This window comes from Aythya ferina, assembly GCF_964211825.1.
Source record: "Aythya ferina genome assembly, chromosome: 7".
In the NCBI taxonomy this organism is placed as follows: domain Eukaryota; kingdom Metazoa; phylum Chordata; class Aves; order Anseriformes; family Anatidae; genus Aythya; species Aythya ferina.
In genome coordinates, this window is record NC_140302.1 from 35,764,343 (window position 1) to 35,836,431 (window position 72,089).

The following is a 72,089-nucleotide window of genomic DNA, read 5'->3' on the forward strand; positions in this document are numbered from 1 at the left end:
TGTGGACTTGGGCCTGGCTCCCACAGCCTTCTCCAGGCCACCTCCACAGGCTGAGGCACACGAGAGCACCGTGCTGCTCCTGCCACCAGCGACGGTGCCAGTGGTCACGCTTACTGCAGCAGTCACACGAGTGCAATAAGTAAGACAAATACAAATCTCTTGCATAGTAATTTACAAATAAAAGTTCATTTTGCTCTAAAGGAGGCGCACAGCCGCTGGTGCGTGCTGTACATGTGCGAAGGGGGAATTCCCTGACTTCACAGCAGAAGAGGCGAGAGATGCCGCTCCATAATTTGACCTAATTTTTTTCCAAATACAAAATGACCTGTTACAGCATCCCAGGGAGAATATGAATTAGCCCAGGTCAATAGGAGGTCAAATAGATAGGGTGCTAAAATCCCTTTACTACTTTGTAGTATCTTATGCTAATTCAGTTCCCTTCTCTGTGATAAACAAAGCCAGTTGAAAGTAGATAGCATCACACAGTGATGGGTCCCAAAGCTACAATTTAATACAAATCTAGTAATTCCATTATACAACATATCCAGTTCATTTAGAGGCAGCGAATACTTAAGAAGGTCCAGGACTGAAATACCTTAGCTGATATATTTAAAATATAAATAATCCAGCAAAATTTCATTTGTCACATAAACCTAATAGATGCACATGATAGAAATTCTGTCTGTCCTTTAAAATGTTTCTCACATGTAAATCACAGATCTCAGTTCCTTATATACCAATATCAGAGGTTTTTTAGGTGCATAATCAGTAGGTACATACATACATACAAAAAAATAATAATTATATATTAAAAAAATCCTCCCTGTTCTCTCTCTGTAAAAAGTGATGTTAAATAAGCCTAATGAGAATTCCTGATTTAATAAAGCTTAGCTGTTCACAATGTTTTACAGGCAATGCTTTTCACCTTGGAAGGATTGTGCCTTGTTTGGCAGCTGAACCTCCACAGGGCACCGCTGCCACATTGAGCCCTGGGGCTGGGGACATGAGAGTGCATGAGAGTGGCCGGGGGTGTTGGGGCAGACCGCTGCTCCTGGAGGTGCTGCCGTGCCTCCAGGTGGCCAGGGACACGGGCTGAGCCTGACGGGCAGCCTCCCAGTGCTCTGCATCACAGGTAGCTTAGAGCAGCCTAAGTGGAACTGCATCACAAAGTAGGAGATGCATAGCACAAGGTATGAGAGTGATACACTTCTTAACAGACAGAGAAACACACATGGAAAAGATGTTCTGGATGGCTAAAGACTCAATGCCACTGACCTCTGAGCTTTCTGAGAGATAAGGTTAGGGCAGGTAACCCCCAGAAAACTTTTACAAAGGATTAAAAATTGCTGAATTTCTGCCTGGTGAACAGGAGTGTTGTGATGGCCATTAGGCAGAGGGAGGGAGAGAAATTGCAGAGCAGCACTGTCCAGAGAAATAACTGATGGGCACAAGGGGTCATGTGGAAGCAGAAGAGGAGCAGACCCTCAGCCTGACCATAAATGACTGGAAAGAGGTAACCATGCACTTTGGGGTCAGTGAAATTAGTACTAACTCCAAGAAACAGTAAAAGGTTTGTGGATGTAATGGGTTTATGCTACAAATGATGCCTGGCATGGCATAGGTGATATTTTGTTCCAGAAAATGAGAACACATGAGTGACCAGAGCCTTCAGCTGGACAATTCACAGAACAAAATGTAAATTCTTTGTAATGCAAGAGTAATTCTTTGTAATGCAGTCATGGTAAGATTGAGGTACCTGTCCCAGAAGCAAAACATGTGCAAATACTGCATGGAAGAAAAAATGTCTGACTGCCCAAATGTTCATCTGTATTGCTGCTGCTCAAGGTTGTTATAGACGTGGATGTAATTTTAATAAACAGCCTGTGCTACCTGATAGATGGGGAGAACCAGAGTGGTTTCCTACCAGCTAGGCTCTGCCAACCATCTGACTGTAACGGGATGTAAGATATCTACTGGAAAAATCTCATTTGGAGCTTGCTCTGTCATAGCCCTGTATCCAGTGCTGGATTCTGTTCATATCCACTGTTAGTTGCTGGCATTGTGAGGAAGGGAGGAAATTACATCTTTAAGACTGTGGAAGAGCCAGCTGAAGGCAGAGGTTGTTAAGTGCCAAAACTCAGGTAGCACAATGCTCCTTGGGACTCAGATATGGAAAGCAGACATTTGTCAGGTTCCTTGGCTCTGAGAATTTAGTGAACTTGTCTCACATAAATTACCAATGATTAGCAATGAAAAGTAAGGTGGTTATTCAACATCAGACACCTAAGCTAGGTGTCTAAATCAGAGGCAAGAGCTTCCTATACCCTGTCAAAGATATTCCTGTGGAGGGAGTCTGTGCTCTCTTCTATTTTCCACTACTATTAATGCTTCTTCAGGCTACAAGAGGATTTAACCCTACTGGTCAGGTTTTTCATCAATTTTAGCAACTCCTATCCATGGCTCTGGTATAAACGTTCTTGTCTCTTAGACTTTTGCCTTGGATTCCAGCTTTCAGCCCAAATCTCCGGACAGATATCTTCCAGCTAAGCTCGGAGCTTTAGGTCTAACTTAAAATGGCAGGTCGGAGCTTCGCTAACAGAGACATGCTGGAAATTGCTTTCAGTGCACTTTGGTTGGAGTCAGAGAGCTGGTAAAATTAACCTGCTCAGGGAAAAAGCTGCAACAGAAGACACTGAAAGTCTGTGAAGAACTATGGAAGAAATCTAGCCATCCACAACCCGAAATGCAGGGTCTGCTGTAGCAGCCCATTGCAGGGGGTGAAGTGCACAGCCATGGGCAAAACAGCAGCACACTTCCTTCCCTGCTAAATTCTAGGTTCAGGTGATAAACCTGTCACTCGTTAAGAGCTGGAGCTAATTGGAGAGGAGTTTGGAGAGGAGGCTGGACTTCAGCTGGCCAGGTTGGTGGGAGCTGCAGATTGCTGGGATTTTCTCCAGGATAAAAGGAGGGTGACAGCAGGATCTGGTTGCTGCCTGTGGGGTTTGCTTTGAGGCTGGAGGGAGGGAAGCCTTGGCCCTGGGAGCAGGAGTTTTTCTCCTTGCTCTTTCATGGGAAAAGTAGAGGTGGGGAGATGCACCATGTCTGGAGGATAGAGGTCCTGGAAGGTGTTTTTCTGCGTGGAAGGAAATATGCACTTTCTGAATGGACTTTTTTTTTTTTTTTTTTTTTGCTATTTGATATCTCCTTTCCAGGTGAGTGCCAGTGACCTTTTCACAGGTCCTTTATGAGCTCTGTGTTTTGTTCAGCAGCCCCACTTTGTGAAGCACTGCAGGGTGTAAGGGATCCTGGGAGTCCATAGCAGATCAGTTCTGTCAGGTGCCATTATTTTTTTATTTTGGAATTACTTCATTATTTGGATAAAGATGTGCTTTCAGAGGGGTAATAACACTTCATGCTTTTACAGCTCTGGTATGATTAATTGTGAGTTTTTAGAAAATCTTGCTAAAGCTATGTTAATGAAAAGGCTGTAAATTATTGTTGCTTTTCCTTCATGCTGGCTGAAAACAAGCAATGCTCAGATGCAGGTCAGTGAAGCTAAATGTGTGCCACCTGAAATTAAGACAATTTTTCAAGCCATCAGAAATTTATTTTAGGTAGCAGTGCATGCTATGGTTAGAGCATGAATCCTGATAAGACTCCTGAGTTGTGTTGGAAGCTCTGTTGCTGACTGTGGTTAAGAACATTTTCTTCAAGAATAGCAGTTGGCAAGTTAGAGAAAAATCTATTTTTCTTTAAATAACCCCATGCTGTATCTTAATAGTGTTTTATTATTTATATGCATGCATAGTTCTCACTTTTCTCTGTAGCCTTTTAAAAAATACAGTCCAGTTCTTACAAAAGGACTGAATACATAAGTGTTAGGGACAAGTTAAGAAAACTTCTGCATCACATGCTCTCCACTCCTGCTAATGCCTTCATCCAGCCAATGCGAAGGCTCTCCTATGGTTTGTCTGTAGTTTTATGGCCTCTTATGAAATACCAAAGGAAGCCCATAATGGAAAGATACTCTTATTTCATGGGGTGTGCCTTGAGGTGCACAGCTGTTCTGACCCCTTCCAGCAGCAAGAGCTGTAACTATGGGACTTGGAGATCCTCTGGCTACTTCACTCCAAAGTGAGAGCTGTGAGTCACTTGTGGCAGTGTGTGCTGGTTTCTGCTGGTTGGCCAGGGAGGCGTTTTTGTCTTTCATATCTTTGCTGCTGAACATGTGGATTTTAATACTGTGGAGCATGTTAATAAAGATTAATTGAATACATACTGCTAAAATCTCTTTGTAAGGGTAAATGACACAGCAGTGTTCCCTGGCCACTGCCACGGACTCTCATCTTGAGAGTACAAGGTGAATGTTAATGTGCTGGATGATACTGATGATGGTAGAGGAAGGCCTTGAGCAGAAACTGCAGTTATTATGCTCCTACCTGTGAGACTGTTGGTGTTCTTTTTTGCTGGAGAAATATTCCAAATACTTTGGATTTGACACTGCTATGTAATTTCAATTGATTCTTAGGAAACCACCAGAAAAATCATGGGTGCTTCTGACTGGAATGATGCTCAGTATGTATCTCAGGATTCAATAAGTTCAGAGCAAAATGGATACATACATATATAATTTATAGTCTTGTTTTCTTTTTCCACTTTTCCTTATATTTAAAGGAACATATAAAAAAAGAAGGCCAGGTTTAAGCTGCAGCACAGGAACAAATAGCTACAGCTGTACTCAATATGAACAGTTTAACAACTGTCTCAGTCTTTAATTCAATTTTTGTCTTGAGTACAAACTTCAGAGTTCAATGTTAGAAGCAATGCCACATGGAAGAAATGATGCATAAAATAGTACTTTCCCAGTCCATTGGCCTGTTGGTGTACATTACAGCGTGCAAGTCTAGCATGAGCCTCCAGTTTCCTGAGCAACTGAAAGTGTTCTGCTGTACTTATGCATCTAACTAAAGGGTGACTTTTTAACTTGTATTGTATTTTCCCCAATTATGACAGTTTTTCTGCCTTCTGATCCTGTTCAAGTATTGTTTATTATTGCAGACTGTTAAACAGAATGCACATTGGTGAGGTCAAATGAGGTCCTGTAACACTCATCACTGAAGCCTGTGGGATGAATATACCCTCTTTTCACCTAGATGAGTATAACCTTGCATAGCAAGTTGCTTCTTAGAATATAAAAGCAGCAAAGCTTTTTCAGGCTAAAACTTTAATATTTTGTTCCACTGTGCATTGTTTGTGGTCTCAACCAAGCATGTGCCCACACTGAACAGAGAGACAGAAGGCTGTATGGGAAAATAATACAGAACATGTGCTGCTGTAAGACTGCTCACTGGAGTCTTTCGTTAGGCTTAATTCTTCCAGGAGCAATATACAGCACCTGTGAGTAGGTCAGATACAGCCTGATATCTGTCTCTATGCAAAGAGCTATAGCAATATTTCAGTGTTTCAAGCCTCTACACAGGAGTTGCTTGTTCTCCTCTCAATGTCTTTTTTTTTTTTTTTTTCCTCCTTACTGACAGCCTTGCTTAGGAAAAGGCAAGGAAAAGAGCTGGTACAGAGTATTTATTTAAACTTGAAATGCTGTCTTGGTCTGTAAAAACAAGCCTTTTCTGATTTCCTAGCTCTGTGCATAAGACTTTAACGAGTCACATCTGGTGGTTCTTCATGTCATGTTACATTATGAATCTTTATGGGCAATTAACTGGTTGGGTATGAAAACACCCACACTAGTAATGGGTCAATGGGCACATCCAGTTTCAAATTCAGCTCAAATTGTTGTCTCTCTCCAAAGAAAAAGCAGACTATTTTCCTTCTGATGAATTTGATGAGACAGTGGTAAAACAGAGTAAACAGAAAACTTTCTCTGCATAAATATTGGCTGCTGGAAATGGCTAGTGTCCTTCCTCATCTTGTACTTTAAACAAATGTCAATAGCCAAATAACTTCTATATAATTACATTTATTATGGCCATGAAAATAATTGTCTGAGATGTTATGATGAGTTATTTGAACCGTTTTTGGTTTAAAAGTATTACTTAGTGGGTTTAAGAACAACAATAAAAATGTAGCCTAACGGGACTTATGTGGCCAAAAAAAATCTTTTGACCTTGGTGACTATGGGTGGGTAAGAGTTGTTGCACAAGGTTGTTTCTTTCTACCCTGTTCCTTCTTGTGTTTCTCCTTTGTGGAACTTTACATGAGTGCATTTCCTAAATATTCTCCATGGGGGGGGGGGGGAGGGGTGCACTCTGAGGTGTGTAGTAACATGATGAGGGGATAATGGTTTTAAACTATAAGAGCTTAATATATAGAGATTTATAAGAGATATAAGGAGGAAATTCTCCCCATGAGGGCGGTGAGGCCCTGCCCAGGCTGCCCCAGGAGCTGTGGGTGCCCCATCCCTGGCAGTGCCCCAGGCCAGGCTGGGGGCTTTGGGCAGCCTGGGCTGGGGGCAGGGGTCTCTGGTCTCTACCAACCCAAACCATTCTATGATTTTTATTTATTTATTTATTTTTCCTGACCACATCACAGTCTGTTCTGATGCTGAGTCCTGCCAGTGACTTCAGCAAACCTGGAAAGGGCAAAGAATGCCAGGTGCTCTTCATCTTCCTTATTGAGCTTATTTCTTAGCTATGATCAAAGCAGGTACAGATGTGGCACATGGCTCCTGGGCACAACGCTGTTTGTCACCATGTTACTCTGGTGCATCAGCTCCATCCATGTGCACTCCAAAAACCATAAGACAGTAATTTCCTTGTTGCATCCCTGCAGTGCAGAAACTCCTCCAAAATCATCAGTTGTGGTGGAAGAGAGAAGGGGTTTGCCATGAATGTTGGTGGTGCAAAGCAGGGATTTGCAAGGTTACAGCTCATGTCAGGAGTTAAAGTGTACCTCGTTTATTTGAGGCCTTAATAATGAAAATATGTTGGTATTGATAAAGCAGTGTGAGCTGGAGGGATGGGCAGCACTGTGCACTAGTGGCTCAGCTGCTCGCTGTGTGCAGGAGCCAGGCATGTAAGAAGTTAAACCAAGCATTGTGAAACCAGATCAGGTCTCAACTGTCTGTTTAAAAAGTAACATCTCTAGTTTTTACATGAATTTTTAATTTTAGATGACACCTTTGACTGGAAGTGACAGTGGAGCAGATCATTTGTGTAATTACAGCAACAGTCGTTGAGGAAGGAAAGAATATCTCCAAAGCATATAAAACATGAAATGGATTTGATAGTGTATGAACCCTGTAACTGGAGCTGCAGGAACCTTCTGGTTTAGAGAGGCTGTAAACCTGGTAATGTCTTAGCCGAGGTACTAAAAAGTCATGAGATCAGTCTTCCTCTGCTCTTCAGGTGAAGTGAAGTAATTAATACAGTGGAAAATGTGAACTTTTAATGAGTCTAAGAAGGCTTAGCCACCCTGCTAACAATAGAGATGTTAACGTGCTGGATGGCTGCGGAAGGGGTGCTTAGCGCATGGCCAATTCTGTGCAATGGGTTTGGAGTTCGCTTTGTTACGCAAATTCTAAATTCTTTTCAGGAGGACAGCAAGCACTGGCCATTAGCTTAGTGTAAATAACTGGCTCACTTTCAAGTTGCACCTCTTCTAGAAATGTTTTGAACGTGCCACCTTTTTTTTTCTTACAACAAGCTGTCCTTAAGCTAATAAAAATTTTTTCTCATTACAGGGTGAGATACTTTACACATCGTTCTAGGAAACATTATGCATGATGTAAATGTGTCAGGATTTCCTACAATGAACACACAAGGCAATCAGCAGAAAAACTGGAGTATCTACAAAGCAAGATTGAAGCGATGTGCTGCTGAAAAGGAAACTTCCTGTGATGGTAAAGCAAATGCTTAGGGTGTGTTGCAACAGATTCCCTAAATACTGTGAGAGAAAATCTTGGGCAAAATAACCTGTACACAACTGAGAACCTGGTAATGATCCTAGAAGTCTGTTTTTGATAAATGGGAAATTATTTTCTGCTATTTAAAAATGTGAAATCTAATGCATTTTTTTTCTTGCTTATGTGAATATCACAGCTAATTAGCCTTAGTTAAGTAAAGCATAGCCTTTTTAAATTAGAGACAAGTTCCTTTGCCCTCTGAAGAATTGTCTGTTATTTGCATTGTTAATATTAATATCCTGCAGCGTCTGAACTCTGAGACTGTGTCATTGGAGACAGCCTTGTAACAAACAACTTGGATCTCCAGTAAAATCACGACTTTTAGATTTATTTAAAAAAAAAAAAAAAGAAAAAAGTAGTGGTGAGTGAAGTCTCATGTTTAAGGTAAAACTCAGATTCAAGCTGCAAGCCTCTGAAAACTCAATTTGTACCTTCTCCAGAATATATTGTATGCAATTGAGCCAAAACTGTCAGAGCAAGTGAAGCTGTCTCACCAGTGCTGGTGGGAACTCCAGGAGCTGTAAGGTGGGTGAGCGATGGGCTGTGAGGGCTGCTGAGGAGGTGAGGGGCAGCTCCTGGTGATGCCCCCAGGCTGTGAGGCTGAAAGGGGTGTCTGGGCAGTATGGTGGGGATATTGGGAGCTGGTAGTAAACCTTTCTCTTTTGTTGCTGCTCTGTCATTCCTCTGTAGCAGCTGGATGAAAAGCAGGTCTTGAGCAGGAATATTTATCAGTGTCCCTATTTGCCACCTCACTTAAAACTACCTACATATTGTGACAATAGTTTTGAAATTATAGAGTGGTGGCAATTGCATAAAAAAATACTGCTTTAAAGCAACAACTCTGCAGATTTTCATGTGCCATGGTATGTGAGCAAATGAGAATACACCTGTGTTAACCAAAGAAATGTGAGGATGCGGGTGCTGAGCTATTGCAGAGCTGGAGGAGAGGCACAGATTTGGTTGTGTTTAAAAAAAAAATCATAACAGAGTGAAGAAAATGCTTTTCAGAGTCGCTATGTTCTTGAACTGCACCCATATGAGCAAAACAACAGAGCAGGGACAGTGGATATGGGATTTAATGTGCTGTGGAGGCAGGTGGGACACCCCATCCTCTGCCATCTCCAGCTGCTCAGGCTGGGACCTGACCTAAGTAAGTGCTTTGCAGCAGGCAGGTGTTCAGCTCATAAAGCACGGGTGAGGAATAAGTGAATGCAGATCAACTGGAAAACTATGAAAAGTATTACTAGAGATGAGGTAGAAGTAAGTAGAATTTATTTGCATAGCAATGAATACTGAAAGGGTTAGGTTAATGTGTCTTAAATGCTGTGAAAAATACATGACTCAACATGGAATGATCTTTACTGTTTATGTTTTGCTTGCACTTGAAGATCACTGTGAAGACCAAATGCTTCCTGAGATGGGTACTGTTCTGGTGCCTACATATACACCAGGAGGACTGGAAAACTGCCCCAAAGAGTTAAACGGCTGGTCAACATCAAAGACAGCAGAGAGATGTCTGGCTGTGCTTAGTGTGTAAGTACTGTTGTATTACAACTCCTCCATTGTGAACTGAAAATCTATTTCCACACACACAGTAAAAATAGGATTTCCACCAAAGTTGAGGTCTTCCATACGTGTCCTGATGGACTAGGAAATAGCTTGAAGTTCTTCATCAGTTGCTCTATTAAATGATCTAACTGAAAGTAAATGCTATTAATAAAGAATTAAATACCGAAATAGGATGCATGATTTCAAATTGAAGGCCATACGGTTGCATACAATCAATAGCTAACACCTAGCTAACAATATCAAAACTCCTTGGGAGGTTTAGAAGACCCTGTCCCATTAATTGGAATAACTGAGCACCCAGATCCCCAAGATGACTTTAAAGTCTGTCTAAACATATCTTTCTGCTCAGTGTTCACAGGGTTGGGTGGAAGCAAAGATTCTGGGATATGATAATTTCATACTAGAATAAATCTTGTATAAGTTAAAATCCCTGCAAGCTCCAAAGTAGTAGGAGTTATGTACTGGGGAATCTTTAACAAGATTACTGGTTCAATAAATGAAGATTTTATCTTGGCTCCTTTGAGACGAGGAAGACACCAAGGGATTGAAGAGAAGCAAATACAACCCCAGCTTGCAGAGGGAGGAGGAAAGCTAGGGAAAAACAGCCAGGATATGATAGACTAGTACATCTGACCTTGGTGCTAGGCAAAACTCTAGAAACATTAATAAAAGATGAGATCAGAACATCTGGAGAAATAAACTAGTTGGCATGGTTTCATAAGGGGTAAATCCTGTCTGACAAATCAGTTGGAATTTTTTAGGGAACTAATGTAGAAAGCAGGCATGGGTGAAAGCACTGGGCTTATTTTTGTCCTTTTTGACTCCAAGCACCAACTGAAACAGAAAAGATGGCTTGCACAAATGAATTGTGGGTTAGAGTAACCCTGGTGTAAGAGGGAGGAAAGTGAGGTGTAACACGAGGCAGTATCGATCTACAGCTGATGCTGAGGATTAAGCAACAGCTCCATGCATGCCTTCTACAAAACATGTGTAACATGTCTAGTGGCATGAATAAAGTGGAGTATATGGATTAAATTTAGAAAGGACTTCTGCACAAGATGGAGGAAGTGTAGAAGTGTTCCTCAAAGTAGGTGATGAATAAACTGAAGTTTGAAATTTGTAGGTCTGAGTTATATCCGTGATCTATCTTCAGGTATATTTTTCAGAACTGTAAGCAAGGAACTTACAGGACCAACATGAAGGATCAGCATAAACCCTAAGCATGAGCTGTGGAGCGAGCAATAACTTTAATTTGGCGTTCTGTAAAGTACTTACCTGGACCTCCATAGGCTCCTCTGCCTGATGTGGGACACTGTGGCATCAAATGGACATCCTGGGGATTGGAAAGGGCAGAGGATGGCAAGAAGGATGACAGCAATACTTATGAAGTTGCTATGAGCAGAAAGCCTGAAAAACCTGTAAAGCACTTGGGGGGAGGGGGGAGAGCTTTCTCTTTCTACGTTTGAAAGATGCATAGGAGGAGTTTGGGAGTAGAACTATTAAAAAAAAACTTCTTAAACTTACTTTGAATCACAGAATGTGTTCATAAATGTGAAGTGTAAAGGAAAGTAGGTGAAATAAGAGTATAAATGCTTTTATTTCTTTCAGGATGAAAGAAATTTAAGTTGCTGTCACTGTGCCCAAAAGGAGGCAGCCTGCATTGCCACCTAGCTGGGCTAAAACATAGGGAGACATCAATGGAGCAGAAAGTGGGGTTTGGCACTGTTTTTCTCTAGCAGAAGTTCCATCTTGACCAGTTATGTAGCTGAAGGCCAAGTGATTAATCTGAAGTATTAAGACAGGAGGAAGAGCTGTGTGTGGGCAGTGCTGGGGGCTCAGCTGGTGGGCGGTGCCTTGCTTGTCGGGATGCTCTGCCAAAGGGCATGAGGAAAGGCCAGAGCTGTACCTGGAGAGAGATCTTGTTTTGTACACTGCATCCTGTGCTGCTTGTCTCATCCATGTCATTCACAGAGGCTCTTCTAACTCCCTCATCTTGGGGGATGATGGGGCATAACACAGCAGGACATAATACCTGACACAAATTATTTGTCAGGTGGAAAGCAAAATAAAATCAGAGGGCAAAGAAAAGTACTTAATAAAAATCCTCTTATAAATACTGAAGATTCCCAATAAAGAAAAATACTGATAGAGATAACTAGCATGAAGTTGAAGGGCTTCAAGTTAAACACGTGTCAGGGTCTGGGTTTACTGGACTCATGTAAATGGATGAGGAGACAAAGTGCATCAGTGCTGGAATGCCATTGAGCAAACTGACTGTGTACACATGCTGTGACCTACAAGTGATTAGCTAGCAGCAATCTTGCTAGTTTTATTGTTGAGTCACAAAAACACTTGCTGTATATATGACCTGCTAATTAGTCCACTAGCACAGCTACTAATACACTAATTTATGTAGAAATAACATGAGAAAAAATGAGGCAGTGCAGTTTGTTTTGTAATGGAGCTGCATGCACATTCTCTTATCTAAAGTGTACTGGACTTTGTGAATAAAAATAGAAATACCACTGTTGCCTCATGCTCAGTGACACTGTTGATGTGATGTGAGCCAGAGCAGCACAACGTTCTCTGCTCTAAAAAATCACTTTTTCCATCAGATTGTATAAGTGCTGCATAAAGCCACTCTTGTGTTTTTCTTAGATTTATTCAAATTATACTTATTAAACTATGTGTTCAGGTTGGGTTTTTCCTTACAGTAAACAGTTGGTAAATCAGCATGGCCAAAAAAAAATAATAAAAAAATTCATCTGAAACCTTGAAAATGAAACATACTTAATGTGAGAGAAATCATTTCTTAGGGACGGAAGTTCACATCCATTTACTGGTTTATATGACTTGTGAATACTTCTGCTCTTCATGGGCTTGTTTAGGAGTGATGACCCCAAAACACAATTGGGATGTTCTTCTGGGATTTGCTGTCTGAGCAAAAACAGGAAATATAAGAATCTTCTGAGAAACTGCTCTAACGCACTGCCAACTCTTTTTGTAGGGCCAAGATGGAGGGGCAGTGCAAGTTGCAAGGTTTATATCTAACTGCTCAGGTGCATTTCCTTTTGAATCTGGCTGCTCTGGTAGTTTTCTGCCATTTTTTCTTCCCCTATTTCTGTGAATTTTAACTATATTTGTATTCAGTTCTACTAGAGTATTAGTCCACTTACTTCAAGACACTTTGTATTATATATGATGGAGCAGATATAAACTGGAGTAACTCCAATGCCTTCCCAGAGCATGAAGCTGTTGTGTCAATGAAGCTGTATTTCTCTTTTAACCCACTTCTCACTTTTCTGCTTTTTTCCCCAGTGCCTCCAGGAATGAGTCACTAATAGCTGCTATTCAGGAAAAAAGTGAGAACTCTTTCAGTCTATAATTCACCCTCACAATTCAAGCAACTGAGTCACTTTTGAACCCTTCTATATTGCATCATTACATAACCACCAAAACAGATGCAGTGCTCAGCTTGTAAAGATAATACCAAATTCACTGCAGGACTGCTCCGATCTCCCTTTCAAGTCCTGCTCAGGTCAATAGGATTTCATCACATACTCTTAAGCTGACGTCAGGTGCTTGGAGTCACTGTACCTGCTCCCCATCTGTGTCATTTTCTTGCAGTGACGAGCTGTGCGTGTGACTGATGCTGTGTGCTGGTGGCTCATCCTGCTGCATGTGGTGCTGTGACCTGCCTAATCAAGCGCCATGAGACTCTAACCTGCAGAACATGATGGGAATCAGTACACAATTTAAATCTGTCATGCTTTTTTTTTCCCTGCTACAGATAAAAGTATGTTGATTTGCCAGCCCCAACTGTGAAATGTTTCCACTGCCTGAACCATTTTCTGCACAACACTTGTTTTCTTTGTAAAAGCTTTTTTCTATTGATCTGAATTGACTTGTGCAGAAAAGCCTTGCGAGTTCAATGCAAATTGTTACTGGGCACTTACTGTGAGCAGCAGAGCAATACAAAAGGATGCTGTTGGTGTAGATGTACAGTGTATGTATTTCAAGACATGTCTCCCTGTATTGATATTTAGTCTGATCTTGCTTTCAGAGTATAAGCAAGTAGTCAATTAATGCATTTTTAAATGTTTTGAGGAGAAGCTAAATCTAAAATCTGAGGAGGGCACATGTTTGGTAGAGTAATGCTGAATCTGTGCATTTTTCCAGATTGAACTGAAATTGATCTCATTCTTTCAGCTAAGATAACATCAACTACTAGACTTTTGTCCCAGGTGTACGTTGGAGATGCGGAAAGGCACCAAAATGCCACCAGAAACAGCATCTCATTTAGCTTTTTTTTTACCTTGCTGAAATAATTGTTTTTAAGAAGTCCTCTTTCTGTGAGTCAGTTGTGCAGTTCAGTTCCTTTACTGAAGACCTGTGAGTATGTTTGGGGTCAGAAGAAATATCAATTTAATGATTTAACTATGCATACTCTGTAGCCTCCTTAAGCTCCCTGCTGCACACAAGGCTCTCAGCCCCTAGGCTGTCCACATGCCAGCCACAGTGAGTGGGGTGAAGTCTTGTTTGCTTGAGGTGTATCTATGCTAGCAGGATTTGGCCCTTCATACTTCTGTTCAAGACTGAAAATATGTTATAAAGCAGCAAGGCTTGTTGTAGGTAAACGTTTCCACATCAGTGACAGAATAAAGCGCCCAAAGAGAATGCTTGCAGTATTCATGATGGTCTTCTAGCTCCAGAATAAGAAGGATTTGATGGTAAAAAGACAAAAAAAATGAATCTTCCATTCATGAACAAAATCTCCAGGAGCGTGCAGGTGGAGCAGCAGACCGCAGCAAGCTCTTCCATGCAGCTGAGCCGTGCTGTTTACCCAAGCTCTGTCACAGCAGCTCCCACCTCTGAGCCTTTCCTGAGCATGAACTACAAAATTTAGCTCAAAGCTGTCAGCCAAACCATAAATTATCAAATTTATACTTGCATTAAAATCTCTCTGAGGCTGGTTTGCACATTTTCTGATAAATCAATAAACTTCTGCCAGTGGAGGCTAGCTTTCAGTTGCATTTCTGAGTTATTTTCAATTTTGACATCTGCATGAGTGCTGTGTTGGGCTTGCTCAGGTGGAGAATCTGGGTGATGCTTCCTGTGCATGGAGCAAGGATGTGTCTCCAAATTCCTTATGTGGAAACATTCACAAGAAATTTGACCAGAACAGAAATGTAAAGATTTCGCTTTGTTGGGCAAATATCTTATGTGATTCCTTTCGACGTGAAATGAAGAGCAGCCATGTCCAGAATGACTATCCTCGACGTGGAACATGCTTCCTATGCTATGATTCTCATCTGCTGGAGAGTGGGGGAAAAAAAAAAAAAAAAATCTAGTGTCTACAATCAGAAAAAAAACCCTCTACTTGTGGTGCCATCTTCCAGAAGATGGTGTCTGGTTTGATGGTGAGTGGCTGCTCACTCTGTGCTTACAACAAGAGCTTCTCAACACAAACTTTCATAAAAAGTTTAGTTTTCAATGTGGGGTACAAAGACGTCTTTTGTTGCTTAGATTAAAGACAAACCCTTTCTTATCAGGGTAAGGAAAAATTAATGGCAATGGCATTTGGTGTTTTTGTGTGTATGTTTTTCATTTTTTAAGAATGATTGGTTTGCATAAGGGCAAGATGACTCCTCTGCTTGTTCCTCCCTTGTCTTTCTCTCTCCTGCCAAGCTGGAGTTGGCACATGGCTTCAACAAGGGGAAGCCTTTTGCAGGGGGCTGCAGCGGGTGGCAGCCTCTGAGGAGCCTTGTGCTGCCTTGTGGGGGCACCACGGGAACCTGTGGGGAAGGACAGCTGCTGCAGGTTAGAGACTGGAGATAGCTAAAGCCTTAACTGTGCTTTGTAACTATTTAAAAAGCAAAGCTAGATCTCTTTCCCCATGATATGCATTGCAGCCCAAATCCGTCAAGGCTCTTGCATCTCACTCTAAGCCCATGAGCAGGCCCCTGCAGAACCACACATGGGCTTCAGCCAGCCCGCGCTTACACATGCGGTGTTGATTCAGGATTAAGGTGAACAGAGCTGGCTCCTCTGGGGACGTATATATTAGACTTCTCAAAAAACTTTTGACCTTAGCCATGCTCATTTTGTATTTTAAGTAATCGTGATGGCTCCCACGATGTAACACCTCCTGAAACTCGCGGTCGGCTGCTAGTGTGGTTACAGGGTGAAGGTTTTGAAAGGGGCCAAAATGGTTCGAGGAAATAAATCCTGTTGAATGCCAGTGTGACCCGAGCACCACGCTCCCCCAGGGCTTTTGGATCATCCCACCTCATAAGTTGTGGGCAAAAATATTAAATTTTCTGGTGATTTTGGTGCTTCAATTCCAAGACAGTTTGCACAAAGTTTCTGGCAGGGAACTCTGCTCAAAAACCTGAGCTCTTCTCAGCAGCAGTGTCACAGGTTGGGTGCACAGAAAGTCACCTTTCAGAGGGGAAGTTATTTCTGAAATATTGTGATATTTCGATTGTGATTTCAGAAGTGAGCTGTCCCAGCAAAGTATTGCAGCTGGAGAACAAGGGCAGAGAAACACAAAGCAAATACATTAGGTTGTAAATTCATTTTCTGTAGTAACTTTTACATGTCTTCAGTATTTCACGAGGCTGAGGAGCAGACAGGAAATTAAGAAGTTTACATACAAACTGCAACACCCTTCAGAGTGAGAAATTATGTTTTTGTTCTAATCATACGATGCTAAAACTGCTTTCTCAAGTAAAACACCTCAGGCTGGTGTGGGAGCACGTTGCAACACTGCTGTCCATGTGGAGGGCTGGGGCAGGGACATCCACGGGCAGAGCTAATGAGCACCGAGTGACAACGGCATCGCCACCCAGGCACGTGTGACACTCACATGAATATCAAATGAATTCATTATAATCACAGCTATTTCCATGAATACCAAATGAACTTATAATAACCGAACTCCTAAAGAGTTACTATTTTGTTCTTAAAAAAACAACAGAAATAGGGAAAAAAAAAATTAACCTCGTTATATTTTGGAGAGGTGATATTTAAACAAGGTTTTTGAAAAAGATTCAGGCAGCTGGTGATAGATTCTGTCCACATTTTTTTTCTTTTTTAATACAAATATCATTTTTGGATGCTGATTGCAGATAATGAGGACATAGAATGTTTTAATTGCTTAACTATCTCGAGTTAAGTGTGGGTTTTCTTGAAAATGCATGTCTATACTGTAAGAGGACTGTGAAGGTAACACTCCAGGAATGTATAAGCTAACGAAGTGTTCATATGTATAAGAGGACTGTGAAGGTAACACTCCAGGAATGTATAAGCTAACGAAGTGTTCATATGTAGTATCTTTCAGATGTCTCTTGAATTCCTGAAACAAAAAACTGGAGTCAAACATTGGCTTCCACAAGAACATCAGAAAACTGTAACTGAGTTGTGTGTAATTGAGTTATAATTATACACCACAGACTGCAAATACCTTAAAATCTGTAAGCAATAGTTTAAGGGAGGCTGAGAGCATTGCAGGAGAAGGGTTGAAACTTTGCTGGTGGTGTTGAAACGTGGACATTTGTGTGAAAATGGCTGATGTGCAATCTGTCGGGATAAATGGGCTTTGACTTATTCACCCTAAACATGAAAAAAAAAAAAAAAAAGAGTAAATCATGGTCAAGCTTTTCTTGCATTGTGGGAGCAGCTCCTGAAATACCAATTAGAAGCTATAATGGGAGCATGGGGTGGGTCTATACAATGAGAAACTTCTGGGTCAGGCAGGAGGCAATAATAATAATACCAAGTACATTTCCTTATTTAACTTTGTTTTTTATTGTGTTCAGCCTCTAGCTGATTTTTTTTTACCTTGTAACATAGTCCCTAATTGAGACACATGAAGCTCATAAGAGGCTTTAGACAAGATTCAGCTAGCCACAAAAGTCATTATCTCATTTTCATTTATTAACATGATATTTCCAATGGATTAACGAGGGTTTCCCTTTTGTTGCCTCTGCTATGGCACTAGCCCTAAAGGGGCTGTTGCGTCTTTCCATCTCAAGTGACTTCTTACTCACATTAGATTACAGTAATGTACGTGTTACAGGAATGACATTTATTATACTTCTCGAATTAAAATTCCCTATTTGAAGTAGCTTTAATTGCTGGAAGTAGGATAAAGTGAACTTGAGTGTTGATTTTAGCAATGAGCTAGCATCAGAATAACTGCTGCTAGAACTGGACATGTGAAAATACTCTCCCCTAACTGCAAATACTGAATCCTGTGACAGTTGTGGAATCTGCATTATGGTGCAGAACTGGAAATTTCAGGTTCCTGAGGAAGCCAGGGGTGGTCTAAAACTACTCCTTGTGTTTCCAACAGTGCTCAAAGTTATGTTTCAAGTGTTAGTGGTCCTACCATTTTACAAGGCTGCAGAGAACAAGCAGTGCAAATTTTGGTTAATTGTGTAAATCTGGTCGGGTGTGCCAGGTGTGCTGCAGCAGGTGAGCCCCAGCAGAAGGATCCATGCTATTTTCTGAACATTTCCCAGCTCCAGCCTGCTGCCTGCTGGTCTCTCCTCCTCTCCCCAAAGGCCGCCCAAGCAGCGTCACAGCAAAGACCTGCAGAGAACCTGGCTGCTCCAGGCACTGTCTGATCTTGTCTGACATAATTTAAACCCATGTTTCCTGCTTTCATTTTACATTTTCCAGGGCCTGAAAGGTTCAGTGTGAAACAAAATTCACCTATGCAAAATATAGAATAGGCAATTTAAATAGTGCAGTCTATTTCTGCTCATGTTATCTGATATAAAGATACTGCAGGATGCCTGCTGTTGAGTTTGATACAAAATCAAAACCCTCGTTATTTGTGGATCTCAGATTTCTCTTGACTGTTCCCTTGAGAGGTCTCAGTGCTAAAACAGGTGAGTTTAACCCTGGTATTTTGGAGAAAAAGCACATCGCTCTTTGCTGCAGCCAGCTTTTCCTGATACAGATGGATTTAGTGCTCTTTCTCACCTTTGTTTTATCCAGAACTGACATTCCCCAACCATGGATATGCAAAGTAAGGAGCACAGAGTCAATGCACAGAATGATGGCTTGCTCTTTCTGGATCAAGATTTAATCAGCCTAAGGATATGAAAATCTGGAAAATAAGCTGTGGAGGCTGGAAGAATTCTTCCAGCCTTGTCTTCTGGGGAAAAAAGCAGCAGTAATATTTAATCCAGAAAGCTCCATCATATGTCAAGTTTAAAATTGTAGCCTACAGAGTTTTAAAAAACTATTATGAACACAATCACAAACAGGTTTCAACATAAATTTGTAAACCAAAGCAGCCCTTGGTGATGTGTTTTAGAATTTCTTCTGCGCTCTCTATTCTAGAGGGTGCTCTCTGCTTTATTTATTAAATTCCATATCCAGTCTTGGGAAATGGGGCTGCTCAGACCCATTCAGGGAGGCTGGCAGCAGCCGCAGCTATCTCTGTGTTGGCAGGCAAGCCAATGAGCCTCCTGTGCGGGATCTGCCCAGCAATCCACTGTCATAGCTGCAGTGGTTTCCAGGGAAAGCTTCAGATAGACCTTTAAAGGGTGAGATTTTTCTTCTGGGACATGAGGGTGAGGAAGATGCTTTAAGGAAAAAAAAAAAAAAAAAGTCACACACAAAAGATGTATTTCTAATTTCCCATTATTTTCTTTAACAGAAAAAGAAAAAGGAAAAAAATAAAAAAACCTTTCTCCTTAAAGAACAATGTAGCTCATGTCGGGAAAATGGTCCTCACATCACAGACATATGTGTTCAGAGAGATGAGACATGTCAAGAAAGATGAAAAAAAAATCCATTGAACTGACCCCAAACATCTCCGTGCCTTGGATTCAGGTATTGTCACCAAACATTCAGCTCTGCCTCTGTCACCCCACTTCCACAGTTTTTATTTCACAGCAGGCTTAAGAGACGTGGTCTCTGTTCACTAAAGTTTGACCAGAAAGGGTGTTCCGAGTGTATTCTTAAATTAAAAAATAAAAATAAAAAAATAGTATGAGCAGTTAGAATAAAACCTGAGTTTTGGGTAAATTCCAATAATGTGTTTTTCATTGCATGAGATGTGATGCCTGTCAACACTTGCTAGTTGGATTTGCCTCTTTTTTACATATCTTAAGCAGCCCTCTTTTTTTGTAACAAAAAGGAGTGTCCTACATATCATACTTCCATCTCCATACTGTAATTATTAATATAGGGTAGAGAGAGGTCACCTATGTTTTTTGGCAACAGTTATGTTCCCATGTATAAATCATGATAAAGTGCTATTACTCTGTAGGGTACACTGATGTTTTCAATTTACCCTGTGTAGAATATCCTTTCTTTCTGCTTTTTTTTTTTTTTTTTTTTTTTTTTAATAAAAAAAAAGAAAGAAAGGAGAAAAAAAAAGTGAAAAAACATCTTTTGTTCCTTTAATATAGATAAACTCATAGATTTCAAAACCAATAAAAATAATATTAATAAAAATGAGGCATTGTTACAAAGTAGGTCCTAACTATTCAGCCTAATGTTTCAGCAAGTCTGTGGTGCACATCCTTTTATAGCCAATTAAGAGAATGTTTTATTTCCCTCATTAAAAGTGCAGCCCACAGTCACCATGTTGAATCAAATAAGTAAGAGTTTGCACATCCTGTGCACAACCTTTCCTTGAGGCACAGTAGTATTTGTCATCTTTATAATAAAGCTTTCCAATTTTTCTGATTAATATTTAAAAGAAATAACATGACCTGAGGAATATATATATAACACCCTTGTTCGAAGGCATTATGTACTACATGGCTTTCTCTGGTTTAAGGCTAATGTACCATTAGATCAGTTTGTATTCTGCCTCCTCCTAAGACCTATTTTTTCCTGTGTTTATGTGCAGCGGCAGTCTTGCCGTATTCTTTTCTTTCTCCCAGCTGGCAGAGATATCTCACAAGTGTGTGCTGCCTTGCTGCAGTGCTCCTTGTCCTCCATCTTGTCCTGCTATGTAGAGGGTAGGGGATGGTCCTCTGGAGATCCTCTTTTGAGCAATTATTGGGTCGTTATGGGTTCATGAGCAAGTGGTTTTTGAATCAGGCTCCTTGCAGCTTTCTTGCAAAGCAGACACGGGCTGGGCATGCTGTGGACAGGCGAGGTCCTGGCCCTTTGCTCAGGTACCAGAACCTGGGCAGTGGCTGGAGACAACAGGCTTGTTGTCTCACTCTTCTGGTTCGTGTGGCAATTAGCTAATGTGACTGTTGTGCTTGTCTTTGGTAGAGATGACCTGGAAAAATGTGGCTCCATCTTGTAAAAGTGCACCTCTCAAGCCATGCTGGCCTCCTGAGGGTCTCCATCTGGTAGAGCTTTACTGAACTCAAAAGAGCTTTGCTCTTGTGACATATTCCAGCAAGGTAGATCTGTGTTAGTATCTGGGGCTTGCTTAGCCTGAAGAAAAACCTTTTGTGTATTTTTTATCATTGTTATTACTATTAAAATGCATTTGACAGATGATTTAAAGACAGGACTGCACTGCGGTGAGCTTTGGTTGACAACACAATACAGCAAGTATGGCATTAAACAAAGATAAAAAATGAGCAGGATGAAATTTGATAGCAGAGATAGTAGAAACTATTTACTCTTAGGCAATCTTTTTAGTACTTCAGTTCCCTGGTCTTTTTTTTTTTTTTTTTTTTTTTTTTTTTTTTTTTTTTTTTTTTTTCCCATCATAATTTGTCTATTATTCATTTTCATTCATTTTTCCCCCATATCAGTTGTGGGCAGACAAAGGAAAACAAGGAGGACAGAGGTCAGTTTTGGTATTTTATATTGACACCCATCACTAAAACACCTTAGCTTCTTCATGCCATTATGTGTAAACACAGCTAGAATAACAAAATATAAGCCTTTAAACTTAAAGGCTCAATTATTCAGGGTTCTCTGTAAATTACAGACAAAGCTAACAAATTTCATACATTAGTCATGGTAAAAAATATTAAATTCCATGGTTTGTCACAGATTAATAGGAAAAAAAGATTAAACCGGCAAGTTGTGTAAGTAGTTTAAACAAATGGTTGTCAGAGATTCTGCATGTTTGGTGAAGAATTAAATAAGTGAATATCAGCAGCTGAACTCTTTGCAGAGGAGCCAAACCCTTTTGGAAAAGCTGAGGCTCTTTTTGAATATGGAAGAAACGTTTTACTCAATCCTATAACACATTCAAAACAGCTGTTGTACAAAGAAGAAGAATTTACCATGCAGCGTTGCTTGTATTTGTCTTAATCCGTCCCCATCAGTAAGCCACTTGCTGCGGAGGGAAACTCTCCTGTGGACTGAGACTTGGAAGATGCAGAGAATACTGAGATTAATATTGAAGGCTGGAGCGCCTGTTGGAGGGGGCGATAATGCCGTGCACCACCAGGCAATTCTCTCCATTAAGTAGCACCAAGAAATAATTATGAAATGTTCTTTACAGCCTCCTGGTAGTTGGGTGAAGCCGCTCTGTGCTGATTCCCACTGCTGCTCAGGGGAAGGCGTGCATAGGGTGAAGGATGGCAGCGTACGACCAGCGCCGAGCTGCCCGCCGTCAACACAACTTCTGCCTTGAGAACCTTCTCCAAATTCCCTTCCATCGAGGAGCAGGATTGCGTGGCAAGCGCAGTGATAGATTTTGCAAGACCAAGCTGTACGCACGCTCAGCCTGGGGGAATTTCTGAAAGATTTTTCTTTTTTTTTTTTTTTTTTCCTTTTATTTTTTTCTTCCTTAACTGTCTGTTGAGGAGATGAGGTAAGTCTTCTTTCTTCCTGATCTCCTGGAGCTAGCAGTGTGATATCAAGAACAGAAACTCACCCTACCTGCCATTTCAGCCTGGTTCAGCATGCTTTTGATTTTTTTTGATTTTATTTTTTTTCCCACTCTTCTCTCCTTAAACCCTCATTGTTTTGTGAGGGAAAAGCAGAAAAGAAGTTAAAGTTGTGATTAGCAGTAAGGAAACCAAATACCTGTTCTCTGAAATTCTGAATAGGAGAATCTCCCAGCTCCTATTTCACCTTCTCTTGTACTCCCTGTTATGTTTTTCACAACTTATGGCTGGAAACAGCTTTTTGAAAGCACATGCATGGTGCCACAAATAAGCTACCATTTTAATTTTCTTTTTCTTTTAATGTCTGCCATTTGTGGTTAGAACTGCATTTTGCACTGGGGTAAAATGGTACAATGAAATGGGAATTAGAGATGGAGGTTTAGTACAGCCCATGCAATGTGCATCGGAATGCTTCCTGGAGCCTCGTGGCTTGGGCCAAGCCAGATTTAATGTGGCGATGTCTTTGCCCATTTCCTTAAGCTGCCGTTGAGGAATGGGCTCTGCCTTGATGTGCAGTCACCAGCCTCGGCATCGCTGCAGCCCTGGGAACGCTTGCTTTGAAATGAACTCGGGCAGAGCGATCGCTCAGGGGTAGCTTGCTCCATCAACACGGTTTTTAGAGTTTTCAGTAAATCTCCATTTCACTCAACACAATTTTCATAAAATTCATTGTGAGTGAAACGGCAGCCAGAGGGTTGAGAAACATCCAGTCTTCATGGTTTACCTCTTTTAATGTAAAGATTCATAGTATTTATCACAACTTTCAGGAAACCTTATCTCATGTATATGTTTGTTCAGCATAAAACCCACTGGCAGGCGAGGCGTCCTCTCCTGCCTCCGCAGGGGTGGAGGCGCTCCAGAGGCCGTGTCCACCACCAGCACAAGTAATCGAAGCAGCGTTTGGGATCTGTTCTCACAGCATCTCTCTCCATCCCCGCTGGAGCCAGGAAGCACCAGTCACCTCCCAGGGGAGCTCCTTCCTGTGGAAATTCCCAGCACAATTTCTCAACAGAGGAGCTTGAGTGTCTTCTAATATATCTTGGATAAGCATCTGCTTGTGATATTCATCCAAGAACTGGAAATACTAGGCTTGCTCTACACTGATTCATTTCAGCAGCTGACCCAGCAGCAGTTTATATACCAGTACCGATGATTAACTTTGGTTGACTCAAGAGGTTGTCTTTGGCCTAGATTTAAAGCCAGGCTCAGATCTTTAGTGGAAGACCTCAGGGTTCATGCCTGACACCACGAAATTGTCATGCAAATGCATCCACAGGAAAACAGCTGATGTTAATGTTGCTGTTTCACAGACTTGTGCTTCATCAGCGCTGACTGTCTGGTTTTCAGCCCAGGGAGCTGATACAGGGACAGACCCCCTTGCCACCTTCAGTGTAACTGTAGGGATGTTTGGTTTAAGCTCCTGGCAGAGCAGAAAGGTCCAGGAGCACCAAGAGTAACAGCTTTTCACGGGAAATAGTGGTAAAGCACCTTGCTTTCCCCCTCTTTCCTGGAGGTGACCCTATGGTTTATTCTTTCTATTTCCAGTGTGTTCTGGGCCATTTCCAGGTCTGTTCCCTCACTAGGCTTCAGCCCTATTTAATATCCTCTCTGGAAGGGAAGAGAAGCATGCACTGAGAAACATGAACGGCTGTCCTTCATCCGAACATCCCCGCCTGGCTGGATCACACCCACCCTCCCCAAACCTGCTGCGTGGCTTCAAACAGTCTCCTTGTACCCATCCCATGTTTAAAGCCTTCTCAGAAAATAGGTGAATTCCTCTAGCTACTAACCTGCTGGAGGAGCCTGTCAAGGGCTGGCTGCACGCACTTCAGTCTTCGCGAGAATCAAAGTAAAACAAGGAGAGCCTCACAGAAAAGGGTTACAGAGAGTTTCACGTATTTTGCAGCCTTTTCATGGCTTAAATTACTCTTCCCCTTGTTCTAGTTTTAAAAGGCAGAACAGAAAACTTAATTTTAACACTGGAAAATGAAGGCTCTTCAATTATTTATAACATTAAAATGTACAAATGTTTGATCAATGAACTTGAAAAAAACATGCAACTACAAAACCCATTTCACAGTGTTCTAAAGTTCATGTGGCAGAGATAGAGAAGTGAAATGATTATTAACAGACGAAGAGCAGCATTTTAATAACATTCAGGCTGTAATAATGAGGCTGACAAAAGCAAGGAAATTCAAAGCCAACACTGATCTGATGTTCCCTCCTTAACACGTAGGCTCTGTCTAATTTTGCAGAACGTAAGATATTGTAAGAAAGCTGCAGACATGCCTGAGACCCCTCGGCGTGGTGCCCAGTGGGGTGGCAGCAGGATGAGGTACCTTTTGTTTCAGAACTTTGTCATTTTGTAGTGGAGTGTTTGGAATAAACACACAGCTGTGTCTTCATCTTTTTTTTTTTTTTTTTTTTTTTTTTTTTTTTTTTTTCCTCAAGCTTCACTATTACTGTCAACAGTACCAGTGATATCCTTTTCTCTGAAAAATACTGAAATATGAAATTTCCTTTGAAACAATGCCAGGTGAACCCAGCACACCAAGCAATGGTTTATAGAGGGGTTATAGATGGTGGCCACTTCTGGACACCCAAAAGGCAGAGAGGTCCCAAACCATTGCTTTGCTCCTGTAAAGTGTGGTTTAGGTATGAAGTGGGGTTACAGCAGGTGTGAGGCTTGTTGGTGGGTCCAGGTCTCCTTGTAGGTTGTGGCAGCTGGGGAATAAGGGTCTCAAAGTGGCTCCATCTCCATCAGTTCTCAGTGTCCTTACACTGGGATGTTCTCCCCAGGGGCTTGAAAGCTGGGAAGGGCTGGTGGTGTCCTTTCTTCATGTTAATAGCGTATTTTTTTTGGATAGGTACACAAGTTTTCTTACAAAAAGAAGTTTATTTTCCAAATACCAGCCCTTTCCAGAAAAACAAGCACAATTCTATCAGCCAACTACACAATTGCGATAAATCCCGTTTGTTCAGCATTTTTCTGAGATAAATGGTCATTCTTGTTTAAAGGCTTTGGATTTTAAGATGCTTCTTATGCAACAGCAAACCAAAAACCATCTGGTTTTACTGTGCTTTAGCAAAGCTGTGAAGTTTATAAGAAAAATGCCTTTCTAGATGGGAGAGGACACAGACACTAGATACAGAGCACAATACACTGTGAAGAGTGTATTATATTTAAACTTCCATTTATATGCTTTTAAGGGTAAGAAAATGATATCTGGGAGACGATGGGTAGCCTTGTTTCAGTTTGCAGCAGTTAGACGTAAGCAAACTGCCAATGAAATAAGGGACCTTTTGCCTCTCCCCTTCCCTGGCTCTATTTGGGAGGGAGAGTCCTGAGCTGGGGAGAGGGGAGAGGGCACTTCTCAGCTTTTGGGGATGTCTCCCCTGCCCTAACGAAGGCTATGTTTCCAGAGCCCATCCTGTTGGTGACCGGGTGGCCGAGGCAAGGCGTGGGCAGCTGGGGGGCAGCCCCGTGGGGTGGGCAGTGTCCCTGGACGCAGAGGGACCACCGAGGAGCCAGCTGCCCTTCCCCAAGCTCCTGCCTGGAAAACAAGAGCCCAACCTTCATGTCTTGGTCCTGCAGCTCCTAATTATGCCCTGCACAAGGCCTTAGATGTGAAGTCTGCTGCAGAAGCAGGACGGTGACGACGATGAAAGGGAGCAACATCAAAAGTGTCAGGAAGAGGAGAAGGCAATGCCATATCAGTGTTGAAGCTACATGCATATTCCAATTTGCTATGTGACTGTGTTACTAATTTGGAAGGGGAAAAAATCAGATTATACGCAGAATGGCATCCCATAAGGTGCCTCAGGAATATGCAACTGAGGAAGAGTTTCTTAACAGCAAAGTCATGTGCTGTTGAACCTAGTCTCAACACACAAATAAAGTATAATTAGGGCTCATTAGGAACGGAGATAGGGCTGCTGGATTTCAGGTCTGTCTGCAGACACCCCAGTAGGAATTAACAGAGAGGAAACAAGGTCACAGCGCTTACACTTTGGTGAGGAGTGAGGAGGAGTGGGGAAGCATCGTCCTTACGCATCCCACTCTGGGAGGATGTGTTGTATGTTTTCAGTCTGGCCTTGCAATATTTTAAAAATTACATAATTGATCAGGTGCAGGGAAAAAAAAAAAAAGAAAGTTACAAAAATTCTATTAATAAAATTTACTAGATTAATAAGTCGTAGTATTACATATAAAATTTGGCATTAAATATTTAAAGTTTCTATTAATAAAATACTAGATTAATAAAGCCTAATATTAAATATAAAAAATTAATTGGGTGCAGTTCATCGACTTTGCAACATGAAAACCAAAGCAAGAGGCGTACCAGCTCTCACTTGTGCAAGGGCTCAGTGCTGTGGCCAGAAAAAGCAGAACAGAGTCACTGGCAACAGGATGACAGTAAGTGAGTAGGGACATGACCTGATCCCATATCACAAAATCCTTTTCAGATTTGACTATTGGTCTCTGCAAAACAGCTAAAATAATCTTCGATGTGATGCAAGCCTGGGAGGCAGTGCAGTGGGAGTGAGGTTGTTTCCTAATCTGCAAGAGTGGGTGCCTGTAGGAATCTGTGTATCCTGTGATACACATGTTCCCATGTCTGTAGTGTTAATGTGGATGAATTTTGCCCCAACTAGCAAATACGTGTTCAGACATTATGTACATGGACCGTTGGCTGACATCAGTTGTTCAGGTGCACTCAGGTGCAGCAGTGTTGAGGGAGGGGGAATGCAACACTGAAATAAAATATGAGATTTACATCTTAAAAAAAAAACAACTAAAATTTCAAAAGCCTAATTTGTACAATATGTGTGGAGGAGGTGTTACCTAGAATTATTTAATCAAAAAGGAAAAAAAAAAGATTTTTAGAGTATGCTTCCTAAATATATATTTTGTTGTTTGTTTGTTTGTTTGCTTTTTTTTGTTTGTTTGTTTTTGTTTTTTGCATTGGAAGTGTTCATACTTTCTTCTTCCAAGATAATGTAAGTTATCTTTTGCTCTGATGTTTTTGGAGATTTTTGCCCAGAGTTAGAAAAAACAGCACTTTGTACCTCTGCTCAGACAGTGTTTATAGCAAATGGTAAAATTGAGTTTAAATTAGGATAAAATACTAAAATTAATATTCATTGACTTTTATGTTTCATTATCATTAGAAATTAGCTTATTCTTGGGTAAACAGTTTATAGCAAGATATAAATATTTCCCGTTGACCTATTAACTGGCTCAATATATTATGAAGTTATTGACAGTTGCAGTAAAATTTACAAACAGCTATTAAACCTTTTAACATACTAGATATGTCTAAGTCTCTATAACACAGAGAAATGATTTTTTAAGATAATCTTCTCCTGATATTAAATTCCTCCAAGATTTTAATATATTGTCAAAGTTTATGGGTCATAAAATAAACCTAGAGCTTACAAAAAATTTACACAAGGATATTATTTAAGAAAAAGGACATGTAAGTTTTAGTACAGTAGGAATGATGATATAAACCACTGAAACATATAAAAGTACATACCAAATACTATGTTAAAATAACATTAAATGTCTTGTATAAATCCACAAGTCAAGGTTTAAGGTTTTTTTTACAGTGTCTGAATCTCTTATTATTGTGTCTAGATAATGACACACTTGCAGTGCAGCACTTAGAAAAGCTCACTTTTGATGGATGTAAAAGCATGAAATAATGATAGACCAAGAAATCCTAATTCTGAATTCCCTGATAATGTAAGGTTAGGGCACATACTCTGCGGGCCTGATTCAACAATGTATTACTCCATTCTGAACCTGATGTAAATCATTTAAAAATCAATAAAAATGGGTCAGCTGGCTGGTGTAAATTGGCCTACCTTCATTATAGTCCATGGATGGATGCCAGTTTACACCAGCTGAGAAATTGGCCTGGTGCAGTTATATCTGTGTAAAGCTGTCAGAACTCGGTGATTAATCAGAAACTGCACATTTACGATAGCTTTTCTCCGTTTCCCTTATATATATATGTATTTAAAAGTTGGGTGGTTCGGTACTGCCCTTGAAATAAGAGTAATGTCTTGTAACCTGATCTGCGTTCAATAGAAGCGTCACATTCCTCTTATTAGCAGGCATTAGGCACTTGAAGGAAGAGTGCCTGTGATGCTGCAAGACTGGGGAAATTGCAATGCTACAGCTGAAGGCATCCTCCAGCTTCAGCAGCAGGGACAGCACCCAAGCTGGGGCTGCTCCAGGAGGTGCCCTACCTGTGCTGTCCCTTGTGTCCAGAAGGAGCAGCTAGACAAGACTGCATCCTGAGAGCCAGAGGAATATGTGAGCACTGTGGGAAGCAGATTATTAGCTACATTCTTGAAGCAAGCTTGTGCTGTACTGCATGCATGTTTCTAAGAAGGTTAATCTGTTGAGTGCCTGTTTCCAGCCTTCATCCTTATAGCCTGGTGTGTCTGGGAAACAGCCCTTGCTGTGGAGGAGCCCTTCTGCAGGCCATGGCTCTTCTTTCTAGGAACCTTCTTCTCCCACAGTTTACTGAAGCTAAACAACTTCTCCATAACTGTAGGCCCACAGCTGAACAACTCTAGAAAACAACACGGGGCTGTGATTTCAGCTTAAACTTTCCTCTGTCAATATCCAAAGAAATGAGGCAGCAGTGGAGAAGTGCAATAGTCTTAGGCACAACCAGGAGAATGGATGCACGTGGAACAGATGAAAGAAGCAGCTGTGCTTCCCTTTTGATGTCAGATCATCCACGTATTTTGAGTGTCCCACCTTGACTGAAGGTGTCCCAGGTTCTGCAGCAGAATGGAGCACATGTTCCAGCTCAACAGAGGTCCTGCAGGACCATCACCTAACACTAACAGTAGCAAAACCAACAGGGTGTGTTTTGTTTTTATGTATTGTTTGCAACCTGGGGCCATGCCTGGTGGGCTTTCTACCCTGAAGCCAAGCTCCTTGTGGGTGTCTCCTGGAGGGCCAGAGCCACCCAGGTCCCAGGATCTTGGTGGGGCTGGAAGCAGAGCAGGCTCGCCTCGTACCAGCATGCAATATAACTGACGTGACTTTGTGGTTTCCTATCTCAGCTTTGAAATATAGTAAACTCACAAAAGCTACTGTAGAGTTCAGAACAAACACAGGGGGTATGTTTAGTTATTTGTTTTTGTAGTAAAATAAAATATTTATTATACACAGACACCTACTGTGAACAGAGGGTAAGGCCACTGTGTTTTATCTCTAGGGTGTCATGTTTGACTTCCATTAGGGATGTATTATAGACCTGTGGGTTTTCATGAATTCAGAAAGTCCACTTTGAACACTGATTTCAAAGCCTACAGGGGGTGTGAGGAATGTAAGAACACTGCTTCGTAGGAAGGAACCTGTTGCATCTAACAAACACCTTGCGTTTGATAAGTCAGAGCTGAGGTATACTGTAGAGAAAGACGCTCTCATTTTATTTTTTCTTTCTTTAGCATGATTTTAAAGGAAGATTTCCTATTGTTTGCTGTGCAACTTCAGCCCATATGAAAGCTCAAGGTGAAGACAATGAATGAGTTCCTGAAAAGCACACCATTACATCAGCATACTTTAAACATTTTACCCTAATTCCCTCCCAATGAATCATATGGGAGGAGAAAATGACCTCAGTGATCAGGTGGATACAGATATATCTCCATAAGTGCCTCTCAGATTAATGATGCTGTCCAAAACTCTAAGTAACACTCAAGGGAGAAGCACAGAGGGGCCTTCAGATGTGGGTGGTGTGGCAGGAGTGGGGGTTGCCCATCCCTGTGCCCCCTAAATTGCCCCCATGGTGGACAGCAAAGTGTTGGTTATGGGGCTCAGCACCATGCAGACCTGAGCAGCCTTTGGGCTAAGAAGCCCCATGTTTGTGAGAAGGTGGGAGCAGCCCCATGTTCTGCTCAGGACACTAATAAGAATGTTGGGACATCATCTTAGTCCAACACAGGGGTTGAAGGTCCCAGTGGTAAGACAGAGAGGATGCCAAAAGAATCTGATGTGAAAGCATGAAACGTTCAGGTGCTTTTTTTCACCAGGATGCTCTTCCTCTCTGCAGTCCTGCCGATGGCTGGGCAGCCAGAAATATGTTCACCCTCTTTAGACTCATTTGTGTCACCTCAAACCATGCATGCAGGTGACAGTATATCAAATGCAAAGACCTCAAATAGAGAAATTGGGACCCTGTTTTGAAGTTGGCTGTTACTTAAGGAATTCATGTTTTCTCATGGCCACCAAATGTTTTAAAAAATACTCAAAGGACTTGTCTTTGTGAAACTAATGCAAGAATCATGCAGCATTTTTATGGCTGTCTTCATTTAACCTCCTCCAGACAGCAAGTAAGGGTATATTTTGGCTGTTCAAAGGATTGTTATGTCCCTTGTTCCACCTATTACTAGTCAGGGAGGGAATGCACACGGATTTGTTTTTGGGATGATTTCATGGAGGGGACAAGCTTACTGAATTTAGACAAGTGCAGGAGGCAGTGGGCTTCTCAAAGGCAAAAAAAAAAAAAAAAAAAAAAAAAAAATTGGTTCTGCTGAATTTCTTTGTTGTAGACAGGTCAATACAAGAAGTTATTAGTGCCTATGAGTCTGAGCATATCTGGGAATGGAAAAAATGTGGTAATAGAAAGTATGTCTAGCAATACTTAGTCACACACGATGCTACTAACCAGGCTTCTGCTGCTAATTACATCTTTAGTTAATGTCTCTGTCTTTTCAGATCTACTTTACAGATTCTACATTGACATGGGGTAATGTGTTCAAAAGCACATGGAGCTCATTTTTTCAGTAGCCTATAGTATTTACATGTGAAATCCTGTCCTGAGCAATTTCCATAATACTCTAAAACAACCTGTCATGGTAGGTTCTTTCACAACAGCTGTCTGATAGAGTAATCAGTGGACAAAATGATTTACTTGTTTCCAAATGAAATTGTAGTGGGGTTAAGAGGGCTGTTAAGTTAGACAACTTGCAAGTTGTCACTCTCTTTTGTTTTATTTTGTTCTTCTTTTTCTCTTTTCCTTTATTTTATTGATATATTTTTTTTCCCCTTGGGAATTTTACATCAAAGATGTGAGCTGCTTCTAAGGCAGTCAGTAGTAAAATTCCAGTTGGCTTTGTGGAAACTAAGGGTTCACCTTGTTCCTGCAAACTACATCACAAATAAAGTTTTTGGTAGTGTACCATCACCTTTGGAAATGACTAAGGGTCTTACTACTCACTAATAGGATACTTACCCTATACCCAAGGTTGTTCTGAGAGTGCAGGGCTCTTCCCAGGTTCTACACACACTAATAATACGAAGTGAGAGAGGTTAGCAGCAATAGTCATGGACAGTAAGTCCCGACTTGGTTATGTGCTTCCCGTTCCACTTGAATTCAACCATTAAATCTGAACTTCCAGTTCAAATTAAATATGTCATGACCAATGTCAGATATATGGACAACTTCAGAGTGGAATAACCCAAGGCAATCTGCTCTGATCGTATCATGCCTTAAGTCTCAGACTAAATCCAGGGGGAATTTAATAAAATAACTCAGTCAAGCATTGATCTTTTCCTGATGGTTTTCTTTTCCTTTCCAGTGGCCCTCTTACACACATTCCCCCACTTCCCCCTTGCACTACAACACTGTAACATACAGGCACAACTCGAAGTATTTCAGTATTGCTGCTATTGCACCTTTGCTGTTGACCTTCTTCCTCTCCATCTTCCATCTGATGACAGTGTTCTAGTGTGACAGAATTAAATCTTTTTGTTTTTCTACCTCTCTGCCAATATGCTGTTCTTCTGTTATATTTGTCACATAAAGTGTGTAAAGTATTGTTAAATGGGATGTCTGTGTCACAGAAAAAGCAGCATGGTGTTGCACTGTGGTCTGGCTCTATTGTAAGCAGAACTCTGCAGATCCTGTTTGAGGATTTGCTTTTCAGCTCCATGTATCCATCCCTTCCACCACGGTGGTAAGCCAAGCCCAGCACATGGCTTGCTAGAAAATGTAGTGTGTGTTACTTGGGCATGATATTAAGGCAACCCAATGGAGACAAAAGACTGGTACCATGTGTCAACTCTAGGGGTTATCAAGCAAGGAGAAAGGACCAGCCTTGGGATGCAAGTCTCATGGATACACAGAGAATGGGACACAAGCATGTGATAGACTCCTGCCTGGTTTTCTCTAAAAATGCAGAGGTTTTTAGACATCCATTAGAATATTATACCTAGTAGGATATTGTAAGGTATGATATCTACTAGAATATAATATTTCAGACTTTAAAAAAACTTTCATTTAAATCTCACCCATTGAGATGTAACATTTAAAATTTATTCCAATTTCGTGACAGTCATTATTAGATGTGACAATTGCAATCAACTTCACTGTCAAACAATTTGAGTTTTCAAACAATCTCTGAGTTCATTACTGCTGTATCACATGAAGTATCCTCACTTCCGCCTTCCTCCTTTTTTTTTTTTTTTTCTTTTATTTATTTATTTTTTCTCTTCAAAATCTATAGGATGGTAGAGCAGGGCCTCAAAATATATTTAGTTCTAGAATAGCCAGGTGTTCCTGGTGAGAAGGATATAGCTGTGAAACAGAAGTACAGACCTGTTTCTGGGGCTGTGGGATAGTTCGGGTTCCTGTGAAGGTCCTACAGGAAACCCACTACAGAGACAGTGGCAAAAAAACTGCACTGCTGAACCAACATGGGAAACTTAACATTTACAGCATAAAGTCCAGAAAAGAGAACGTTTCATTATACGACATTGCTTTAAAAATGAGTCCTTGGGTAAGATCTCTCTCTGATTTGAAACCCTTCCAGGGTTTGGAAGAGTTTCAAATAAAATTAAAAGAAAAACAAAGCCCAGACTCCTGAGATAGCTCAACTGCATACTGAAGAGTGAGTGTGAGGGTATGTTTTGTCTCTAAAGAAAATATCAGAGCCTATAGCAGTCAAGATAGTTTATAAGCATGAACATAACTTTGAATAGCCCTAGCTCCGGTTTACCATGACCTCTGCAATGCAACTCTGAATAAAAAGTATAAAAATATTCCCTCAATACCACATACACACTAGAAATGAAACTTAAACTCAGAAGATTTGAAAATCACAGGCAAGTCTTGTTTCTAGTGATTATGCTGATTGATCTTTTCTTTTATTTTATTAATTATAAAATATAAGTTTTTCAAGGAATCTAAGAAAATAACTCTCCTTTCCCTAAAGATGCAATGCATGCACACATCAGGAAACACAGGGAGATAGAACATAAGGAGGCTTTTATTCAATGTTTGAAAGCTTTCCTTTGTTTCATTTCTCTTTAAGTTGTAACTTTTGCATGTTTCTTCCCTTGCCGTGAAGTGGTTAATGCACAATCTGATTTTTTATTTTCACAAAGGCAAAATGTGACTGCTCTTTCTCTACACACTGGCCCTTTCACATAGCTCTCCTCGCCATCTGAAAACGGGCCTCGTTGAACTGCCAGCACAAGCTTCCCTTTGTCCTTCCTGTGCTATCAGGTACAGTCAGCAGTGCTAGGAAGTGGTACCAGCAGCAGGGAATGATCATTTCGGAGCATGGATGGATTGTGTCTCACTGGCCATGCCCTGGCTGTTTGCCTTGTCCTTTTCTGTCTCAGCCATGTCATACCTCAGCCATGTGTTTTCTCTCCCCCGCACTCATCCCCTTGAGTGGGCTGTGCACTTTCAACAACCCAGCACAGATACCTCTTCAGTCTGCACCGAGACACTTTAATTGTTACCTTTCTTTTATTTGTAGTGCAGTAAATTAATTTAAAATCTCAAAAGAATGTGGATCAATTGAAGTTGAGAGTTTTAGTATGTTGGACTGCTCTTTCTAAATTGAAAGAGAGGATTTAGATTAGATATAAAGAGGAAATTCTTTACTCAGAGGGTGGTGAGGCCCTGGTGCAGGGTGCCCAGAGCTGTGGGTGCCCCATCCCTGGCAGTGTGCAAGGCCAGGCTGGGGGGCTTTGGGCAGCCTGAGCTGGGGGCAGGGGTCCTGACCATGGCAAGAGGGGACTGGGTGTGCATTTGTATGAGAAATATGCAATAAAAGTGAAAGCTGATATGAAAGCTGGTACTATTGCAAGCCATCAGCAAGGTTAGAAAGGCCCCATGGGGAAAGGGTTTGGTGGGAAGTCTGTGCATGGGGAAAACAAAACGTCCAATGTCCACTTTTTACGAGATTTTAATGTTTCTGCCAAGTGGACCAGGGCATGGTCCTTAAAGTCTACTTGGAAGGAGCGTGCAGAAGCTCAGTCCTGGCAGAAGGTCCCATGCTGCAGTCATTGCTGGGCAGGGCAGTTGGGTAAGAAGAAGCCCAGCCGACCCTCTGCACCCTTGGGAAATGGACATGGTCTTGTGCTCTGTGCCAGCTCTGAGCCGTTGTAGTGAAACTGGCAATATTTCTGCAGCAGTGCCATGTGCACCCACATACACGTGTTTGTATGGCAGTGAAATGTTTTACAGCTATTGTGTGTTTAAATTGTGGGGAGACATGGAAGTCCTTCAGGACGATCAGTTCTACCAAATGGTCTTTTCTGGCTTCTGGACATCTTCCTGTGCTTTCTCATGTCCTGCATTGCTAATAGAAGCAAAGACACTATGTCCAAAAGCCTCTTCAGAAAGACAGAGAATTAACTAAGGATAGGATGGAAGGAACTTGCAGGTTTTTGTGTTTCAAAGCACTGGAGACATTGAAAAACAACAGGTTTCATTAGCTGAGGAAGTGGATTATCAGTGGGTGAACTGAGAAAGAAAAGGACTGACATTGTCCAATACATTGAGAAAAGAGTCTTGGTGCTGAGAACTCCAGTAAAATGAACTAAAACATTGGAGTGTTGAGGAGATTTTGCTCATTTTGAGTTCTTGAATATATATATATATATTTTTTTTTCTGTCTGAGCTGTGTAGAACACAAACCAGCATGGCACTTCCTGCCTCACTCCCTGCACTTGTCTGGGATTATTCATGTCATAAATCATTCACAGCTTTACTGAGGTGATTCTTACATAGTCAGTCTATATCTTTAACACAAAATCAAGGAGAAAACAAAACAAAAACAAAACAAAAAAGGTATCTATTCCATATATATTCCGGTTTCCTGAACCAGATTTTCTATCTCCATAAAAATAAATAAATAAATAAATAAATAAAATTGAAAAATCTAAGCCAATGTGAGAGCCAATGAGAAATGCCAGAAGTACATTTAGCTTCGGTACACTTACTGAACTGGGTTGGGGTTTCTTGTTCTCTCCACAAGGTGCTGCTTTGCTGGGTTTTGCCCATTGACATCCTTCTCTCTCCCTTCTGGTCTCTGTTCTGTCTCATCTTTGTGCTTCTCCTTCTGCCCTGCTCCCAGCAGTGGCTCAGGGCTCCCCACACAGATCCTCCCATGGGTATTGCCGAAGCCTCATGATGGTTGAACTGGGCTTTACAGCAGCAATTGTCACTTCAGGTGTTTTTGCCATTCATAGCCTTACTGCAGCATGACAAAAATCTACACAATGCCATGTTTGCTAGGCATCATCCTCAAAAACATTTGATGAGCTCCGTTTTGAGTGTACTGTGAACAGCAGTTCACACATTCTCTGTGTCATCAGTAGGTAGCTTATTGCCTTCCAAAGATCCTTCTGGATATATATATATATACACACATATATTGCTATAGAGTTGTATGGTTGTTTAAAAATCTCTCCTGTCTCTATACTGTGTTTTCCTGAAACAATGATTAAAAAAACAAACAGTCAAACAAAAAAAAAAATCAACCAACCAACCACTGCCACCAAAAGAAAACATAAATTTAGGACCTCTTCTGTTTTCCAAAAAGTCTTTGCTCTATTTTACATATATTATCAGCTGAATACATTTGACATTAACTTCAAAAATGTTGTATCAGGTGGAATGACACTGCGCTATTTGATTAGACACAATGCTGCATGATGTGGTGTGCTGTTTGGAAACTAATTTGCAAATAAGTTTTAAACACATTGGAATATGTATTGTTCAGTCTGAAGTATAAACATATCTTATATACCAACAGTAGTGAATTATTTAGGAAACAGGATTAAGGATGGCAAATAGGACATATGTTACCAAGAGATGAAGGGGAACGAATTTTTGGAAAATATTCCAAAAAGAGCCTAGTAACAGCTTGCCAAACTTAGTATTAAAAGACAAAGCTGTCTTGAGCTGAGTTCAGAAAAAGGTCTTAATGTCAAATGTTTTCAATTTTTTTACATTAAATGAACTGAAATTCAGCCAACCCAGATTCCTCAGATTTGGAAAAAAAAGGTTCCCTCCCAAGCTGAGGAGAAGCAGCCAAGTTTCATCCTGACAGGAACATTTTTGCCAAAGTTATAAAAGCTGAAGTGAAAGTAATGGAGCTGTAGCAGGCATTTATAAAGCAGCTTCATCCCAAAAGGTCCTAAAGCACATTACATATACTAGGCTGCATTCCTTAATCCTTAGTCATACCTTGCTCATACAGATTCTCATTCAAATATGTAATTTGAGGGCACAGGCCTGAAAGTCCCATGAAGGAGCCCACAGTTTGGGTCCCTTTCCACATCTCTCATGGTGGGAACCCAATGGCACATGTGACTGGGACATTGACTTTGCTGGAGATTCAGGCCTGAAGGAGTGCAAGTGCCAAGTGCCAAAACCCAGCTGGAGAGGATTTGCTGCCCATTAGTGAAACGGCTGTGGTCCAAAACTGGACTGTGGTTCAATAGCATATACTCTGCCATGGGGTCGTGGGTTACAAACCAGGGTTTGCTGCTAGCTTCATTGGGGTCTCGGTGCTGTCTGGTGCCCCATGAGCAGCAATGAGCTCCTCCACACTCTGTTGACATGGATTTATACTCAGTCCTGAGTAACTAAGATAACGGTGGTTTGCATATAATCTGCATTAGTTGCTCAGGTACTCAATCCTTAAAGCACTCACTGCTACAATAGTTTTTCAAGACTTTTCTTGGCTTTAAAAATAATTCACCTTCTTCATGAGTTCCTCCCCTAATATCTACATATAGATATTTCCCATAGATGGCTCTGGAATTTTATGTTTTCTTTGATGTTTTACCTATATTAGCCTAATTTTTAGGGGGATAGGGATTTATTTTCTCTATATCTAATAATTTGGTTTTGGTTCTTAGATATTTTGAGTTGTTTGTTTGCTTTTGTTTCCCCAAGAATCCTGCAGGAATCCTAGAGGGGAAAAAAAAAAAAAAAAAAAAAAGTGTTGTTTTGTGTGTGTGTGTGTTTTCTTTTTTGTTTGTTTGTTTGTTTCCTGTTATTCTTTCCTGGATTTCCTTATACCTAGCATACTTGTTTCAAGAAACTGAACCAAGTTTGCCACACTACACAAAGAAATAAGTAGATGAAGGAGACATTTTAAAGGTGACTGCTCATCTTCTATAGCTGTGAAATCAGGAGGGGAGACAGGTACAGCACCCACAGTACCTGATCTTGTCCTGCTCTTCCTGCTTTGGGTTCAGTTGTTACCATTGACTAAAGGTGGAACAGGGCAAGCCAATTCCCAGAATCCTCATTAAACTGAAAATATCCACTTAAATAATAAGACTTTAATTACTCAAATCAGAAATTCATATTAAGTCCTAATCTGATATAAGACAAAATTAATGTTAAAAGGTGTCTGTATAGAGATTTTGTTTTGTTTTATGAGGGTTAGTTTGGGGCCTAAACAAATTGCAAAATTCTTCAGACCACTGTAGAAATGGCATTTCCAATGCTAATAGACCTTTGATTTCCAATTAGTCCTCCACTCATTGCAATGAGTAGCATTTCTTTGATCAGTAGCCGATTTACTGCAAGCATTTCAACAAAAGGGTATTGGGAAGATAAATCCCTGGGGTAGGAAACACCTATTTATATATAAGTGTTTTTGTAGTATGTCAACATGAATGTGTATGTAAAGAGACATTTTATAGCACTGTAGCTGGGGCAGGATACATTGACAATATGCTTGGCTTTACACCTTCATTACATCTGGAAGAAAACTCTCAAAGAAGCACAAAATGAGATTCTTGTCTCACCCAGAAGAACCAAATGCTGTTCTCACTTCTTGAAGCTGATTTCTACAAAAATCCACTGTAGAAATTATTATGATTAAAACCACTGATTCACATCTTTTGTTTTCTTTTTTTTTTTTTTTTTTTTTTTTTCTTGTCTTTGGTTAGACTCATCAATCATGCTGTAGACAGAACAGCAAACCAAAAAAGTGTTTCAAATGTTTGTTTTGTTTTTTAATTATTTTGTTTGTTTACTTTTTTTTTTTTTAATTGCATTGAACATTTCTTTATTCTAAAAACATTGAAGGCTCTTAGCACCTTGTAACCACAGGTCCATACAGAATTAACTGCAAAGTCCTGAGAAAGGGTTAATGCTTGCTGGCAGTTTGGTCATATTAGAACAATTACAGTGATTCATTGTCTATGTCTAATGGCATAATCTGATTGTAAAGACAGCAGAGTGGGCGTTGGAAAATATACAGCAGCCCACTATAGTCAGTGTGAGGCATAACAGGAAATGGTTGTGGGTGTTAACCATGTCACAAATGGTTGGATTAAATGCTGACTCTGCAGCCGAAAAGCCAAATAAAGATATGGGAAAGCAGCCGTATATGTTTCAATAACAATTAGGAGGCTATCTTATATTGTTTTTAGCAACAGAAAAGAAAGTTGCGGTGAAAAACCTATTGCAGGTTATTCTACTTAAAATCATATTTACTATCTTTCTAACATTTTAACCAATAACTAAAACTGTTCACAATAATTTGCTACTATTTGTTCAGAAAGCAAGGTATTTTATATTGAAATAAATAGGAAATATAACTCCTGATTATGATATTGTCATTAAGGTACTTATTTTCAATTAAGAATTTTTATTAGCTCTCATCAAGTTGAGTAATGAAAGTGCCGTAAAATATACTTCCCTTTCCATACAGCCCTCTCCCTCCTGGCCTTTCTACAAAGACCTCACCTTTCTACAACGGCAATGCAAGAAAAAAGGGAAAGAAAAAGGGAAAGAAAAAAAGAAAAGGAAATGGAAAAGGAAAAAAGAAAAAGAGAAAGAAAAAGAGAAAGAAAAAGAGAAAGAAAAAGAGAAAGAGAAAGAGAAAGAGAGAAAAAGGAAAAAGAAAAAGGAAAAGGAAAAGGAAAAGGAAAAGGAAAAGGAAAAGGAAAAGGAAAAGGAAAAGGAAAAGGAAAAGGAAAAGGAAAAGGAAAAGGAAAAGGAAAAGGAAAAGGAAAAGGAAAAGGAAAAGGAAAAGGAATAAAAAGAAAAAGAAAAAGAAAAAGAAAAAGAAAAAGAAAAAGAAAAAGAAAAAGAAAAAGAAAAAGAAAAAGAAAAAGAAAAAGAAAAAGAAAAAGAAAAAGAAAAAGAAAAAGAAGAAGAAAGGAAAAGGAGAAAAGATGAGAGGGGAAGGGGAAGGGGAAAGGAAAGAGGAAAGAGGAAGGGGAAGGGGAAGGGGAAAGGAGAGATGGGGAATCCAATTTATCAGTACTGTGAAGTTGCAAATTGTTGAGGTTCTCTCTCAGAGCTCTCCAGAGACAGTCTTCCCACTCTCCACAGGGAAAAAAATTGGACTTTAAACTGGCCATTCTGATAATTTGGTGAAAATGGGCACATTCATTAAGGTATTATGGTTGTTTTTGTTTTGTTTTGTTTTGTTTTTTACTTTTTTACAGTTTTGTCCTCTTGGAGGAGCTAACGCAAAGCAAACACTTTTTTTTTTTTTTTTTTTTTTTTTAGGCAATAGCTTTAAAATCTCAATAAACCCGTTTTGATTGTAAATATATTTTCAGCTATGTTTTATCAAATAATCGTACCAAAAATCTGGTTTATGAAGTTATGATGATTTAAATTGTTCTTTCTCTCCCTCTCTGTCTCTCTCTCTCTTCCGTTTTTCATACATATTCTCTGGAGGATCTAAAAATAAGCCTCTAGCTATACAAGTCAGTGCTCCAGGTTTATCCCAGAGACTAAGCAGTATTTCACAAAATACCTTTATTATTTTCTGGGGTTCCTCTGCATTGTGTGAAACCTCCAAGGTTATTTGAGCTCAGAAGTTTAAGGAAAATGGACACATTTGAGACAAGGGTTGGGAAGAGGAATTTTGCAGAGGCAGTGCTATGTAGACTATAGACTGGAGTTGTAGGAAATACTGTATCCTGTCTCTAAAGAAACACCCCCAAGCCTCAAAAATATTAGCTGATCCATTGTGATTCCTAGTCCACAAACTCTTGGGCTATGTATCATCCAACAAAAAGAGGGGGTTTGTTTGTTTTGGGGGGTTGTTTTTTATTTCATTATGGAAGCAAAATGCAGAAAGTTAGATACTGGAGCAGTGTTAGGCTTGTGGAAAACCCCAATGCACCCTCCATCACACTTAGTTCTTGGCTTTTGTTTTCCTTTTTTGTTATCATTATTATTATTATTTCCTGGAAAAGTTTTTATAGTTCAGATGTCAAGTTTTGTTTCTATACTGTTGACCTTAATGAGAGGAAAACCTCCAAGTTCAGCTGGAGAAGAATAAAACCATAAAGAAGACTGTTGATGTAACCAGGTTTTTATGAGATAACATAATAGCGTTGTCGGATTTTTTTTTCCCCTGAAGAAATCTGAATATACACTCCATAAGTAAGCATTTAGGTAACTGAATGTAAATGGTTTGTAGTGGTAAGGTAAAGAAAGGAAGACTGAAGATGGGCAGGAATGGCCAAGAGCTGCCCAAGCATCCTGGCGGAGCTTGTACCTTTACAGTGATATTTCACCACTGCCCATGGGCACCTTTCTATGGAAGTCAGCTGCCAAAAGGTACAAAAACCAAACAAATAAACAAAATATCAGAAACAATATATTAAGTGCTGTGAAATTACTTATGGCCTTGGACTCTTCTGGTGTCAGAAGGAGTGGTGGGGCTGAGCTGTACTTGTGCTGCCCTGCCCCACGTGGAAGTGACGCTGCCGCAGAGCCGCGTCCTTGATGAACTAACACGCTTTTATTGCAGGAAGAATAAACCAGGATTTCACAGTCACTTGTCTGTGCAGTAACCAGCTTCTCACTTCCCCCAGCACTCCCCGGGGACCAGGGCTACTTCAGGTGCTCTGATTATGGCCCTACAGCAGGATCTGTTTTCCCCAAATCCCCTAATTCTAACTTCTGGGGTAGCTTTAAGAAGTGAAGGAGGATGGTCCTGTGATGATGCTGATGATCTAGTCTGTGCTTTGCCCCCTCCCCATGCATCCTGCCAGTGGGGCATGGGTCAGGGTGGGAAGCCCCAGGGATGGGTCAGATGTGTGGGCACAGGGCTGTCCATCCCTGAGGAGAGGGGCTCATTGAACAGGTAATGAAACAGGAGGGCTTTACTGCCTTTTCCCGAAATTCTCTTCTCTATAAAGGTATAAGGTGGGGGCATCAATACACAAAATCATTTCTCCTCTCTGCAGCACAGCCATAAAAGAAGGTCAGAAGGTGCAACTGAGGAAATGCACCAAAACCAAAAGAGCAGGGTGATGTTTGACTCCGTCTTCTGCACAGTTTCAGGCAAGATCCCACTTGGATAGGAGTTTGTCATCAAAGCCAGTAAGAGCAATGCTTGCCCCTCAGATAACAGGTAAAATGAAATGGGAACTAATTTAGCCTAGGCACCTCAGTCCAGGTTTGCAGCATCCTTGCATGAATAAAAATTAAATTTTGTTATTTTATTTAGCCCAAACGCAACAAGAAGATGGCTGCTTGCACCGCAGAGTTTGCTGCATTCATACGAGTAACCATTTATAGACTCAACATCCCCGGTGGAGGCAGGACTGTTGTTCAGGTGGAACTGTGTGCTAGCAGGGCTCAGGCAGCACTCCTACAGCAGAGTCTCACAAGGGGCTGTGGCCAGCCCCGAGGCTGGGGCACTGCATGTCCCATGCCCATCCTGGCTGTGTGAAGCACAACAGCAGAACACCGGCAAGAATTAATTTCAGAACTCCCCTTGCTATGTCAGTATGGAAAAACTGCCCAAAGTTTGATTTTTCCTATGCTCTCCTATGTTTGTACCATTGTGAGATATTTTTATTGTCTTAAGTTGTCCAACTGCCAAAAAATAACCTTAAAAATGGGGTGTTCTTAAGGTACGCCCCTTAATTGTTGCTCATACAATGGAAGGAGTCTGTGTTTTATAAATGAGCATGCATACCCTTTATGTGATTTACTATACACCTACAGTAAATTTTCTTGTGGGAGATTTTATGGTGCCTTGTTGAATAGTGAACGTTAAGTCAAACCTTCCTATAGCCGCGGAAAATAGAAGCCAGATCTGCAGAGAGAAAGTAACAAGGAGTTTTTGTTAATGTGTGTTCCTGCTCATAGTAAGAGAACAGTAATTTTACCCTAATGAAAATTAAATTTACTACCTTTTGTTTGTAGTTTTATCTTTAAAAAAACCCACACACCTCTCTTAATCACTATGAACAGCTCTCCTCAACCATCAGAATGATAAAAGTACTAAAATGCTCTGGCCAGATTCCAGGCAGAGGGCTTTTTTTTTTAAGGATTTTTCTGAAGAAAATTCACTAACATGCTTTTTTCCATGGGAAGCATGTTTTTCCATGATTCATAAACCCACTTTTATCCAGTCCATGAAAGGACCTCTCTCCATTATGTAGACCAGAGCTGACACATTTATGTGCAAAATTGCTGGAGCATTTACACCACTATTCATCAAGGCAGTGTCTGTGCTCCAGGAACGTTGCAATCACCTGGCACAATCAGTTTAACACATATGCACGCATTCTTGGAAGACTGTGTTATTATAACACATAACAAAACATAACAGCCATTGTACTACTGGGCCATGTATACAAAAAAAAAGTTGCTTTCCTTTCTTACTCATATGCCTGAATACAAATTAACCAATGCCATTGCTTTATTGATTTAATATTGAATAATAAGAGATCTGTTTGAAACTGAGAATACCAATTTGTTCAGGAAATTGCTGCTAAGGAATGCTCTTTTCCTCCCCAAAGTGACCAGCTGAAGTTCACCCCGTGCTGCGGGAGCTGGAGGTTAGGCCTGCACGGCTGCTTCTATGCAGCCTCTGCAAGATGACTCCTCGTTTTTCTGTTTATGCCATAAAATTTTTCATCAGCAAAGACCTCTTCTTGCCCTCCTCTGGAAGGCAAGCCATAACAGAGGTGGGGAGGAGGAACATTTTTCCTGGGCCTGCTCCCTCTTACCCAGCTCAACTCTTTCTGGGTGCTGCTGCGGGTGGGTTGGCTGCAGGGCAGAGGTGTGGGAGGGGAAAGGGGTAGGTGAGGTTAGAGTAGATGCTTGGTGCTCACCTGGGTTGGCCATGGGTGATGCTTTCTAGGTTTTCTGGCTGGTCCTCTCTCCTGTGCTCAGTCTCCTGGTCCTTCTCACGTGGCTTCAAGGCATCACCCCACCTGCACGTGGGGAAGGCGATGGCACAATCTGTAATCCTTTGCTGCTGTCACACCTTGTCATGACCTCTGAAATTGGCACAAGCTGTCTTCTGCTGAGGACAGAAGGGTTATTTCCTATGCATGGGGAGCTGAAGGAACTTTCCATGGGGCTGCTGGTCATCTTCCTAACCCCGAGATAACACCTAAATGCCTAAAACTTGAGCTGTAGCATGTATAGGTTCTTTGTTAGGGGACTGGGTCTTGCTGCAGCTCCCACTCCCTTGTACCCAGCTTGGTTTCAGACCCAGATAGCTCCAGATGGTCACCACCTCACTGGGACATGATGTTGTACCGTGCAGAACAAAGCTCTGCCACCCCCAGAAAGGATGGAGTTGGGGTTTGCAAACATGGGAGAAGGATGTATTGAGGTTTTGAAATGGCTGTGGCTGTCAGGTGAGCAAAACATTTATTTTCATGAGGATTTTCACTGACTGTAGTAGTAAAAATTCTTAAAAATTGCCTAAATAAGTATTTACATGATACCGTAACCCAGAATGGTTTCAAAGGAGCCTTTATGATCTGTCAGGTCAATAATCTGCATTTTTAAAAGTCCCTGAATACATATTTGCATGATCTGTATTTCAAAAGGTCTAGTAAATATGTATTTGCACAATAGACCATAACAATCTCTTTTAAGCCATCGTGGTCTATATATAATGTTAATCCTCATATATTCCAAAGGAGTTTTATTTTCCAAAATAGCTTTTATTAATAAGATGTTCAGATGCTGTGGTTCTGAGGGCAATAGAAGGATGTAATCAAAAGGGATGAGGATGGCTTTTCATGCAATTAAAAACTGATTTAAAAGTTAGACCAACAGTGTAAGCAAGCACTTATTTTCACCCCCCTTTTCAGGCCACGGAGGTTTCCCAGAAACCTCCCTCTTTGCAGATCTTCCTCCACTTTCTCCCCTGTTGCTGGCAGACTGTATCCTCCGGAGAAACTCTTCCTGGCAGGCAGCTGGCAATCTTTTCAGTGAAAATGTTTCTGTTGTGCTCTGGGTGGGAGAAATAGGGCAGAGAGAGAGATGTTGAATTAGGGATCTGAAAGATGTACCAGGCAATACATTTATGGACCCTTAGTGAATGCTTTTATACAAGGTCTGCTTTGACCAATGCCATGTTGCTCTTTCCATGCCAGCCTGAAAAGGAACACTAGATGTACTCTTTTCCAGAGGCACGTTTAGGTATGAGGTATTCACATTTGGCATTCTTTTGCTAAGAGATGTCAGCTATGAAGTGCTGGTTCTGGCCCTGAATGGTCTGCTACCCATGTCCCAGGGTTCAAGGACAAAGGTAACCACAAAATTCTACATCCACTTATTCCCACTGGCAGTTTCACATTTCTTCATCTCTACTATTACTGGCCTTGCAAGATGCTGTATGGCACGATCTGGTGCAGGGCTCCTCCTCGTGTTCTGGCTGGACATGAAGTAGCAGGTCCATAATTAACAGTCACGGCTGGAAAGAGGCATCAGAGTTTGGGATGGAGCTTGGGGTTTTCTAGGAGAAAATCACATAAACTGAAGTTTGACATTCTTCATTCCAGTCGGCTTTGCTGTAGATGTGTATGAGCCTCTTAAATATGGAGGCTATTCAGTTTGGGAATGTTTTTAAAATTTGGGATGTTCCTCTGGTTTCATATACTTATACATCAGATTTTCTATGACTGTATCAAGGCCTCAGTTTTCACATTCAAGATGCTGTATATGCGAATTTGAGTACAATTGCATCATCAGATGCAGAGCAGAGACAAATGTAGTTTTATCACTACTGAGATTATTATTGTGACATTATCAATATCCTGATTGTAGCAACATATTTCTTTTAATAGCAGATCCTGAACTTACACTCTTTTGGTATGATCAGAACTTATTTGATGTTTAAAATTACAATGTGTTTGATTACTTATTTGTCCTTTCTGTGAACAGATGCTCTATTTCTCCAGCTACTTGTATAATTTTTGCAGTTTATATGTCTTACATTGCTATACTAAAATAACTTCACTCAGAGGGATCCTGTCCCATTTTGCCAACTGAGACTTTTGGTTTGGAGGGTGAAACCTGAACACCCCGGTGCCCCTAGCTAGCAGTGAATGCTCATACCACGAGCTGCCTGTATCCTATCCTCTCATCCAGCTTGCTTGGGCATATGGTACAGGTAAGGAAGGAGCCTGCACATCTTGTTTCTGTTTGTGAAGGAAGCACACCCTGCACTTTCCCTGAACATAAATTCAGCCAAAGTGGTATGTCATTAATCAGGTGCAGGATCTGGAAAAATCGTACAGAGACTTTGTGTCTTATATTAAAAACAGCAACTTATGGCTGGTTAGTTTGTTTATTGAAAATGTTTTATTAACACTGTACCTTGCAGAATGTGCAGAATTGGACAAAATAAGATTATTTCTCCATCCACCTCCACCTCAGTTTTTTTGCATATACAATTTGGTTCATGAACTCTAAAATTATATGTGTTGGTGCCATAGCTTACATGGCATGTAAGTCTGTCAGTTCACGGGGAATGGTAAAGCACAGTACAAGGTATTTCCAGTCTTAGAAGGCTTCTCACAGGAATCTGAGTCAAAGATTAAACTCAAGCTTCATAAAGCTCACCTAGCTTTCTCTACAAGGCTGTGAAACAGCACTTTGGTTTCTACGTGTTTTGCTCTGGATCAGGTGCTTGTGTTGTGCATGGAGATGCAGTGGGAAGGCTCACCTGAGCTGGCATCCTCGCTGGTCCGCGTGCTTGGAGAGGAGCCGAGGGAGCAGCCCCCAAAACACACAGACATGCAAGATCTTCCGTTTCTCATGCACTGGTAATTGCCTATTAACATAATGCAAATCAAAGCCCCTTTCCTAATGCTGGAGCTGCAGCACACAAAGATTTTCTTGGTCCATTAAAAAGACAATTTTACTCATGCAGTAATGGAAAACATCAAACTCAAATAGGAAAGTGGGTGCCTCTAAGTATTTCATATTTTACAGGAATATGTTTTAAATGAAATACTGCTTGACAGATAAATTACATTGGCTTTACGTATGTACCCGTCTGATTTAGTGCTACCAGCAGTGCAGATGGTTGGCGACAACTTTGTAGGTGCTTAAACATCTTAGTACATGAATGCAATTTTTGCACTAATGCAAAACACTTGCGGAATGACCCCTCAGATGTAATGTTTTCCATTGAGAGAGTTGATTTGGACTTACAGAGAAAAAAGTTATATACAAATTACTTCAGGTAACCTGTAGCCTTTAAAAAGAAAAGAAATGCAATTATATCTGCTCGCTGCAGCCACAGTTTAATGAAAACTGAAGACTGAAATGGTCTTTCTAAGTTTCAGAACTTACAACAGGTCCCTGCTTATTAACGGAGCAGTTGTACCAGCAATTTGTTTTTGTAATTATGTTCTTTGTGGTCTACAGTTTTCAAATAGTGATGCTAAAAGGACAGCTGGAAATACTGCTAGTTGCTTACCTAATCCCCAGTGAGAATAAAAATAGATAACAGTAAATGAGACTGTATGTGGGAAGCTAAATTAACAGTCAAAGCTGAGATTTTTTTTTAAAGATACAGTATACTTCAATGTATGCATTAAAAGATGGAGATGAAATGTATTAAATATCAGTAGGAATACTCGGCCCTTTGATTACATGAATGAGGAGCAGAGCTCGTTCCTTGGCTTAAAACATCGTAGTCCTGTACAAAGCAAATAATGAGCTTGACCACAAAATTGCTGATATTTCCCATGCAGAATGAGAACACCGAGGTAAAAATGTTACTTATAGAGCAATGTGAGTTCTCCTTTCTAGGCTGATATTTATTCTCAAAAGCAACTACAGAGAGTCATGTTTAAACTCATTTGAATAGGCTTCAAAGACGGTCACTTTTCCAGCAGCAGCATTTTACCTGGCAGTGGGGAGCTGTGCATGCATCGCGGCGCGAGATTGTGGGACTAAGTCTCATGGGACATATTTGGTTTTAGAAGAAACTAAGCCAGTTCTAGAAAGTCTGGAAATGTATGAATTCCAGCTCCAGGTTCATGTAACCACACAATCAGTCTTTGCTCACACATCCTTCCTTTGGTTTCCTGAGTGCCACGTTCCTCGTTTTAGTTTAATTGCTAGAAGCTGTGACAGCATTTCCTACCAGTATCTAAGTGCCTTCAAGCTTCAGCGTTGAGGGACCATCCATAGCCGCACCCTGTGGATGCACCTTTCCTCCATGCAGTTTTCTGTGTCGAGGGACACAGAAGCTTTGAAATTTCACCTTACCAGGGGTTTTACCTGTATTTGGGTAACCAGCTGTTGAGCCAGTCTACTGGCGGGTATCAATCAGCATGTCATTATGCCATTTTGCATTAGCTGAGGATGTAACCTACACTATTCCCTCGTGCAAAACAACATCTCGTACCTGTCACTGCATTGACGCCATGAAGGTAAAAGCATGATGGGGTAGAGAGCTGATATTTGCTGTGGGGAATGTGCAGGGGCAGCCAGGACTTCCCATAACCGTGCGCAGCTGCAGCCTCACAGCTCACCACAGCAAAACCCTCAGCGCCTGGGAACTTCATTTCCTGACCTTCACTTTCCTCTTGAATATTCCTCACAGGCCTGGGGTGAAGAGCGTGGCTAAAAAATAATAATAATAAAAAAATTAAATATCAAAATGCACAAAACAGAGCCAACAGGAAATTCGCACTTGCGGAAAGCAAGAGCCAAGAGAAGCGCAGCAATCACCGTGCCTCCAGCTCGAGGTGCGAGGTTGCACGAGGCGAAACACAGGTCAAGCGGCAGTGAGCTCCTCGGGCCTGGTCCAGAATGGGCTGAAAGCAGAAGGGAGGCTCTCCTTGGTTTAAGAAGTAAAGCGGGAAGCAGAAATACGGCCTAAGTTCTGACACAGTGCCTTCAAGTACATTATTTTCTCAAGGTGTCCAAAAGATCAGTGAGAGCTGTTGCCTTACAGAGTGATTCTCACAATTCTCCAGTGGGCCGGGTACGTGAGGAGTGTGCACAGCGCTGACTTGTTAGCTGCAGCTTTATACCCCAGCTTTCTCTGTCTGAGTGCATCCATCCCTCTCTCTTGATAGCTAATGAACGGTCTGCTAAAATAAATAAGATCCCTCCACTTCCCTAGAGGCAGGGAGGAGAGTGCTTGCTGCTAGTCCATAAAGTTTGGCTGTGTGGGGATGGGGTCTTTTTTTGTCTTTTTGTATTTTTTTTTTCTCTTTTGCTATTGAGGGAGCCAATATGAAGCGCATTAAATTTTCCTTGAGGATTTGGTTTTGCTGTATCTGAGGCCAGGTAAGAGAAGAACAAGAGGAAAGCCACTTGATTTTGTGCCTGGAGCAAAGCTAAGCGGTTCAAGGCCAGAGTAAACACAAAGCAAATGAAAAAAAAAAAAAGAGAGAGAGAGAGGGAAGCTTGCAAGAAGAGAGGTCCTGCGATTTAGCACTGAGCAGGGCTTGGAAGAGCCAGAGGCTGGGCTGCCTCCCCCGGGGATGCCTCCCCTACTGGGGTGTGCCCCCCTCCCGGCCGTGTGCCCAGCCCAGCTTCATGCATCCCGGGGATGCTCCATCCTGCACCACATCCTGGGTGCCAGCAGTAGCTGGGTGCCTGTGAGCACCTCCACAAACCTGGCGCCGTTCCACCGCTCGGTCGGACTCCAGATGGCAGGATGAGGTTTCCTCGGTTTGATCTGTACTACAACAGACTTTTAAACAGGGTTTTGTCGCGACCATTTCCAGCCCTGCGCTGAGCTGCGCTCCTAGGTAGATCACTGCTCAGAAACACTGAAAAAAAACCCCCCAAACTGTTGAGAATTCAATGTAAATGGCTCGGGGGAGGCTACGAGATGTCTGCATATTTTGGAATTATCTGCTGCTCAAATATCTGAATTGGATACACTGGACATACTCAAAATTTGCTTTGACAAGACATTCTGATCTAGTTGGACCTACTAGGAGAAGGAGGTAGGACTGCATGACCCCTGGACAACCCTTCCAACAAAATTAGTAAAACCTAAAAACCCATTACTGATAGTCTTAAAAACTGGCTCATGAGAACTTCAGTCATACACCTACATACATACCCCAGCAGGTATATGCACAGCTATAGATTGTGCACGGCAATATAAAATCCCCAAAAGGCAGGCTTATTCTGGATATTCAGTCCACCAAGCTGAACTATTAAGAACACTTTTGGGAAAAGAAAAAAAGTGCAAAAGCTGAAATCACAATCCCATAACAGAGACGGAGCTCACGCTAAGGAGACAGGGAGCTGCTGACAGGTTGCAGTGGCACAGTGTCTTGCTCCATACTAGGGGGCAGACCAAGACTTCTCAATCCTTTTAAGACCATTGTAGGAATAAGTGCAATGTTGTATTTGTTCTAGTTGCAGGACTCTGATGTACGGAGCACCGTGCAAATTTAAGGGCATGTACACATTCAGATTATTTTGTTTAACAGATACTTACAGCCAACCCAACCTGACCTTGCTTGGTTTTGAGCAGGAGGTGGGGCTGCATTTGTCTTCCAGCTTCCAAATCCCCCCCTGGATTGCTATATGCCAGCAGCATTTCATAGTTTTTGTTTGTTTGTTTGTTTGTTTGTTTGTTTCTGGCTTTCAGCTTTTGCATGAGGTCCCCAAGGCTGCAGGGCAGGAGAGATGCAGGGTTGTGGTGCAGGGTCTCTGTGGACATTTCCAGAGAGTGCTCAGCTAGCAGCTCTCCTGAGACTGAAGGGAACCAGTAGCAGTGCTTGGGAGGTGCCTTCACCTCCTGAGCTTTCCTGCTGATTCTCCTGTCCATCTTCTCCACAGAATACGCTGTCTTAACTCTGAATGTCACCTCCTGCATGCAAGGAAAAGGCAAAAGTCGGGATGGGAAACTCCTCCCCACATCACTCAGTCCAGGCCTGACCCTTCATAGAGAAAGCAAGACTTAAACTCACATATGGTCCTCATCCACACAAACAAGGTCAGGGACATTATAAAAATATTTAAAAAGTTGAGCAGCCATGGTCTGTGTGGCTAAACTGTAGAGTAAACCCCTCTGAGAGTGCTCAGCATCCTCTGCCCCTGGCTGGATCAGGCCCCAGCATGCTGCTCAGCATATCCCACAGCAAATCCCTTGGTACCGGTGAGTCCTGAACCTGGTTCCAGTGGTGGGGGCCACAACTGCACCCAAATTAAAGCAATCAGATCCACAGGGAGGAGAGAACTGAGGTGCCCCCCGAGGCAGCGCACCTGCTGCCCCCATGGAACGGGCTTGGGGATGGGATGGGGACGGATGCCACAGCCAAGAAAGGCAGGGGGCCTCCCCAGCCTCAGTGGAGCCCCCCCTCCTTCCTTTTCCCATGCAGTAGCAGCATGCCATCTCCCCAAAACGCTGCCTGGCTGGCGAGCGCGACGCCAACATCTGTGTGCCAGCTCTGCAGGGCCACGCGTGCCGTGCGCGATCCATCTGCAGCAGGCTGCACGTGCCAGGGGCTGTGCTCAGGGGGGCTGGGGAAGGGGGGGCTGCCACAGGAGGAATCCACTACAGAATTAGAAAAAAAAAAATGTTTTTTCTTGCTACCCTGATTTTTTTCCTCTTTGGTTTAAAATTCCCTATTGACTTTAATCAAACTCAGGCGAGATTCACAAGCTTGGTCAATTTAGGGATTTGGGAAGAAAGAAAAAAAAAAGAAAAGAAAAAAAGGAGGTTTTGCCAAGAAGGTTTTCCCAAGTTCTCATAGCTCCATGTTACATGGCTCGGTGTCTGGAGCAGGCTCCAAGCCTGACTTCCAAACGACCTGGAAGGGGTCCCAAAGCGGCACGCTGCGGGCACTTCGGGGCCCCCGCTCAGTGGAGAGTTGTGGGCAGGGCACTGGAGGAGGCAGGCAGGGAACCCACATGGAGAAATCCATCTCACCTCCAAAAGGCAGAGCAACCACGGGCTCCAGGCTTGCAGTTTTAATCCTCACATTTAGCTCTGTTGTTTTCCTGGAGATGTCTAAGTAAGGATCACCTTAAAGCCCCTACTGAGAGAGAAAAGCAAAGTTACTTTCACATCTTATCTCAGAGAAATAGAGAGTAGTAAATATGCAACTGTGATTGCTTTTTACCTCCCCATTGATCGAAATGTTGAGTCTAGCCATAGTTGTGTCCTGGATGGTGAGCACTTAACTTCATTTTCTAACCTCTTGTGTGTCTCAGTTTAATTTACCAACAGGTTATTCTCAGGACAGATCATGCACCATGTAAGTGTAAACAGAACCAGGTATATCTGTGTGTTACTAACAGGGTGCCTTGCAGACCCCAGACCAGCAGTCTGACTATATGGGCAGAAGCCACGTGTGAATGTCGGATGGCTGTGGAGAGGGCAGGATTTTAAATCTTAAGGTTTTCCTTTTCTTAAGTGGTAGCGCATCTTATGGCTTCTGGCTACCTCCCACCTGGGCTGTGCAAGCAGCCAGCTGGAATTTCATCTCCATTCACAACCTTCACCTTGGCCTGGAAGTGGATTTGTTGAGTGTCCACCGTGAGAAAAACCATTGGGTCCCCTGAGTCCAGAACAAGCCTTATTTCCACTTTTTTTCCCTCCTGTTGAAAGAATTCTGCATGCCACCTGGCCCTGTTGAACTGTGCATGCAGCAGAGTTGAAAAGACATCCCTATTTCCCCCTCTTTTTCTGCTTCTTGAGGTGTCAGCTTCTTCCCCCTCCACGCACCTCGGCTCTGCGTCGGGGCTGTGTACTGTGCCCCATGAGCTGCCCGCTGCCCAGAGCCTCCTCTGGCTCCTCTGTGTGCTCCAGGTCCATGGGCTGCTGGGCTTCTCAGGGCCCAGGTACCCCCAGCAGCACTTGTGGTCACCCTCCTAGCTCCAAAACCCAGAAGTGAGCACCTTGGCGGTCAGTGGGCCACTACTCGAGCAGGTGCCTACGAGGAGATGATGAGTAAGCTCAGGGCTGCTCTGCAATCACCATCTCCTTTGTCATGCAGGGCTCACGCCTGGCAGAGTGCAGAAATAAGTCACTGGCAAGGAGGCTGAGACACGCCTGGCAAAGCACAGAAATTGGGAAGGAGGCTGGGAACCTCCTGGCTGGAGGCCGGTGACCGATGGCCCCACGGCAGGGCTGGGAGGTGTGGTGCCAGGAGCGCGGTGTGCGCTTCGGGGCTGATCGGCCACTGGTTCACCGCAGCGTTTGGAGCACACCGGGGTTGTGGTTATGGATTTATTCTTATGTGAATTACAGCTGTTGGTCGTGAGCTTTGTCCAAGAACAGAAACACAGCCCCTTGCTGCAGCTGGGAGGGACGGTCTCGGAGTTTCAGAGCCTGTCGTGGGAGATGGTCACATCCACACACTCCAGCTGGTGCTGGAGGCAGTGGGATGATGCCCGGGGATTTGGAAGCGGTGAGCTGCCGTTTGGCAGGGGCTGCCACAGCTGGGGGGAGCTGAAGAGCTGCTGAAAAGTCCTTTGGCTTCAGTCACCACGCTCCTCTATGGCAGGGGCAGGGGGTTGCATTGCAGAGCAGGGGAGCAAAGGACCAGCCACATGTTTGAGGCCGGTCGTTATAAATTACCTTCGCTTTTCCTCAATGCTGCATCAGAGATGGAGCAAGCTTATTTTATTGGTAACACACAGAGAAACTGGGACTGTCAGCTCCACAGGATGAGACTGTGGTGGCTGGTAGTGAGCTCTTCCCAGCATCTCCTACTGCTGAACCCAATCCTGCCACACTCGGTGACGGTGAGCAGCACCTTGGTCTGTTTTACAAGAAGGCAGACCCTGCCCCTTCATTTTTCCCTGCCCAGCATTCATACCTGACATTTAAATCAATTACCTAGACATTTAAGTCTCTTTCACATGCCAGCACATGGCCCTTGTAAGCCTTTAGGGTTGGGGGTGAAGAGGGGGGTGTTGGCTTTTGCGAGCAGTATGTACGCTAATTCCAACGTAAAGGGCTGCAGTAAATCACTTAATGCCTGAATCAAGTTAGTTGTTGTTGTTTTGGTGAATTGGGACCATATTCGGGACCATAATAACCTAATAATGGACAGTGCAGGCATAGACCACACTGTAATGTATATTGTAGGGGAATATGGTAATAGTCTGAAATGGCAATTCTCCTAAATAAATAGCACATCAACTTACTTAAACCTAATCATAAATGGGACAAATTGGACCCATGTGCAAACAGAAACCTGAGCAGAAGGCAGGAGTTAAAGAAGCCATTGTTTCCCAGCCTGACCCTGGGCAGAGAAAGCCTGTGTCAGGTTACATCTGTTAAAATGATTCTAATGCCAGCCCAGTATTTTAATTATAAATATATAAAACATTTAATAAGAAGACATTCTGGGCTTACTAAGCCTTTAAAAACTGGATGTGGGCGGGGTGGGTAGCATGGTGTTCCATGTGCCCCAGACAGAGTGCCAGCGTATAATGATTGAATGTTTTCCTGTAATAAATTGAAAAAATCTGGTTTGTAAGAATGGATCCAAATCACTTGGCATTAGAAAGGTAATTTGTTACCTAGCTTCCTCTTGGAAACGGGCTGTGTCCAAGTTTGCTGGAACTTAGTTTCTAGGGACTGCGATGTCCAAAAAGAGAAAGAAAGAAAGAACAACCAGGATGCCGGTGGCTCTGGTGCTAAAACATGCACGCGCAAATACACACACACACACACACACACAAATGCATTCTCTGTTATTTCTACCTCTCTCTCTCTTTTTTTTTTTTTTTTCTTTTTTTTTTTTTTTTTTTCCACACAGTTTTGCAGTCCTCTCTCTCATGGCTCTGAACACAAGATTCAGCAGCCAAAAAAAGAGAGAAAAAAAAAAAGAGGTTACTCAGGACAAAAGCCAGATCTATAGCCACCTTCTTTGTACCTTTCCAAATCTCAAGCCTGCTTAATTATGATTAATTGCCACATGGATAATCAGATACAGTTTCAAAAGGTTGGAGATGACAGTCCAAGGACACCAGGGAAGAAGGAAGGTTCGCCTTTGTTACAAGAAAAAAAATACCAGGTCCCTTCCTCAGCCCATAACCTTTTCTTATTTTAACAATTCCAAACGGAATTAATACCATCAGTATATTGTTCCCGCTCCTGGGAATTGAACTTCAACTGTACAATTTCTGCAGCTGTCAGTTTTTTCAGACCTCCTGTCAATAACGCAATGTTGGGGTGCCCTTCTTCTTGAATGAAAGCAGTTTCAAGTTTCTGCTTTATGTCTGTGCTTTCTGGGTGGTGTGACATGATGAGAAAGTATAAAAAATAATAACAGCAGTTAAAAAGCTTCCACTCTTGACTTAACTGGATCAAATGTAATAGACTACAGTCTTTTCTCCTGATTTCCTTTGCTTGTTTTAGAAAACACTGTGAAAAGTGCAGGAGATTTTGTCTTGCCAGCTCTTTCCTCCATTTAAAATCCCTTTGGCTAAGTCAAGGATCACAGTATGTCATTTCCAGCCTAACAGAAGTGCTGGGCCTTGTTCAGCTCCTATTACTAGGAGGCAAATCCCTAGGTTGCAGGCGCCAGTGTTTCTGCGTTTGGCTCCCTTCCCAGTATTGTTTCCTTCATTACATTCCAGAGTGCCTCTCAGCCAGTTAATGTTTGCACTGGGAGGTCCAAATATCCAGCAATCAGCACTGAACTTTTCTCTTTTTGTTGAGAATTGCAGGTTTCAAATGCAATCACTGGCTTTAAAGGAAAACTTACAGGTGAACACAACAGCACTAATTTCCATTTTATTCACAAACAGTTATATTTTCTGCAGTTTCTCCATGTGCACTCGTAAAACGGTTTCAGGAGATGTCTGGCTTTTTCAGGGCTTGCAGGGGCTGGAATTGTGTTACGGGTTTTGGGGAGGATGCTGCCCTCCACCTACCTCTCCTGAGCACCCAGCCTTCTGTTACCACGAGTGCTCCCACATTCAGCTGTTATCTCTTGGTGTTATTGCTGGTGATGTGCTGGTGTTCTCCTTTTTACTGAAAATGTGGTGAGCTGAGCACAATGAAATAATCTGGATCACTTGAACATCAAAATGTTTGCTCAGACTTAGCACCTCGCTCTGTGTGGGCACAGGGTGGGAGCCATGGTTCCCAAATTCCTGGGGAACCCATGCAATTCATAAGGGCAAGGGCAAGTTTCATCCTTTTGTGCTGTTTGCATCTGAGGCACTGGGAGGTGTAGAAGGGGTTCATGCCATGGGTTTTCTAAGAATATTGATTTTCCCATATGACTGGCAGAGGGTGGCTTTGGGCAGCTCGAGGGAACCCGCCTGGGACATGCAATGTCCCACTGTGGCAGCACGCCAGTTATCCTGCCACCAGAACCCCCGTAAGCATCAAGAAAACTCCTATACATCGACCAAGGGTAGGGCCTTCATTTTCAGAAGCTGGATCAGGCTGAACCTCAGGCTACTTGAACTATTCTATAGGAAGGCTTTTGATAAAACAGCCCCGTGTAATTTGCTTGCTATGGGTTTACTATTAAGTTTCGAGACCTAGCCATGGGTCATAGGCTTGATTAAACAATTAAAAACGTCCACGACATTTCCTTGTGGGGAAGTGGAAAAAGAAAAAAAAAAAAGTAAAAAAAAAAAAAAAAAAAAGTACAGGTTGGGAAATCCTCAGTGTTTTCCATAAAGCCTCCAGCTATGCTTCCACACATGATCATATGTCATATGGATGGTGTCATAGCGTCCTAAGGGTGCTAGCTCGCAGCGATGATATCGAATTCATGGAAGTGTATATGCTCAGAGAGAATACTAATGTTAACTCAGTCTAAATAACAACACTGCCAAAGGAGGAAAGCAAAAGATGAAATACAGTGGATTTCAGGAGGCAACAAGCTCTCATTTATTAAGATCAGAGGCATTTTACAGGTTACAAATCATAAAGCAGAAATAACTTCATAATATACAGGTCAGGAATGTGCCTGGGATATTGAGGAACTATTTCCTTGGCAATAATCTGCCACAGATAGTCAGAAGCGTGCATTTTCTGGCACAACAAATCATCACTGATTAATTTTGTCTGCCTTTGTCTCAGAGAAGCAACAAGACACTTTGCCGTGTATGTTGTACTTACTCTGCTTCCACGGTATTCTTTTTCAATGCATAATTTTTTGCAAGATAGGCCAAACACAATACGCTTTGTTTTGCCTCTTTGGCATCATTTTCGGCTGAACGCAGCATGCGGTGGCTGAGCGCACGGTGCAGGGGCTGCAGGGCACGGGGGCTGACACCCCCCAGAGGGGCTGTCCCACCCTCTCCTGTGCACCTGCCAAACCACCTATCAGGAACACACTTTGAATATTGTATTTCTTATTGAAGAAGAGGAGACCTTACAATTACAGCTAAGTTCTTGCAGTGGGTGTTGAAGAGGAGCCCGAGCAAGAACAGGGCAGCAGCAGCAGCAGCAACCAACTGAACTTTTCCTCTCTGTTGGCACTTAGGAACAAACAGGCTGTGGAGATCTCTGCAAGAAGAGAAACTGAAGTTTCTCCTTTCAGGAGCAGCAAAAGCAGGGCTGGATGCAACTGCAAGGTGGAGGGAAGGACCGTATGGCAGAGCGGTGTCTTCCCCCACGCTTTATTTATTGCATCCTAGAGCAAGCCCAGCTGGATGGTGGTCTGCCTCCCTGACCGCACGGAGGGCCTTCACAGCATCCCCTGAAGGACAATAGATATGATAAATGCCGAAGGCAACGTCAAAACCCATAACTTTCCAAACATTAACTCAATATTCACAGCTATTAAACATCAACAGATCAGAAATGGAGTATCTCCAAAGCAGGTGTTAAACTTCTCTGGGCTCCCTGTGCAGCTGATGTGAGACAGCCAGTAGGTTATCATTTCTGAGTGCACCTTCTACTGTCTCGGAGTTTCTACAGGTTTGAAGAGATTCCCAATTCCATCGTGGTTATACTGAATCACTCTGAAATGGGCCGTGGGGGAAACTTCTCAAGAAGTAAGCTAGGTGTAGCAAGTGAGAAGCTCAGGACAAACAGCCAGGCAGGATTCACTGCTGTGATAGGAAAACAGAGCAGAAGTGTCCCTAGGAGGGAGATTTTGGAGATTTACTCATCAGTGAAGGGCATTCCCATAGGAGGAGGGGAGGAAGAATAGTGCCCTTACAAAATCATAATTACAGGATAATCAAAACTTTTCTTGTAATTATTCGAAAAGACTACAAGTCAGATTTGGAGAGAAAGACAATTTCTGTTCCTCACACATATTGCCCCAAATTCTCTCCATGGCTCACATCATTGCCAAAGGGTTGGATTCGGAGGGGAAAAAGGTGGCAGCACCAAGCTTGCAGAATATGATCAAGTTGTAACAACCTCCCACTGCCTGTAGAATCTGTGTGTTTAGGGCATGAAGGAGCCTTTGAGCTCCCCTTGGAAAAGACCTTTGCAGGGCTTATATCTACCCAGAGAGGCTCCTGGACTTGACTTCACATCCTTAGCTGAAGCTGGGCTGGTTTGGGCTGTTTTGGACATGGCAACATCTCCCCAGATGTCCAGGAGCTTCACAACCAGGGCTTCAAGGAACCCAGAGAGGTGGTTTATTTCTCTCTTTACCTAATTTGTCTTCTGTGGGATTGAAGTCATCATGAAAAATAGTATTGCTGTTACGGCTTCTGCTGTCAATGGTCGCCTCCTATTTGCATTCTCCAAGCTCCCACCTTCATCCTCATCATTTTCTCCCTTCAGAATTATAACAAACCCCAAAACAATGTGTTCATAACATTTCCTCTGATTTCAAAAAAAAATGAAAGAATAAAAAACAGCTAGCAGATGCTGATTTTCTCACTTAGCTGCACATATTTTATAGTAATTCTCTCTGATTTTCTCCCAAGACACCCACCTGACCTTCCTTTCTCTCCAGTCTCTCCCAGCAGTGACCAAACACTGCTAATCATGTGATATTCAGCCATAGAAATAGTCTGAAACTAAGAGAAATTTACCCTCTGACCTCAACGCCTTCGCATACACAATAGAGACCAAGACATGTCTTTGCGAAAAGGAATGCATTTTCATTGGCAAAAGCTGATTTTTATACCAAACCAAATTAATACTATGAAAAGAATGTGGTTTGGTGTTTTTCGTTTGTTTCTTTTTTTCTTTGTTTTGCTATTTCACAAAAGCAATACAAATGTACTGTAAAAAAATAAAATAAAATAAAAAAAATCAGTGATTTTACAACGAAGAATAACAAAATACAGTTTCCAAGCATTTTGAAGGAAGTTAAAGTGGAACATGATAAATAATTTTGCTTCTCTCTACAAAACTGCAAGTACTTTACAAGTGTGAATCAATGTTGAATTATTGTGCTGTGATGAAGAGCAGGGATTATTGAACCCAGAAGTTTTAAACTTCATCCATAGGGGATTTAGCTGGGAGAGCATCTCCAGCACTGTGTATCTTTCCCCATTGCAGGTGGGATCCTGAAGTCTCTGTGCCAACAAAACCAATAATTTGAGTGGGAAAAAAAAAAAAAAAAAAAAAGTTTGGGAAACAGTTGAAACGATTTTCAGCTGCCTTTGTTATCTGAAAATAAGGAGGAGGCTCCACACCATCTGAGCCGTCAGATTTCCATGCATCACCAAGTGCTTTGCAGGGTGCCGGTCAGCCATGACGAGATTGGGCACACTTTTAGCTGGAGGGGCTGCAATGCAGCGGCTGAAGTGAAGAGTCTTGTTCACACACCAGTTCTGTTGCAAGACCTGGGAACAGAACTTTTCTGTCTTTCCCATCCACAAAGAGCAAAGCTGATATTTTTCAGTCTAGATTATTATTTTTTTTTCTTGGATTAAGGAAAACAAAAATGAGAGAGAAAGAAAACCGGTGACTCATTTCAGTTTCTTTGCTGAAACACAGCTGCCCTTGTCACAGGAACATGATTCTTAGAGCCTGCATCCAAAATTTATTGCAAAATAAAACTGAAACTTTTTAAAACAACCAGGCTAAATGTTGTTTCTAATTCTTTTTTAATATGTATTTGTGAGTGTAGGTCCAGACTCCAGCCAGGATCAAGGGTAGAACTGGAAACTTGGGAGAAACAAAGTTCTTGTGAAATTTTCAGACAAATTTTGCAAGCCCACACAGCCTACATTGGTTGGACAAGCTTCAAAATAACTATGTATTTTCAAAGCTTTGATGCTTCTGGACCTTGTGAGATTCCTACAGTGGCAGGTCAGTTTAACTGCGCCCACACAACAACCCAAAGGTAATATTGTATTTCTTTCTCTACTTTTTGAAAATGTACAAAAAGTCACGAGTCCAGTGTTCCTAATTCAGGAACTAAAAGGACTATGTACATGCATAAGTTTCCTCCAAACTCTAGTGGTGCAATCTTTCCATTTAAGGAAAAAAAAGCATTCTTGCTTTGCCATGATCTTTCTTCCTGAGAAATACTGAGACCTTACTTCTGAACTTTGAATGGCCACCTCTCTGACGTTAGCAACTTTCCCTGTTGCTGTGTTTCTACAAAATGACCATATACCTTGGTGATACACCTGCCTTGTTCAGGAAACCTGTTCAGCAGTGACATTTGCTGTATAAAGCTGTGTCTTGTGAGCCTAAAATTTGAGCTGCTTCTTAACTGAGAACAACCTGGGTGGCACTGCATAGTGCCCAAAGTGGAGGGAGTAAAAGGATGTGAGGGAATCAAGTGCTTCAGAAAGGACTTTTGCTCAACCTGACTGAAATAAAAGAAAAATGTTGCTGTGTGAGTAAGCCAAGTGTGGTCGGTGCTTGCAGCCTCTTCTTCATTTAATGGACAATGCCAGAAAGAAAAATGTCCTAAAGGTGGGCAGGGAGGCAGTGCAGAAGACAGCGTGAGATGGGAGGGAATAAAGATGACCTGGTTTTGCTTCCTAGCTAATTTTATATCAGTTTAACTATATTTAGTTACACTTATATTTAATAGGGTAGCAACTATTGGACTGAGATTTTTATTGTTGTTTTCCGAGTAATTTAAATTTCCAAGAGGTGTTTTTTTTTTTTTTTTTTTTTTCTTTTTTTTCCCTAAGACTTTGTGACCTTCTTTCATGAGTTTATTTTAGATCTAGTGGAATGTCCCAGAGAAAATTCCAAATGGTCCTTAATATATGAAATGTTTCCAGAAAGGAGAAATTCTCAGTGGACTATGAAACTATTTTTCAATCATGGTGTATGGCACACAAACCACAGCTGAGTTTTTTTCAGTAGGAAACTATTGCCCAGTGGGTTAAAAGAAAATAAAGGATAATGGGATTTTTCCGAAAGGCTGGAGCCGTTCACAGGGGTTTCCTCCCCACTAGATGTCACTGGAACTGTTTGAAATGTTTGGAACAAACAGCCCCAAACTGCCCAGGTTTGGAGCTTTGTTACAAATGTGAGACTTGGACCAGGTTTCTTTAGAGCTTTGCTCTGGTTCATGAGCCTTTCACGGGAACCTGGACTAAGTGATGGCTAAGCATGCATGGTTCATGCTCTGGCACAGATCTGGGGACAGTGCAAGCTCTTCAAGCTTGGCATTGTGCTTGGAGGTTTTGGTCTTCTTTGGGCAAGCCAAATGGAATCAAAGAAAATACCTGGGTGCCAACATTATTTGGCTGGGAGGTCTTCAAAGGAAGAGCGGAGTGATGCAGAAAGTGAGTGGTTGTCTCAGCACACCTCTCCCCATGGTGTTGTGAACCACAGCCAGAGCTTGGGCACTCGTGCACTCTGACATAAAAACAAGGGAATTCTGACAATTTGTGTCATTAATTTTTCCATGGCTCTCCTCCTCAGGAGTACCGATGTAAACCTCATGCCGCTGAGAAGAGCAGCTCCTCATATTATTAGGTCTACTATTTAAATTCTCCCTGTAGTTCCAATTGACTACAGGAATCTTCTTCCATTCTTATTCAAAATTCAGTTTAGTGTGATTATGTGGCCATGCATCAAATATGGCAGTATAATATGTCCTTTCATCTACTTGCCATAATACATCCCTTTTAGTGCCACATAAATCCCTGAAAATATTGCTGTCTTCTGCTCTTGAGATTCTTCATGTGCCTCTTTGCCTTACTGCCTTCCTCATCTATTGTATCTCCAAGCTGAATTAATTCCTTTTCTTCCCCAACCTGGCTGCTATGCTGTAGCCCCTGCTTTTGAGCAGTCACCATGAAACAGCAGCTCTTCCACAGTAAGAGAGGAGCCAGGACGAGCCCGGCAGCTGGCAGGACCCTCCCAGCCATGCCAGCATCCTGGCTCTGCTCTGGCTGGCGGCTGCTTGCAGCCTCCCCAGGCTGGCAGCGCCTGCTGTCAGAGCAGTTCGGCTGCAGGGGCTTTTGCAGCACTGAGGAGGTGGTAACTGAGGAATTAAGGGAGCCAACACCGGGCACCTACAGCGGCACCCCAGCAGCGACAGCGGCTGTTCTGCTCAGCCACGAAGGTCAGCGAGTGGGATGCCGCTGGGAGAAACAAGAGTACATGTGGGGGCCTGGGCACTGCCCTGTGATACTAAAGATCTGTTGCTTTTACAGTGACAATTTAGTCCATGCACATGAGCTACATTACAACACACTGTATTTATTTTACACAGGTAATTGCAGGTGGACACCAAATGCCTTGAATCCCTTTCCATCCAGAAAAGGGTAAGCATTGCACCATGGGCACCTTCTGGTTCTTTACTGAGACTCCTGGTTGTAACTCTTCCTCCAGGATGATCTTCATCAACAGGCAATGAAGGACACAAGCCTGGCTGTGCCCCATAGCAGCAATGGGGCTCCAAAAACTTAAACCCCCCACTTCCCTGTTCTTCACAGAGTGCACATTGGCTTTAGCTTGTTTAATTAATTAATGACCTGCTTACACCACTTCAGCTCAACCCACCTGTAGGCACAGTTGACTCATGAAGCATACACAAAAAAGAGGGTATATTCCCTTACACAACTTCTGTATTAAGTTATTACATTAACCCGGCAAACTTTCAACCTGCTCAGTACTCAATAAATTTAAGAAAATGAATTGAAGCTACTTGCCTATTTTAATATGTACTCCTGAAGACATTTTCCATTTTTTTTCATGGTTTAATTAAAGCCTCATGGCAATGGTATGCTTCTTTCTACCTACTATGCCAGTGGTTAAAAAATTACGGGACTTCAAGTACCCTGCATGTCATTAATTGCTCTGCTGAAGATAAAAGAGCAGCGATATTTTTATCACAACTGCTACAGCAGGCAAAATTAAAAGTGCCCCTTGCTCATGCCAGTGGAGCCAGCCAGGAGCAGGGCCATAGCACTCACCACCCCCATCCCTGCATCTCACCACCCACTGATGCCCAGACCCCCATTCGTGCCCTTCCATCTCACAGCCCATTTCGGGAACTAGTTCGTTCTGCTGCACGTCCTGACGAGCGGAGGAGCTTCCCTGCCCCACTGTTTAACATTAAAAAATAAAGTAGAGAAATCTCTAAATTAAGAAAGTCCTGGCAGAGTACATTCAGCGCAGGACAATGCAGAGGAAGGTTACAAGTATATTAGGATAAGGGCACCACAATTATATGAAGAAGTCTGGAGAGAAAAGATTACATTGTTCTGACAACAACATTTTTCAAACATTTAGACCTTTAATATCATTAATTTAAAGTACAAGATTAAATATTTTATGCAAATATTAGACAACAGCAAAGAGCTCTGCATATTAGGATTTAAAACAAATTGAAAGCATGCAAGACATATTCATTTCTTAAGCAGTTTAGTTAAAAAATCGGTATTGTCTCTATTAGGATTAACTGACAGTAACTCTTTGTGTTCAAATGGATTTAACTTCACTCTGGTTTGTTTTCCAGATATCATTGTCCTCCAATAATCATGGATAAAGGGAAACGGAAAAGGACAGATCAAGCAAAAATATATCTTCACATCATAAACACAGAATTATGTTTAAATTTCATTACTAAATGGGATTTCAGCTTCATATACCATGCCTAATCCTACAGTATAAAAGATGTATAAAACCTCTTGACAAATTCTAACAGACTTTCTGGAAGTTGCATATATTGATTAAAACATCAAGCAGTTACATACAAACCAATAATGAATTACTTCTTGTTGGAAGATAAAACTTTGTGATATTTAAAATTACAGACTTGAAAGTAAGTAAAATTACCCCTAATTATGCAGAAGGGAGCAACACCTTAGCAGTAAACAAGATAAGCACCTCAAACAGCACTAATAATTTTAATTAACATTTTCTAGTTTCCTTTCACCTCCTTTCAAGGTCATCTGCTACCTTCTCCTGGTACAACATTACAGCACAGTGTTAAAAACTTACATTCCATTACTAATCATTTTGATAAGCCAAAAAAAAAAAAAAATTACTTTCCAGTACAGATTTTTTTTTATTTAATCACTTAATCATGTGCAAAAACAAATATTCCACTGTGCAAAGCTGCTGGGAAGGTTTTTGCAGTGAATTGCTATCAGAAGTCAGACTCCAGCAACCAGGTTTTGGTCAGTTTTGGGGACCTGATTCTGAACACCAAAGGCAAAATCCTTCCAGGAGCTTTGTCTATGAGCAGAAACCCACTCATGTATTAAGCATAAGTTTAAAAATTTGGACTATGTCTGAACTTGTGTGTATTCAGATTGCAATCAAAGTTCAAAAGAATAGTGAACTGTGAACATTGAAAAATGAAAATTTGGCATAACATGTTAGCCTGCACAGTGCATATATTACTTTATCTTGAGCAGCAATTAGAAAATGAATGCTCAGGACATGATTCTGTTAAACTCTTTCTTTTCTTTTCGTAAAACATACAAAAGTTGGTAAGAAAAGGGCTTTGTTATATCAGTGGGTTTGTTCCATGCCACAAATTTAATGTACGAGGTCACTTGGAATATAATGTGTAGTGAAAGAATCTCATTAGGCTAAAAAGAATGTAAAATGTGTCAATTTGATCCAAATGAGAACTGTAGTAAAACCATGTTTGATGTTCATGTGCAATAAATCTTTAACATTTGTCTGTAAAGTATTAGAGAACCCATAGGGAAATCTCTATTTGTGATAGCTGCACATTTTCAATGATTTTTCCCTATAATCCTTTGTTGACATTTAGCATATGGTAACAGAAAGGAAGATCCTAAAATGAGAATTATTAATTATTATTCTAAGGTAAACAAGATGGACACCTTGCGAGGTTTTTGAGAAAGACAGAAATTGTGAGAGCCTCTCGTCCCCTCTTCTCCCCCCCCTCCCATCACTTGGGGCTGCTCAGATTTTGGTCACTTCAGGGGGAGAAAGTATGAAACCAGAGATGCCCTTTTCAGGGAGAAAGTATGAAATCAGAGGTGCCCTACCTGGCCGCGGTCACCACAGTGTGAAAGTGTCTGATGGCCACATCCCGCCAGTTGGGTTTTATTTTGATATATTCATATTGTTAATTACCGTTGTATTTCAATTTTCTCTCTAGTATTTTTGTTCATTCATAATAGCTTTATGGTTCAGTGGACCGAAATGACTAAAATGAAAGATTTCCAAGATTTCTTCTGGGAGTAATTTACAAAAGACCACAATTTTTTAATTGTTCCTGATGTTTAGTTCTGGGTATCTGGAAGAGGAGAAATCAGCCCAACTCTTTTAGTTGCCACACCAACCGTATCGGAGATGGATTTTTGATCTCTGTCGATTGCTTCGTTTTCTGCAGACCAACATCCATATTCTGAGAACTGGCTTATAGCAATGCTGTGGTGTTTATATTTCTGCAGCTCACACTTGCTCTCGCAAGAGAATTACGAGCTATTTACGTCCTTTGAGGAGGCTCAGGGAATAATGGGTGAAATGTCAGAAACAATTAAGAAAAATGGAGGCATTTCATTTAACCAGTAGAAGAAATACATAACTTTTGCTGAATGGCTGAACTCAAAGTGCCACAAGATTGCTACAATATGAGCTCTGGCTCCTGATTATCACGAAGTTGTATAAAAAAACAACCTTACAACACTCGCATGCCAAAGGTTGCAACACAGTCTTTGGCAGGAAACGTGAAAATGCTCCAGCATGGGAAAAGTCTTCGAGCAAACTTGCATCTGTGCTGATTTACGTTTTTACAGCCGCGCGCGCTCTGCGCCAAAGCAACAGCAGCTTTCTGAAGCCAGCAAATGACTTTATGGCCGTGGTAACAGTCCTCTCCGGAAAGCAGCACAGCACTGGCACCGCCGTGCCCTGCAAACCCTCATCCCCAGCCATACTAGCCCCTGCTACAGCATTTGCCCATCTCGTTACAGCCGTGCAGGCCCTTTATCAATAAATGCGGTGTTCTCGGCCGAGTTTTCTTTGGCTTGCAGTCTGCTTTACAAAACCGCTGCATACTTGACAGTTTGCCCTAGTTAAAAATTCTTTGGTCAGAAAAAGCCCGGAGAATGAAACAGTATCTGGTGTTGTAAAATCTTGACCAGATTCTGAAATATTGCCTAAGCCCCTGTCAACTTGAAGGTGATTTCTCCAGGTCATGGTCTGGAGGGGAATTGATGGCACAGCGTGCAGCCTGTGGCTGTTCTGCCTGCACTACATCTCCGTCGGGAGGGCGCGCACTCACCTTTAGCGATCACCGCTTTCCGAGCCCCTCTGGTTTTGACAGTACAGTTACTTTTACTCATAGATTACAAACTAAACATAGGAAAATGAATCAAGAAAAAAAAAAAAAAAAAAAAAAAAAAAGGCCTATGTGCCTACTGCTCTTTTTTTGTTTCTCTGTTTCTATCTGAGTGGTTATCAATTACCTAATAACCCTGGGAAAAAATTCTACCCAAGGCAGAAGTAGAGATAATACCAGGTTCTTCTTTCCCACTGCTCACCTCAGCTGTCCTGGCATTTTTCTGATGGTGTGAATCCATTTTTCAGCTTTTATGGCTGAAGAAACTGAGGCACAGGCAAATGAAATGATGCACACAAGGTCCAGCAAGCCAAAGGTAAATCTGGATATAATGGACAAATACCAGTGTAGTGACCTTCTGGACTGTTCAGCAGTGCTAAAATTAAAGCCATCACTCGTGATTGAAAGGGCCTTGTCTGGTACAGTTTCTGAATGTGTCTGTGAACTATAAGGCTATGGATCAACATAAAATTTGAATATTCTCATTATAAGACCAGAGTAATTAAAGTGCTTCTGTCAACAAGATCTTGATGTGCTTAGTTTTAAGCATCTGCCTAAAATCATACTGAAGCAAAACACAAGCTTTGGTATTTTGCCAAATAAGGATAAGAGCTTAGGAAGAATCAGACTAGATCACCCAGCTGTATAAATTATAAGTCATTACATTAAAATAAGTTCTATATATTTCTGGCATAAGCTCTGACTTACAGTTTTGCAGGGAATTGTCCTGAAGTTACAACAGCCCTGCCCACGCCTTCCTCCTGGGAAACTGAGCTGGCCCCAATAACCCTTTCAGATCAGTGGCAACATTTAGGGTCTTAATTAGAAGGAAAAAGACCTAGTTTTTCATTTTCTTTATCAACCCCAGGCTTTTCTGTACCGTTATTCTCATAAAGTCTCAAAGTACCTAGATTTGAGTAAGCTGGGAATGCCTGAAGGAGAAACTGTACAGAACTTTGGAGTGAGACATCACTGCAGGACTGCTTGGGGTGCTTTCCCCATGCTTTGGTTTGCTTTGGTTTGCTTTGGCTGCTCAGGGTGGACTGAAGTATTCATAAACTGCTGGTTCTCAAACTTCTGGATGGATACTAAGGAGATTTTTGTCCTTCCTTTGGGCAGTGACTCAGCAATGCCTGTGCACTGGTGAGGCCAGAGGAGGACACCCCCAGCGCCATCCCCTGGGGAGGCCACCACAGGAAATCAAGCCTTCACCCACTGCAGTAACTCTTCAACATTTCTGCAGCACAGTCCTGGGGGCCAAACCATGCCTTGTTCGTCTCTCCAGGCATCGCAATGGGGATCAATCACATTGCTTTTAATATTCCTAATGGTTCTTTTTTCCTTGGCCTAACTTTATTCCACTCATTTTGAAACTCTTGACAGCCTTTCATCAAATGCTTCTGACAAACTCAAAGCATATCTAACATGGGCACTAATAATTTAGTACTGTAATTTTATGGGTATTTTAAAGTTCCTGAGTATTACTATTATTTTATGGAATGGTTTTTCCTCCTTTTCTTTGGTCTTTCTTCCTAAATTCAGTGGAATTATAGGTGAAATGTATTTCTTGGCTGTTGTTTCATCTTTTGTTCATACAGTTAAATATTGCACTAGTTAAAGATTGCACGAGGCCCCCACATTAAAATTTTATTGTATTTTTGTATTTATTTTTGGCCCAGATCTGGGGGCCTCTCAGGCTCAAGCCTTGTGTAATTTTATTGGTTTGTGGGTGGAGGAAAGGACAAAAATGAGGTTTGTGGCCAGAATGTTATCTTTGGCCATACACATCTATCTGAGGGCCTGATTCTCTCTGGTTCATAAGCATGTAAATCTCAAGCAGCTTCACTGGAAAAAAAAAAAAAATGGGGGGGGGGGGAGGGAGAGGGTTAAAATGATGTAAAATGGATGTAAATTAGATCAGAATCAACTCTGTGGTGGTTGCAATGTAAGAGTTTTGCTATTTATGGTGTAGCTGGGAGCTGTTGACTAGCCTCTCTAAAGATAAGAGCCACCTATAACTCAGTGGTGGGCATCTTTTTTTTTTTTTCCATTTTGACTAATGACTGCTGGCTAACCGAAAGATAAAAAACACTTGTTTTTATGAGCTCTAGTGCCTATAAGCAACAGCAATGAGAACACAAAACTCATCATGCTGAGAATCACTGCTGAATTTTGGTGACCTTGCTGTTGAGTGAAAAGCACCTTATTCTACCCTCCTACTTCCAAAATACTATTGAATTCAAGTGCTAATACACAGAGGTTTCAGCCTTAATCAGTTGTTGGTTTTGGTTTTGTTTTAGAGAAAGGGGAGCACCACATCCTCTGGGGTCTGGGTCTGCATGTTCTACAGCTCACCATGAATCGTGGCCATCGCATCCTGAACTCCTTCCTGCCTGGTTCGCTGCCATCACCACCATCATGTTCCTCCCCCAAACCTGTCTTTCTCTTGCGTCTTTGCACATTTCTTCATGTCAGGTCTTTGGCTTGGAAATGACTTCTCCTCTGAGCCAAACCTTCTTATTCTACACTTTAAAATCCTTATGAAATTTGGCTTGCCTTCCAAAGCTAAGCCTCAGCTCCCTTGTTACTCTTCTAAATATAAAACATTTTTATTGCATTAAGCTATGCTGAAAAAAATGACAAGAAAAGAAAAGAAAAGGAAAAGAAGGAAAATCCCTGCACCCAATGTGAAACAAGTGTTCAGCATAACAGTGTATCACGTCTTTTTGTTTTGTCTTGGTATCATCTCCTTTGCACATGTTCTGGGCTCACTATCTGTATTCCTCCTTGTGTGTCTCCAGCACTGAAAAGCCCCATAACAGTCACAACTAAAGGAGTTGTTTCGAGTCTGAACTGGAGAGTTTTGGAAATGGGAAAAGCTGTCCCATTATTGATCACACTGCACCATTTCCTAAAGAGAAATCTGTTTTCTAGAGTATTCATTTAGCACCTTTCAAATACATTAAACTTCACTTTCCTATACAACTGAGGGTAGCCTTTGAAATGAGTTATTTATATTTTTATGTGTCTATTTCATTCATTATTTCAAATGTAATTTTAATCATTTCAACAAAGAAGTGTCTTAATATTCCCAATAATGGCACTTGTTAGTTTAAATATTAAAATTCACATTAGGAATTCCCTTGACTGCATGTACATTATTTGCATTATAGATTGGGTGCATGTCTCAACTTATATATATATAGTTTATACACATATACATATAAGCTTAAGTACATATATATATTTTCCAGAAGATGCAGAATTTTAAATGATCTTGTCTGATTTGAAAGCGCATAGCAAATGCCAAAGTGATTAGTGATAAACAAGGTCCTAACACTCCAAAATTAAAAGCTCTTAATTTTCAACTTTAAATACAACCTCATTGTATAGCAGAAATAATTCCTCATAAAGTGTTTCCAACATTCAGAGAATGCTTTTAGGACATACAGCATTAACATAATTTTTTCGACTGGGGTTCTCACAGGACATCTGATGAAGTCTCTACCCTTAATTTTAATTGCGTAGGCTGCATTCTTAATTAAAAACTGTACAAATGGATTTTATGCCATGCCAAAAGAAATCTGAGTTCATTAGTTATAAAACCTTTTAAAAATTGATGTAAATATGTGAATTCTTTAAAAGTTTGATCTCAGAATTCTCATTTTATGTTGAGGAGCCTTTTATCTAGAGAATAATAAAGCCAATAGAAATTAAGATAATCTATGATTTGTTTTACTTTTTCTTCCTTTTCTTTTTTTTTTTTTTTTCTTTTTTTTTTTTTTTTTTTTTTTGTGTGTGTGTGTGGTGTACGTGTGTACTTGCGGGTGGTGGGAGTCAGAGTGCGGGGTTATGTCTTTATGTCATTATGCTTTTCCTTGAAGAATCAAATTCATTTAAATCTAAACTGTGAAGAAAATTAGAGTGGGAAATGCACTGACCCTTTTGTACTGGGTTATATAAATATAAGTTCATATATCTTTTATTAATTCTTCATATTAAAACACAATCACATCATCTCAAGCCAATAAACTTAATGGAAATCTGTCAAACTGTAACTTTGGAGGCAAACTCTGGACATCACTTAAAGAAATATGTGCACCTTATTGATTTTTATTTTAAAGTCTGTGAGTTGTTAATTAAAATGCCTTTCCATAACTTGACAAGCCTTCAAATAACGAATGGGAAACTATGAGAGGTTTGCTTAACCTGACCAGTCACTACCCTTCCCCTTGACCAGCCACAAATCTGGCTGCTCAGGACCGTTCTGAGTCAACAGCACCAACCTGGTACTGGTTTTGGTTACACAAAATACCATGTGTGGTCTTAAAAAACATGGGAATAAAGGTCCAGGACTGAAGTCAACACTTCCTGCGTTTTTAATTATTCTGCAGCGTTTCATTATTAGACCCAACCTCTATGCCTACCTATGGGCAGAGGCATCAAGATGAACCCCACCAGCAGCCCTGGCAGGGGTCTTTCATGTTCAGGTTTGTGACAAAGAAAAATTAGAAGTGAAATTTTAACAACAGTATTTCTACTTAGTATTCAAATCCAGATTATATGCCAGTATTATAGAAAGAAAAAAAAAAAAAAAAAAAAAAAGCAAATTAAACAATAAATAAAACAACCTCTACAAGGAACCATTCTGTTTCTTTCCACCCTCTTCAGTGATCTTTTGAGCATCTCTGCCACTGGATCTGGCCGAGCATGGCAGCAGTGGTGTTGAAATACCACATGAAAAGCTGTGTAAGTGCTTGTGACATTTACAACATGAGCCGAGGCAGGAAGCACCAGAAGTCTCACAGGAGATACGTTCTCATGAGCTTCCAACCCAATTTGGCAGAGTGAAGAAGTTAGACTTTGGACAAGAATTGGATTTTTTGATTTTTGATTTTTCTTTCTTTTTTTTAAGGAACATACTTCAAACAACAAAATCACTCTGGAGAGTGAGATTGAGATTGAGATTTGCTCACTACTGCATCCTACAAATCATGAAAACAATATTCCAGTATAATAGAATATTTTGAGGTAGAAACACAAACAATTGAAAAGAGCATTGGTAATCCATCAGAATTAACCTCCACATTATCCCCCATATTCAGCTACCTACTAATCAGGTAATTGGTGCAGGAGTAAGCTTTAGGGAATGGTGTGATTCATTGGCAAATTCAGGCAAACAGACTTCTCCACATACACAAACTTCTTTTATTAGACTGTTTTACTATTTGAAATTTCTGAACACATTCATAAAGCTTACCATGAGAAACGAGCCAGAAGGAATCACTGAATTTAATACTTTAAGGAAGCAGGCAATTGTAAATTTGCTTTAACAAGGTCCAACAGTGCTGCTGGTGTTGGAGTGAAATGTGGCATTAAGAACACCACCATGATCCACTTGGAAACTTGTGTTTTATTATTTTATTTTTCCTAGCAGGAAGGAGAGTCTGGGGCCAGACCAATTCAGAGACGTTGCATCAGCACGACAGGCCAAGCAAACATTGGACCTGCAGTGAGCACAAAGCTGCGTCCTTAAACACCCCCCTGTCTAGAAAATTTAGCAGGATCACTCAGAAAGTAGAGAAGAAGAGGAGATGTAGACTGTACTCCTACACATCACAGTGAT

The 72,089-nt window shown here is 41.5% G+C and overlaps 2 long non-coding RNA genes across 11 annotated transcripts; both read left to right on the top strand.

Moving 5' to 3' along the window:
• Positions 1 to 2,903: 2,903 nt before the first annotated feature.
• Positions 2,904 to 13,886, top strand: LOC311440168. 10 transcript variants are annotated; one of them, XR_014695237.1, is made up of 7 exons: positions 3,006 to 3,083; positions 4,794 to 4,971; positions 7,130 to 7,323; positions 7,700 to 7,858; positions 8,362 to 8,446; positions 9,310 to 9,454; positions 13,118 to 13,886. It is a non-coding gene; the product is annotated as an uncharacterized lncRNA (long non-coding RNA). The 10 variants fall into 10 exon arrangements; XR_014695238.1 differs by having other exon boundaries at positions 7,130 to 7,306; XR_014695235.1 differs by lacking the exons at positions 3,006 to 3,083; positions 7,130 to 7,323 and adding an exon at positions 2,904 to 2,920 and having other exon boundaries at positions 4,769 to 4,971.
• Positions 13,887 to 59,965: 46,079 nt separating this feature from the next.
• LOC311439982 lies at positions 59,966 to 64,840 on the top strand. The gene is made up of 4 exons (XR_014695129.1): positions 59,966 to 60,067; positions 61,968 to 62,260; positions 62,411 to 62,462; positions 63,659 to 64,840. It is a non-coding gene; the product is annotated as an uncharacterized lncRNA (long non-coding RNA).
• The last annotated feature ends 7,249 nt before the right edge of the window (positions 64,841 to 72,089 follow it).